Genomic DNA, 51,687 nt, shown 5'->3' on the forward strand with positions numbered 1-51,687 from the left:
TTTTCTAAAAGTTATTCCAGTGACCTTCCAGCTTAAAATTTGGAGACAATTTTTCCTTAACAGTGTATCAAGTACCAATAGATTCAAATGCTGATACACTGTTAACAGTGTTAAGTCCCATTCATTCACAATTTAATATCATATACACTACATACTCAAATTTTCAATCTTGCACAGCACATTAACAGAGTTACTAGGAAAACTGAACTACCACAACCAAGATGTTACAGAGCGCACAAGAATTCTGACAAGGGGAGCCAAGATCTAGGAGTGGTTTTCTTTAGGCAACAATTCTACCAAAACAACATGGGAAAAGGAGTAATTTAAAATATTCAAGACATATTAAATGCACGACTGACTCCAAATTGCCATTTAGTATGCTTGGTATTACAGGATATAAAAACTACCCCATCTATGGAATGTTGAGCTGACACCCAAGACAATCAAAGCCTCCCACATTCAATATCCCACTATTTTCTGGTTGTACCAAAAAATAAACAACCAGCAAATGATTTCACCTCTTAAAAAAAAGCATTTACACTTAAAAAATGGGATGAGGTGGGATTCCCTCCTTCTTAAAAATGTTTCTAGAGCTACTAAAAAACTTGCATTTACAAAATAGTTGATAAAAATATTCCTCTGGATTGTACAAGAAGGGAGACAGGGACCACTGATAAGACATGGTATGTGATACTAATCAGACTTGGCTTCTTTCTCTCCTGCTTCATCTGATGCTGGACTCTGCAAATCAAAGAAAAAGAAATAATCAAATACTTGATTACTCTGTCATTGTTATTGTCTTTGAGAGCTTTAACATTTAACACAACATACTCTTACTTATATAGTATTATTAGGTCTTGAAAATACAGGTGATCCTCATTCTATGTAGAATCTGTATTGGCAAATTTGCCTATTCACTAAAATTTATTTGTAACCGCCAAAATCAATTCTCCCAGCACTTCCTTAGACTTAAAGCATTTTTTCCTGAGTTCCTCAGCATGTACACTCCCAGCTGGGGTGGCTGTTTTAGTCCTAAACTTGTGCCTTTTTTGTAGTTTTTTAGTACCACACATTTCACATCTTTTTTGTGCTTCTTAATGATGCTGACTAGACAAGTATAACACGGTCTACTAAGTGCAAGAAAGTTGTGGTGTCCCTAGTGGAGAAAATACACGTGTTGCAGAGCTTCATTTAGGCACAAGTTACGTTGCCACAAAAATCTAACCCTTTATTTCCTCCATGTACAACTGTTCAGTACTAGAACACAGTACTAGAACACAATCACCATGAATAATAGGAGTGTGAGAATGTGTATTAGAAGGTCAAATTCTACCCTAATAACTAAGATTAGTAATCTCATCTCAATATCACATAATATATGGTATATGGTTAGAACTACCAATTTAAAATAAATTCTGGTTAAACTTCACAAGTTAGAAATAAGTACTTGGTTGCTTTAAGATTTGATCTATAAATACAAAAGTTTAAAAAATACTCTGATTTCTTTCTTTCCAGATTTAACCATTATAAGATTAAAAAAAAAAAAAAAAGGCCTAAGAAAACTTATTTATCAAAATGTGTAGCCTACTTGTTTAAGATCGTGTCTTCTTTTCACAACTTAAAAGGATAAAAAGATTAAAGACATCAAGTCTTTTTATTTACTTGGTCTAAGTTATTTAGTCCTAAAACAGCCACTTTAAAACTGGACTTCCTTATAAAAAATGAAATGGGAAAAGTCCACCAAATAAGGAATGGATTCAAAACATTTCTGAATATCCAGAAAAGCAATATTACAGCAGTTCTACAGGTCACACACACACAAAGCCCGTTTCTTTAAACAAGTACTGAGGTTCTAAGTCAAAGAAAAAAAGAGTAATAGATCACTTAGCAAATTAAATCCTTTTGAAAATCCACACAAGTAATATTAATGAACCCTGTGTAAACATGCACAGTCGATCTGTTACTGGTGAAATTCTAAACATATTAAAATTTCTTGTTCATTTAAAGAAGCAGCAATCAACATATACATTTCCAAATATGATCTAATCCTTAAAAACCACCTCTCTATTCACCTGGGAGTTGCTGTACAAAGCTTTAGTATTCTGATGAACAAAGACTGTCTTAATCTGCTCTATAAAGATATGTAACTTATTATCTACTGTTCAGAGTCCAAATCAGTAACACACACTTCTGACCTCCTCATTTTTAGTTTCTCCGTTTTCTGCAGGTAAGTCGTCTTTTGCATCTTGGTTAGCCACTTCAGCCTGTTTTCCCTTTGCTCCTCTTTTCCCCTTTGTTTGCACTTTTTTGTCTGAAGATTTATCCTAGGATACAGTTAAGAGTGTATTTTAAGCATCAACTCAGCACTTAGTTTTCTCACTTGCTAGAGTGTCCCCAACAGCTGCCATGTTAACGCTAGCTTGCATAGCAGCCCGAGTCACAGGACACCTCTTTTCCAGAGACACCTGAAAGTCCATCCCCACTAGTCAGGATGACAGCACAACGCTAACAGTACTGTTAACAGTACTCGCATTATCAAGCCTCATTAGACTTACCTGGAGTAAACCTAAAGCCAGAGACACACTCCTCCTTCCCACCTGCTCAGTCGCCCACTCCTCTCTCAAGTTGCACATGACGGAACCAATGAGGGGGAAGAGTAGTTGGAGGAAATCTCTTTCCACTGTAACCCTACCTGTCCCCAAAGTTCTCGTAAGCCTGAATAATCAAATTGTCAAATAATCACTGTCCTGACAAGACATTCGCCCTCACAGTGAGACCATTCACCTGAAAACAGCACCATGTGGAATGGTCAGGTTGACTATCCTGCTACAGCTAATCCCTTGATATCATGTAATGAAGAGCTTAAAAGGATCAATTTGGAGTTTATCATTTTCATTTACATGTTGGAAGACTCTGAAAAGCACACATATTAGTATGATAATAAAAGACTTCCAAAATTTAAGCCACGGTTAAGCACCGTTAGGAGTGTTTTTGGATACTATCCATCAATGGTGAAGAAGTTTAAACATTTAACATTTGTTTCTCGTAAATAAAGAATACAGCCACAGCTAAATGAAGTCAGGTCACCAGTAAGTTCCATCAAAGACCCTTATCAGTACTGACCAATACTTGAGTTAAACAGCCACAAAGACAAGCAGGTAGACCTCACACTTTAATGCTAAGAGGGGAGGAGCGGCACAGTAATGTATTCTTGAACCAATGATGGCTGTCCATATACAAAAACAACATGACAGCTACTAATAATACACCATCTTTATAATGAATCATAATTATTATTTTTTAGTGAGCTCTACAGCTAACGTGGGGCTCAAATTTACAACCCCGAGATCGAGGGTTGCATGCTTTACTGAGCCAGAATAACAACTACAAATTACAAAAACAAACATATCTGGGATAACACTCCTCACACAATGGTATTTATGAAATGTCACAATCACCTCTGTAGATGTTCTTCTATAATCTGATTTCTTCAAATTTCTGATTAGTTTTCTACCCACTATGGGGATAGCATAAAAATGTAAATCCTTAAATATGAAAACAAAATACGCAACAACCTGGGCGAAGTAATACCACTTTTAATAACAGGAACGATAAATGAAAAAAAGTAAATCCATGTTTTCCCAACATGTGTGTATTTCAGTCCCAAAATACTACTAAAGAAATTATACAAGTCATAATCTCATAGTGGTGTATATATATACTTTGAATACAGCGCATCTACACCGTAATCAATAAATATCAAAAATTTACTTTCCATTAAGGCTTTAAATCAGGTTGGTTATGAAGGGTGGACTACAGAAACTCAGGTAAAACAAAGCTCCCACTCCACAATTTCCCTTTGGCAACACTGAGTTGACAGATTTGTTCCTCAAGGAACACTGACATGTAGACTTACCTGCTGACCTCTCAGAAAAAGAAATGTGTCGATTATACCTGATCCCAAACCCAACGGAGGATAAAATCACAGTATTTTCATTACAAAAAGTTTTCGGGACAAATCAAAGTATAGGAAGTGGTAAATAAGGAAGAAATTGGGCAGCAGGCACAGTACTTCGTCCAATGGTTTTATTACAACCCCCCCAAAAGATGGGTAGTAACAGTACATAGTTCATTCCATCATTATGCAACAAGATCTGCCATTTTTTTGGCCTCCATGAAAAGTTCCTGTTTTACTTACTCTTTATCTTTTGTGAGAAGTTAACATACTACCCTACACTTTGAATACGTTAAAAAAAAAAACAACCCACCAACCTTTGAGAGTTTGACATTCATTGCTGCATGTTTAAAACAAATAACTGGAAACAAGGTCTTTGATTCTGCAGCGCTAAGCTCTACCTGCACTTTCCGAGACGGGGTCGAACACCAAACGCTCATTAATTAATCACACCCCGAATTTCCCCCTGAAAACCGTGAGAGCTTTGCAGAGAACGGTTTCAGGGCTACACCCCGACTCAGAATTACCGTGGTTTACATACACTTCGCTTTCCCAACAGAAGTTTTCAAGCATTACACGTAAGCAAGAACAACTTCGTGTCGGAGACCTTCGATGCGGGCCGCGCGACGGTGAATCTGTTCCAGGGAAACAACTCTCACGGCGTTTAGGGTTAACTCCGAGTTCCCTGGGATGCGGCGAGCGCGCAGTCACCGAACACACCGACCCGGCACCTGCCCCAGGGCGGCCTCCGAGGAGAGCGGCCTCCGCAGAACCCGCACAGCGGAGCGGCCTCGCGGGCGGCGCGGAGACCCGGCACCAGGACACACCCACCCGGGAAGCCCTCACCGGGCCGCGCACGCGAGCCCCGGCCGCTCCGGCCGCGACCCACGCTGTCCCGCACGCCCCCGAGGACCGCATCCATTCCCACCGCTCGTCTACGCGGGCCCGCATCCGAACAGGAAACCAGGAGACCCTCGCGCGTTTCAGGCGAGGCGGCCAACGGACCCAGAGCTTGGGGTCGAGACCTCGGCCGCGAACCGCGTCGCCGGGACGCGGCTCTCCGGGCGGAAAGAGCCCGCGCGGGGGTCCGACGGCCCCGCACGCCCCGCACGCCCCGCACGCCCGCGCCCGAGCACGGAGCCTACCTTTGCTGCCGCCTTCTTGGGCTTCGCTTCCACTTTCGCGGGCGCGGGCTTCTGAAAGGCAAGGGCAGCGCTGAGCGTCCGGCGGGCACGACCGCGCGGAGAGGACGGGGGTGCGGGGCTCGCGCTACTTACCGCGGACAGCCGCGCCGACCTCCTCTTGGGCTTTAGGGGAGAGAAGGAGAAAGAGCGACGCGTGAGGGGCGAAGCGCCCCCGGGCCCCCCCCCCCCCCGGCGGCGGCGCGGGCTCTTACCTCCTCCTTCGCCGCGCCCTCGGCGGAGCTCACCTGCGGACGGAAGCACAGCGCGAGTGGCCGCGGCCCGCAGACAAAGTGCCCGCGCGCCCCGCGCCCGCCCGAACAATGCCCGGCCGCGTGACGTCACGGCTTCCCGCCGCCGCGTTCGAATCTCCCACCCGGCTCCTCGGCCACCGAACGTTCCAGAACGCCGCGCCCGGCCCGCCGCGGGCGCGCAGCCCCGCCCTCCCGCCCGGCCGCTGCGGGTCCCGGGGCGCCTGGTCGGGCCCTGCGCCGCCGTCAGCGCGGCGGGACTCAGGCCTCGCGGGGCGGCCGCGGCGGGCCGGGCGGCGGAGGACGCGCGTGCGGGCCGCGGCTCACCTTCCTCTTGGGCATCGTGGCGGCGGGGCGGGCGCGTGCCGGGTGCCTGCGGGCCGCGGCGCGCCGAGAGCCTTCGCGAAGCTGGGCTGCCTGGCCGCTGCCGCTCCTCCCGCCGCCCGAGCTGCTGCGACCCGCCGCGGGGGCGGTGGGAAAACCGGATGGAACCGGATTGGGAGCCCGCCCCCTCCTCCCCCCTCGTCCCCCGGCCGCGAGCTCCCCCTCCCCGCCGGCCGGGCCGCCCCCCGCCCCCCGCCCCCGCCCATTGGCTCCGGGGCCCACCGCGCCGCGGCCCGCGCCCGGAATAGGTGATGCGGGCCGTCACTCGACCACTGCGCCCCGCCCCCGCTCCCGGCGCCCCCTCCCCCGCCCGCCGTCTCGCGGGGCCCCAGACCCAGGCGAGGGGGCGGGGCCCCAGAGGCCACTCTCACCTCTCCGTAGTTTGTTTGAAGCCGAGCCGCAAAGTGCGGTCTGCGCGCCGATTGGCTGAGTCCCACCACGTGGTAGCCGGCTGACCCCACCCACAACCTCCCTGGCTACCTGGGCGTCCCGAGCGCCCAGAAAGCCTCAGGGACGGAGTTCTTCCCTTCTGGAGTGAGTTGGGGTGGGACATTTATAGTTGCGTAATAAACGGGGAAGGGAGAGACAATGGATTCAAGTACGAGCCAACTGCTCCCTGCTCAAGCAGCAAGAAAGTCTATATCTATGAGCCCCAGCTTGGCAGGCCTTCGGGAAGCGGATCCCTGTGCGCAGGCGCCAGAGGGGAGGTCGTGGGAAGGAAAGCTAGCGCGCGGGCTCAGCGCCGGGAGCGACTGCGCAGGCGCGATCTTTACGACGTTCCTGGGCTCGCGGCTGTCTTGACTCTGCTCTAGGCTGCGTGGCTGCTGTGGGTCGCTCTTTCTGTGTCGCCGCCTCTAAATGTTCTGTTTTTGAGGGGTCGGATCCCTTACACATTCCTTGTGTAACTCGTCCTGGGGGTCCCGTCCCCAGGGCGTGTCCTTTCGCAGACCCCTGGGCGGGCTGATCTCTCCTGCGTTGAAGTGAAGCGGGAAGCACCCCCACCCGCCCCAATCCGTTTTTGCTCACCTAAAGCCCCTTTTTATTTTTTATTATTTTTTAAAGATTTTATGTATTTATTTGACAGAAATCACAAGTAGGCAGAGAGGCAGGCAGAGAGCGAGGGGGGGACGCCAGCTCCCCGCTGAGCAGAGAGCCTGATGGGGGGATCGATCCCAGGACCCTGGGATCATGACCTGAGCGAAAGCAGAGGGTTTAATCCACTGAGCCACCCAGGCGCCCCCTAAGCCCCTTTTTAAAGTGGAAAAAGGGCCTCAGGCTTGGGGGGGGGGGCGAAGGTGAGCAAGGAACCCGAACTAGGGAGATCGCACGTTATCCAGTTTCTTTACTGAAGAAGAAAATCACGTTTAAAGGGACGAGTTGTGTGAACTTACAGGTTTTTAATCAAAATTGTCAGCTGGGATTCTTGGAAAGAAGGAAACGTTGGAATGCTTTGCGTCCCAAAGCTAGGGGACAGATCAAGTGTCCCTTATATGAGAGCCCGGATAAACTGTGGAGACTTCGGATATGTGATAGTGAGCTACGACAAAGAAGGATGAGGCAGCTCTTCACTGAGGAAGTGAATTTCGAAGACCGCCGGTCAGGTGTTGCACCTCCCCATCTCAATAACTAGCGTCTTCCCGGCTCATTCATGCCAGTCTGACGTCCTAGAGTGGCTAATAAAGCCCGCTGCAATTTGGCCCAGTTCAATGATTTTCATCGATACTCCTCCTGCTTCACTACTTTCCGGTTCTCAACCAGGCCAGGCACACCCTGCTTCTCCGGGCATTTGCACCTGCTGTTCCTTCTGCCTCAGACCAGTGTGCCTCTCTTCCTCCTTCGGGTCTTAGCACAGATATCACCCTCTCAGTGAGGCCTGTCCTGACCTTCCGGTTTAGCATGGCAACTCCCTATCTCTGCCTTACTTTCTACATGGTGCCTACTGAATACGTAGCTATATTGAGTATGAAGTTATACATTCCTTGTGTAACTCGGGAAGAATTCACAAGGAAGTGGTGGCAGGAGTTGCTTCTGTGGAGAACTACTGGGGGCGGGGGAAGATCAAAATTTATCCTTTTTTTTTTTTTTTTTTTAAATTGCCACACTCATCTGTGTTACAAAAAAAAAAAAAAATCAGAGTGACTGAGTTTGTGGCACATATGTTTAGGCCCTGGGGTAGAGAGACAGCAGACAGGACATGGATGGCAAGCCCTCTGGGTGGTAGTTTAGAGGAGAGACAAGGTACCCAAATTGTCCTAGCAAGGGAAAACGGGAAGCCACAGGCAGAGGGACAGCACAGACCGGGGCATGCAGAGGTACTAAAATGTGATAGTTTTCCAGGGCCTGCTAAATGGCAGTGATGGATAAATGGAGAATGAACAGTGACAAGAGGCAAAAAGAGAAAGGCAACCTGCAGAAAGCATTTGATGCCAGGCTAAAGGGGTTCGGCCATTATTCAAGGAGACACTGCGAGGTCTTAAGAAGGGAATGATGGGCTGAGATCTGAAATTACCTTATAAAGAACTTTCTCCCATGACAATTAAAGACTTAGTGAACCAGAGGTGGCAAACTGGTGGCCTATGATGTTTCCTTTGGACCAGATTATTTTTTTAATTGGCCCATGTAAGCATATGGAACAACTGGAACTCAACAGGAAGCCACTTGGCGGCATTTTTTAAGGTAAGCAAGTACTCTATGACTCAGTAATTCATTCCTAGAAATGTACCCAACAAAATTGTTTACATCTGTTCACCAGAAGACACAAAGTAGAGTATTCATAGCTGACCTATTTTCACAGGCCCCACCAGCAGCAACCTAAATGCCCATCCACAGGAGAGTGGGTGAATGAATGAAAGACTCAGCCACGACAAAGAACTATCTACAGTTACACACAGCACTGTGCGTGAATCTCACAAATACAGTGTGGAAAGCAAGATGCCAAATCCAAAAGAACACATAGTGCGATTCCATAGGCAGACAAACGAATCTAGTCCGTTAGAGGTCAGGATAGTAGTGCCTCTTTGGAGGTGGGGTAGGGAGCTGGTGACTGGGTGAGAGAGACTCGGGGGCTGGTCATGCTCTGCTTCTTGATCTGGATGTTAGTTGCACTGTTGTGTTCACTTTGTGAATATCTTTTTAAATCTTTTTGTTCTTTGTATACTTTCATTATCCATGCAAGTCCCTCTCTTATTTATTTTTATGTTTATTAAGACTTTACTTATTTATTTGAGAGAGAGAAGGAGGGAGGGAGAGGGAGAACAGAGCCTACACAGGGCTTGACTACATGACATGAGCCAAAACCAAGAGTTGGACACTTAACCAACTGAGCCACCCAGGTGCCCCAACACTTTGTGAATATTAATTGAGTTGTGCACGTAGGCATACATTTCTGGATATGTATGAGCAATGAAATTTTCAATTTTTGTAAAGCAACATGTCAAGATCAGATGATTGCACGTACAGTCATCTCTTTACCTTCTCCCAGGTTCCTCCGTGTGTGCATCCCACACGCTTCACTTGACCTTGTAACTTGTAAACAGCCACTTTGTCCAGTTTGCCAGGGTCCTAGGCCTGCCACATTTTCTCACCCATATTTTCTGCATAGCCTCTAAAGGCATTTCAATTTGTGATGCCTGTGTATAAACATGGTAATTATAGACACCACTTTTTATATTTCCATTTATTTTTGGAAGAAATATTTATGAGCTTCAAAATTCTAAGGGTAAAAGTTTATTTCCAGAGAAGTCCCTGTTCCACTTCTGCACTCCTATATACCTAGTTCTCCCATGGAAAAAAAAATGCTGCTCTTTGTGTACCCTTCCAGAAATATTCTGTGCATACACAAGCAGGTGAATCTATTCTTTCTGTCCGTCTTGTTTTCTACTCTGATTGGCACCTTGCATTTTTCACTTAATGGAGTCTGTTTCCTATTGGCACTTAACAGATTCCTCCTCCTTTTTACCGCTAAATTGTATTCAACTGTATAGATGTACTGAACGTTTTTACACCAATTCCCTATTGATTTGACTTTCAAGTAGTGTCCAGTCTTTTGCTCCTTCAAAGGATGCTGCAACATATAACCATGTACATATAGGTGCTTTTCCTATGAAACGCTTTTTGCTAATCCTAAACACATGCCCAACACAGGCACTAGAACTAGGCAGTGCTTGACCAAAGCTGGAATTGCTGCTGGATTGTCCAGACTGTTGAATAACCACATGGAGACAGCATTTTTTTTTTAAAAGATTTTATTTATTTATTTGACAGACAGAGATCGCAAGTAGGCAGAGAGGCTGGCAGAGAGGAAGGGAAGCAGGCTCCCTGCTGAGCAGAGAGCCCCATGTGGGGCTCGATCCCAGGACCCTGGGATCATGACCTGAGCCGAAGGCAGAGGCTTTAATCCACTGAGCCACCCAGGCACCCCTGGAAACATCATTTTAAAAATTCCTCCAGAACCCTCAAGATCTTTGTATACACCTGCACAAGTATCCTCACCAGCACTCCACTCTGGAGTCCACATGCCCCATTTTGGAAAATCATGCAGGCTGGTTGAGGGTACAGGGTGATTTAGGATTTCTAGAGAGGAGAATCTCGAGCTTGATCTAAGGCAGGATTGCTGGTGATAGGCAGGGTTCCGAGGGAAAGTGAGAGGGTGAAATTAATAGGAGTGAGCAGTTTGCTTTCCCCGTGTCAGGTGTCCTAGGTGCTGGGGATGCAGCTGTGAACACAAGAGTCAAGCCACCTGTCCTCGTGGGGCTCTCATTCTAGTGGGAGTATCGTGAAGAAGTAAACGAGATACTGTCACATAACAATGGGGCCTTGAAGGAAGGAAAAGTTCCACAATATGGAACATGCTAGAGGCATGCCGAGTGGGGCTGCTCTCGATGGTATAGTCAGGGAGGGCCTCTGAGGAGAGAAGTGAAGGGTAAGACATCCTGTGCCTTCGGTGGCTCTGAAGGAGAAGGCTTCAGGACAGAGGAAGCAGCTCGTACAAAGGTCCAGAGGTAGAATCCGCCTGGGTGTGTTTGAAGAAGGGAAGTGTGGGTAGAGAAGCAAGCAGTGGCGAGGATGTGTGAGGCAGGGAGGAAGCAATGAAGGGCTGCGGTGGGAACTGGGGTCACTGGTCTGGGCTCCCCAGTGGGGGTGAGGTCAGGATGAGAGGTTAACACATGAACTCTGTTGTTGCCAGAAGACATGAGACTAGATGAGACCTTGTAAAGCAGTCTAGCCACCGAATGTTGGTTGTGGGGGAGATCCACAGAAGGAGGGATTTGGGATATCTTTTGTTGGAGGGGGGAACGGACAGGACTTCTCAGTGGGACTAGGGTTAGGGAGAGGAGAGAGACTGACTATGAGTGATAGAAACCCAGTTAGCATAAGCAGTAAGGAAATGGACATCTCCCATGACAGGATGGTTCTGGACTGGAAGATTCAGCAGCTTAATGTGTTATCACAGTCTAGGTTCTTTTCTCTCTTTTCTTGTACCTCTTTCCGAGTTGGCTTCATCCTTACTTGGAAGTGGAATTGCATACCTCACAGCCAGATTTATAACAGCCAGAGAAAGAATGTCTCTTTTCCCAGAAGCCCTCTCTCGATTGCCTTTACTTCATAGGCAGAATTGGGTCCCATGCAAGGGGCATGGGACACCCTTAGATCAAATCAGACCCACTCCTGGAGCTGGGGGTAGGGCTGGGAGAGGAGGGAATGGATATCTGAGCAAAATAAGGGCTCTGTTAGGAAGAACATGGAGGGCAATGGGCTGAGAATCATGTGTGTTGACTAGGCTGTGGGGATGTGGGGCAATTCACCCAGCGAGGGATGAAAGAAGAGGTGTGCTTACCATGGAGAGGTCACATGGAGATTGTAAAGTTCACCCTACATCGACAACGTATGATGACTGTCTGTCCTGATGGGGCAGTGTCAGTGAGTGTCAGGACAAAAAACAGGTTGAAGTTAGAAAGGGGAGGGTAGGGGAAGAACTGGGAATGTATCCCAGCCCCCACTGTCCAGTGCTGCACCACTCTGTGTCTCCAGAAGCCCAGTCTCTGGGCCCATGTGTCCAGGGAGCGAAGACAGAATATAAGTTGTGGCAGGTGTAAGATGAGCGTGTGAGCAAGAGCAGGTCCAAGAAAGATGACGGTCAGAACTCTGAATGCCTGCTGTTCACTGCTCTGTTGGATATCCGAGCTGTGTGGAAGCGTGAGATGCAAGGGAAGCAGACGAGAGCAAAACTGTTGGGCCCCATGCAGACCTTTTGGTGGTGACTATGCTGAACGAGTTGGCCAGAAACGCCAGGACACAGAGAGCCCAGAGATGCCCCATCATTGTAGAAGTCACCATGCAGTGTGTATTTCTAACCTGGTTACAAACTTTATGGCTTCACGACTATATAAATTATTATGATCTAAGATCATTGGAATTACTGTTATTCTGAGCATCCTGTTTGGCAGTCCATAGTCCTCGTTGCTATTTTAGAAAAAACACAAAGCCAGCTATAAATTGGTCGTGTTATTCTCTTCTGCTCACTGGTGAGTCTTGCCTTTCCAAACATGGAAAGTAAGCTTTTTAATCTGTCCTGGCTGCTGTAGCAAAATACCATAGACTGGATGGCTTATAAACAATAGGCGTTTATTTCTTGCAGTTCTAGAGGTTGGGAAGTTCAAGATCAAGGCTTTGGTAGTTTCCATGTTTGGTGAGAACCTGCTTCCTGGTTCATAGATGGCTGTGTTCTCCCTGTGTCCTGCACTGGGGAGAAAGGGGAAAGTAGCTCTCTGGGGTCTCTTTATAAGGACACTGATTCCATTCACAAGGGCTCCACCCCCATGACCTAGTCACCTCCGCAAACCTCCCCCCCAATATCATCCCAATGGGGATTAGGTTTCAACATTTGAATTTTTTAAAAAACTTTATTTGTCCAAGAGAAAGAGAGCATAAGCAGGAGCAGCAGGAGGCAGAGGGAGAAGCAGGTTCCCCATTGAGCAGGGAGCCCGATGCAGGACTCAATCCAGGACCCTGAGATCATGACCTGAACCGAAGGTAGCTGCTCAGCTGACTGAGCCACCCAGGGGTCCTTCAACATTTGAGTTTTGGGAGAACACTTTCAGTTTAGGAACACTCCCTGAATCTCTTCTGATCACTCAGTTTCTGTGGCTTCCAAAGAGAATCACCTCCTCAAATGGACCACCGCTTCATACCATTTGAGATTTGAGCAGAAATATTCTACTCCATTGTTCAGGGGCACTTTTTATACCTGACTCATGAGGTTACATGAAAGAGTTCAAGATTCCTCTGGCTTTTGTGAACTCTGAAGGCAGAAGCAGTGGTATGAATGTGTTCCGCTGACAACAGTTTGAGGGATGCCCCATTTGTAACGAACAGGAGGAAGCTGTTTCCTTTGGTTAGACATTGCCCGACATCTGTGGTTTGGAGTGCTGGCCAGAATAACAACCAAAAGCCAAAAAAGAAAAAAAAAAAAAAAAGAAAAAAGGAGTTCTCTTAATGCTACTGTGTAGTTCAAACCCATGTTGCTCCAGAGTCTAATGTACTTGATATACTTCGAATGTATTTGATATGCTTTGATATATACTTTTACATTATTCAAATACATTCGACTCTGGAGCAACATGGGTTTGAACTACACAGGTCCACCCATATGCAGATTTTTTTCAATACATACAGTAGAGTACTGTAAATGTATTTTCTATTCCATCTGATTTTCTTAATTTTCTGTAGATTACTTGATCATAAGAGTACAGTGTATAATACACACCTGCCACAACTTACATTCTGTCTTCGCTCCCTGGACACATGGGCCCAGAGACTGGGCTTCTGGAGACACTGTGTGTTGCAGCACACATACATACCTACAAAAATGCATACATACAGAATATGTGTTAATTGGCTGTTTATTTTACTGGTAAGGTTTCTGCAACAATAGGCTACTAGTTGTTAAGTTTTGGGGGAGTCAAAAGTTATGCATGGATTTTCAACTGCATGGGAGTTAGCTCCCCTAGCCCCTGTGTTGTTCAAGGGTCTATTGTAATAAAAATGTTTTTTTCTGAGTCCTTTCTCAGAAGTATAAGACTTCACTTTGATGTAACTTTCATTAAAGAAAAAATGGGAGGAGGGGCGCCTGGGTGGCTCAGTGGGTTGAAGCCTCTGCCTTCGGCTCAGGTCATGATCCCAGGGTCCTGGGATTGAGCCCCGCATTGGGCTCTCTGCTTGGTGGGGGGGCTTGCTTCCTCCTCTCTCTGTCTCTGCCTGCCTCTCTGCCTACTTCTCTGTCAAATAAATAAATAAAATCTTTAAAAAGAAAAAATGGGAGGAGAGGGACCCTAATGTAACATTTCGTTATAGCCAAATAATATAAAATATTCTTCCCATCTGAATGTCTACTCATTTTCCTTTCCATTCAGAGAAACCAGACAAAGCATTATTAGCAAAAATAGATGAGCCTGGCTCTTGACTCCATTTTTAATTTTTCACAGTTCACATTTGTTTTAAAATAAAAAAAATTTGAAAGTTAATGAAAGATTTATGTAGAGATACATTTCTTCTGGACATATTCTAAAGCCTATGAAAATTTGAGAAGTAAGTGAAATTAACTGCACTACTACTACTACTAATAATATATTTTTAAGCTACTAAATTTTGCATATTCAGAAGGGCATATAATAGAGACTTAAGAACATTTAAAAGGTTTTTTGACTCTACCAATATTTTTCTTAAATTGAAGTAAAGTTCACATAACATGCAATTATTTTTTAAAAATATTTTATTTATTTATTTGAGAGAGAGCGCAACAGTGAGAGAGCACACAAGCAGGGGGAGAGGCAGAGGGAGAGAGAAGCACACTCCCTGATGAGCAGGGAGCCTGACTCAGGACATGACCCCAGCCAAAGGCAGATGCTAAACTGACTGAGCCACCCAGGTGCCCCGCAAATAACTATTTGGAAGTATAATATCCAGTGGCATTAGTACATTTACAATGTTATTCAACCACTATCTAACAGTATTAAACAGTATTAAACTGTAAATTAAACATTTACATAAGTTTTTTTTTAAACAAGTTAAGAAACAGCAAATTAGCTCAGATTACAAGCTGTCACATTTTTCTATCTGATTATCTCCCAACACACAGGTACACATGCAGACATGTGCACCCACTCAAGACTGGTTGGGTAACCAGCTACACTGAAATGCAGTTTTCCAGGAGATCTTGATACTTCATTCCTCATTAGCTATCTTGGATCCTAAAGCAGGCTGCCAACATACAGGACACATGTGGTCTCTGGCACCTACTGAGCACCATGAGGTCATGAAATTTATGCATTTGAGGTCACTGCCTGTGCTTGATTTGTGCCAGTCACCAAAACAAACACTGCAGATTTAACTTAATTCACCTGAGTGCTGATGTCCTGCTAGTCCTTGTTGGAAAGATTGTCAGTCTGCTCTTAGATTCAACCCTATATGTGACCTCTACCACCCCCCCCACCATCATCATCCCCACCACCACCACCATCATCATCATCCCCACCATCACCACCACCACTACCACCATTGTCATCATCTTCATCACGGTCATCACCACCACCATCTATCACCATCACCACCAGCATCATCATCATCACAACCACCATCAGCATCTTCATCACTATCACCATCATCTTCACAACCACCACCATCATCACCTTCATCACCATCACCATCATATCATCATTACCATCATCAGCATTTAGTAAAACCAAATGGGCAAATTTAGGAGTAGGTAAGTTCGGTTTCTACTAATTTGTAACTTCTCTATCTCCTCTGTTCTCACTATGTTGGAAATAGTTGAGGCAGTCTTTCTTTTACCTTGCTTTCATTGCTGCCTTCTGGGTGTGCCTGTCTCAAGAGGAACCCCCTTGCACTGGTGCCTCTGAACAACTGACTCCAAGTCACTCAAGTTCTGGGCACATTTCCAGTCACTGCTGACATTCTTTTGAATCTATGACCAAGATTTGGTTTCCATTAGAGAACTTATTTCTTCAATCCCAGTCACAATTGGCTGAAAATTGACATAAAATCCATGAATATAGAAGTTGCTAAACCCATTCTCTGAAGTCCTATGAGTAGGAATTGTCAGAGGCTCCAGGACTATGCGTTCTGAACAAGAAATGATTTGACGAAAGCCTCCATGGCTGCTTTCAATGGTGTTTGTATTTTCTGTGCACCTTGCTCTGGATGGAGACCCATTTGTAATGCTATTCCAATCTTTACTTTCTATAGGCTGAATGCCCTCCCCCCCATTTTAAACTTGACAGTCTAGTGTGATACTTGGATGGAGTTCGTAACAGCTGTGACCCACTGGATTCTTTTTTTTTTCCATTGCTGTACTTGACTCACATTTTGAGTTAAGGAAAAGGGTACTTCTGAGTTCTTTATCTGCCTCATTACAGACCTGTAAGATCTAATGTATGACGATTTAGTTCCTCTATGTGAATTATATTCCTCAGAATGAATAACGTCACTCTGTTCCTGAGTTGGCAATCAGCTTTGACTATTTAAAGTAGACCCTCACCTTATTGGCTCTAGTCTTTGGATTGTATTTCTCACTGTAATATTAATTCAAGCCCTATATTTCCAAACATGTACTTCTCTAAATGGTTGTTCCTCTTTTTGCCTGAATTCACAACTACCTGACTGGTTTCCCTGACTGCTCAACTTAGCATGTAGAGCAACAGGTCTAGGACTTGCTTATTGATCTGCCCTCAATTCCATTTCTAATCTTCCTGAAGTTGAGAAGGATTCTTTTGCTGAATTTTGCTGTTTTAAACCATCTTTTAATCTAGCCCTTGGAATGTTGTAAATATTGCCATTGAAATTTGCCAAGGTTTGGCATCCTGTATGCCTAACCATAGGGTTCTTTGATCTTTGATGAGACAGGGCTCTTTGATCTTTGATGCTTATCTTTGGTACCATCACCTCTGTTGGTATCAGAGAATTGAAAGTCCGTATCTTGACCAGGACTTCAAATCCAGTTATTTGCATGATTTATACTGATTTCCAGGAGAAATCCTCCTCCTTGGGGGATGTGGTAGTGTAGTGGGATGGTAGCTGTGGGGAAAAGTAATGCCCTCTTCTTTTGCCGGAAAGGCAGACACTGAGGAGGGAGGAGGAGGCAGGAGTAGATGTTATCACTTCATGAGGTTGTTTCTCCCTCTTAATTCATCAAAGTCTTTCATGAGTAGAGGAGGCAGTAGTTCATCTGACTGCAGCTTCAGAGGGTCTAGCTGCAGGGAAAGGGGGAGAGATGAGCTCCAAGCCTGTCTTTCAGTTTGGTCAGTTCAGCTTCACCTATCAGCCAAGGTGCTATTCCATGGAAAGAATTCACTCTACCACTATTGAATACTTCACATTTTCTTGAAGCAGAAATTTGCAGTGATAAGAGAAGAGCTCTCTAAGGGCCTGATACACAAGGGATGCCAGTTTAGATTTCTTTCTAAGTCAGCATGGCTGTACATAAACTTTGCTCAAACCAAAGCCCGATTTATGGCCCAACCACCCATGCATTGTACACCTGCTTTGTGAATGAGTAGCCTAAAGGAAAACTATGTTGTCCTGAGATATTGATCAATACTTCTACTCCCTGCATTCCTTTGTGATATAAGACTTGATTACTGCCTATATGCTAATATATAATGTTTTGGGCTTTTACAAGATGTAAAAAGAAAAGTATGTAACCCAGAAAATACTATTCATTCTCCAGAGCACTTCCCTCCCTGTGAAGAGTGTTTCCCAGGCAGCTGCCCTAACTTGGGCTTGAATGAAACCTTTCTTCTCTTTAAGAGAAAAGCATCAGCATTTCTTGGCAGAGTGGGCAGGATATCAGAGCAGTTAGCCTGAGAAAACACCTGGGGGTCCTCTGGGCCTGATGCTTAGTATCAGCAGGGGCTCCTCTAGCTTCTTAGCACCTCACAGTTGTATCTGGTGAGTTCTGTTGATATCCAGACAACCTCAACTTAATAGTCCTGACTTTTATTCAAGCTGTTAAGGCTCCCCAGTAGTGTTATCCAGCTGGGATAATCTAGAAAGTTTGTTTTTATGGGTAGGTTGTTTTAATTTGACATTATACTAGTTGGTGTTATTAATATAAGGCTTGAGTAAATTTTCTAGCTAGAAATATGAGAGACTGGATCACTCAGCTCCAAAGAAAAGGGATACTTGCTCCTTCTGGCCTAAAGGTGTTTTCAAGTGGCAGAAAGCCAAGGGGAAGTGTCTGAGGGTATTCCTTGAGATGTGTAGGGGTCCCATAGGGATTTCCCATCTCATAAGGTAATTAGTGATTGGCTCATCTGGGGACACACACATAAGGATTAATCACCCAGTGTTTGAGTCCCACCCATTGGTCTTTTTTTTTTTAAGTAGGCTCCACACCCAGCATGGAGCCCGGTATGGAGCTTGAACCCACAACCCTGAGATCAAGATCTGAGCTGAGATCAAGAGTCTTAACTGATTGAGCCACCCAGGCATCCCAGCCCCTCAATGGTCTTAGAGCTCACAGGGAGAAACTGAGACACATAAGAGAGTGTATTATGGCTGTTTGGAAGTAACACATGCAAGCACTACCCTTTTGATCCATCACACTCAACAGCCTTAGATTTTGCTCAAGTCTTATGCCAGAATGGAAACCAAATGAGTAGGGAATTGTGCTTTAAAAGCCAAGCAGCCCCCAGAAAACCAACAACCACCCATAGAAACTCTGCTAGAGCCTCTACTTGCAAGTGCTTACTCAAGTGGGGAGATTTTTTTTTTTTTTTAACTACATAGGGTTGATCTTACAACCTGAGATCAAGATCCTGAGACCAAGAACTGGGCTAAGACCAAGATTTGGACGCCCAGCGGACTGAGCCACCCAGGTACCTCAGTGGTAAATTTAACTAAGGATAATTTGTCTCAGATGGCCCAAATGGAGTCCTTTTGACGTGTTTAAATTAGTTTTATTTTTTTTTTAAGATTTTATTTTATTTTAAGTAATCTCTACACCCAATGTGGGGCTTGAATTTACACCCCATAGATCAATAGTTGCTTACTATGTGTTTGTGCCAGTACCATCCTGTCTTGGTGAAAATTAAAAATAGAGCTACCCTATGACCCAGCAATTGCACTACTGGCTATTTACCCCAAAGATAGAGATGTAGTGAAAAGAAGGGCCATATGTACCCCAATGTTCATAGCAGCAATGTCCACAATAGCCAAACTGTGGAGAGAACTGAGATGCCCTTCAATAGATGAATGGTTAAAGAAGATGTGGTCCATATATACAATGAATATTACTTAACCATCAGAAAAGATGAATACCCAAATTTTGCACCAACATGGATGGGACTGGAGGAGATGATGCTGAGTTAAATAAGTCAAGCAGAGAAAGTCAATTATCATATGGTTTCACTTGCTTGTGGAACATAAGGAATAACATGGAGGACATTAGGAGAAGGAAAGGAGAAGTGAATCGGGAGAAATAGGAGGGGGAGATGAACCATGAGAGACTGTGGACTCTGAGAAACAAACTGAGGGTTTTAGAGGGGAGAGCGTTGGCAGGATGGGTCAGCCTGGTTGTGGGTATTAAGGAGGGCATATATTGCATGGAGCACTGGGTGTTGTACATAAACAATGAGTCTTGGAACACTGCATCAAAAACTAATGATGTATTTTATGGTGACTAACATAACACAATTAAAAAAAAAAGAGTTGCATACTGTACCGACTAAGTCAGCCAGGAATGCCCCCAACCCAACCAAAATTAGTTTTCTTATGCACAGAATTAGAGGAAGTGGGCTATAAGACTAAGCAACCAGAAAGTTGGAAGCTATTTGGTTGAGTCAGTGAAGCCCTTGGCTTTCAAGAGGAACCAACACTCACAGAAGTGTTCTGGGCCTCATTTGGTTTATTTGTTGCTATAGCTTTTGGCATCTTTGGACAAGCTATGTTATATTGTTATATTGGAAAATGGGAAATGACTAATTCACAGATCCATAATTAGAATGCTATCTTGCAATTCAATTTGTCTTAATAAAAGAGAGATATTTGGAAATTGGGTCTTTAATATCCTCTCCACAAATATTAAAGAAACAAAGGCTAGATTTTGTTTGCATCTTGTTTCTGTATATGTGTCCATGCGCATTATAAATGTGATTTTTTTTTTCTACCTCTGGATGGTATTGCTAAAATTAATTTGTAAAAGAGCTCTATCTAATTGGCTTAAAGACAAGTGTTTATAAGAATTGGACATCCTCAGTAGGGGAGAGTCTAAGATGGCAGAAGAGTCAGAAACCTTAGTTTGGTCTAGTCCCAGGAGTTCAGCTAGATAACTATCAAATCATTCTGAACACCTGCAAACTCAGCCTGAGATGGAAGAAAAGAATAGCTACAACTCTACAAATAGAAAAGCAAGCACTTTCTGCAAGGTAGGAGATGCAGAGAAGTGAATCTGAGGTGACATATGGGAAGATAAACTGCATGGAGAGGGATCCTCCATGAATCAGCTACTGGAAAGTGACAGAGCAGCAGAGCACAAAATCAGAACTTTTACAAGTCAGCTTCATGAGGTGTGTCCCTGCCTGAAAGGCACTCAAGCACCGAAGTTGGAGTGGAATCCTATGAGGGACAGTGTGGTCCCTGGATCCTTGGGATCACGAGAAGACCAGGATGCCCGAGTGTAGCAGAGTTCTCAGGCATTGGAGTGGGGAAGCTGACTGCAATCAGCAAGCCCAGGAGAGAGATCTCAGCTTGGGGTTGCCCTAAACCCTGAACCATGGCAACTACTCTCCAAGCAGAATTCAACGAATGGCAGAACCAGCGAGGCCCCCCTACCTCCCCAGGAGGAGCAAAACAGGAGTGTACCACAGGAGTCTGTAGCGTTTGGACACTCCAAGTGGGGTCACATGCCTGTGATAGAAGTGTTCAGTCATGGGCTGGGTGAGTATCAAGTGTGGACGGAGCCCAGGGGGGCAGGCGTGATTGACTGCTTTTCCATGAGGGTGCACTGAGGAGTGGGGTCCCCAGGTTTGGCTCCAGGGCCAGAGATTGGGAGGCCAACGTTTACATTCTCATCCTCTAAAGCAGCACAGAAAGCCTTCAGGGAACAAAAACCACATAGAGAAATCCAGGGCAGTTTAGTTAGCCTGGCCCTGGACAAGGGTGGTGCAACTCTGTCCAGGGCAAAGGCACTTGAGAATCAGAGCAACAGGCCCCTCCCCCAGAAGATCAGCAAGGACATCAAGCCAAGACCAAGTTTACCAATAATAGTGAACTGAAAAATTCCAGGGAATATAACATATAGAATTCACGGTTTTTTTCCCCACAATTTTAACCCCTCCCTTTCCTTTTTCAACCAATTCCTTATTTTATCAACTCTTTAAAAATGTTTTTTAATTTTTATTTTTACAGTTACATTCTATCCCTTCATTGTATTTAACTTTATTTTTGTGTACACACACACACACACACACACACACACAAGTTTTTCTTTCTTTACACTTTTGGGATGCAGTTTCTTCTAACAGACCAAAATACATCCAGAATCTAATGTATGGCTATATTCTCTTCACCTGTCTAATCATATTCTCTAGTGGTTTTTCTTTCCTCTTCTTCCTTTTTTTTTTTTGTTCTGTTAAAGTCTTTTTAAATTTTCATCTTTGCAATTACATCCTATCTATTCAATGTATTTAACTTTATTTTTGCATATATATAAGTTTTTCTTTCCTTAAATTTTTGAGATATAGAGACTTTAAACAAACATGGAAATACATGCAGGATATCATGTATTGCTTTGCTTTTTTCACCTATTTATATTCCTTTTTTCTTCTTTTGTCTTTTTTCACTTTTACAGTTACATTCTATCTTTTCATTGTATTTAATTTTATTTCTGTACATTGATAAGTTTTTCATTCTCTAAATTTCTGGATCTAGTTTTCTAACAAACATGCCAAAATGCACACAGGATCCAGTGTATTACTCTATTCAGTTTATCTGTCTGATTATGTTCTCTTTGAAAAAAAATTTTTTTTCATGAAATAAGATCAAACCAGAAAGGGAGAAAAACCATAAGAGACTCTTAAACTTAGAAAACAAACTGAGGGTTGCTGGAGAGGAGGGAAGTGGTGAGATGGGGTAACTGGGTAAGGGACATTAGTGAGGGTATGAGTTATAATGAGCACTGGGTATTATATAAGACTGATGAATCACAAATCCATATGCCTGAAATAAATAATACATTATATGTTAGTTAAAAAAAATCCCTCCCCCCCAGTTTTGTGTCTTTTTTTATTTGTTTAGTATATATTTCTCTGGGTCATGTTGTCATTTTAGTATTTTGTTCTCTTGTTCATCTGTTCTTCTCTGGACAGAATGACAAGACAGAAAAACTCACCACAAAAAAGAGAACAAGAGGCAGTACTGACTGCCAGGGACATAATCAGTATGGATGTACATAATTAAGATGTTGGAACTAGAGTTCATAATAACAATTATAAAGATACTAGCTGGGCTTGACAAAAGCATAGAAGACACTAGAGAATCCCTTCCTGGAGAAATAAAAGAACTGAGATCTAATTGAGTTGAAATAAAAAAGGCTAATAATGAGATGCAATAAAAAATGGAGGCTCTAACTGCTAAGATAAATGAGGCAAAGAGAGAATTAGTGGTATAGAAGACAAAATTATGGAGAATAAAAAAGCCAAGAAAAAGAGACATAACTACTGGATTATGGAGGGAGAATTCCAGAGATAATGATACAATGAAGCAAAATAATATTAGAATAATTGGGATCCTAGAAGAGGAAAGAGAGAGGGAGAGCCTGAAGGCATGTTGAAGTAAATTATAGTGGAGAACTTCCCTAATCTGGGGAAGGAAACAGGCATCCAAGTCCAAGAGATGTAGAAAACCCCCCTCAAAATCATTCAAAATAGGTCAACCCCTGACATACCATAGTGAAACTTGCAAATCTCAGAGACAAAGAGAAAATCCTGAAAGCAGCTCAGAACAAGAGGTCCATAACCTACAAGGGTAGAAACATTAGATTGGCAGCAGACCTATGCAGAGTCCTGGTAGGCCAGAAAGGACTGGCATGATATATTCAGGGTGCTAAATGAGAAAAAATATGCAGCCAAGAATATTTTATCCAGCTAGAATGTCATTCAAAATAAGAGAGATAAAAAGCTTCTAGGGCAAACAGAAACCAAGACTATTATTCAAAACAGAAGGAGAGATAAAAAGCTTCCAGGACAAACAAAACAAAAAGAATTTGTGATGACCAAACCAGCCCTACAAGAAATATTAAAAGGGATCCTTCAAGCAAACAGAGAGCCCAAAAGTAACATGCACCAGAAAGGAACAGAATCAATATACAGAAACTGTGACTTTATAGGTAATACAATGGCACTAAATTCATCTTTCAGTAGTTACTCTGAATGTAAATTGGCTAAATGCCCCAATCAAAAGACACATGGTATCAGACTGCTTAAAAAAGGAAGACCTGTTGATATGCTATGTGTACTCATTTTAGATCCAAAGACACCTCCATTTTAAAAGTGAGGGGGTGGAAATCATTTATCATACTGATGGACATCAAAAGAAAGCTGGGGAGGCAATCCTTATATCAGACAAAAAAGATTTTTTTTAGAAGATCATTTATTTATTTATTCATGAGAGACAGAGACACGAGGTAGGGGGAATAGGGAGAAACAGGCTTCCTACTGAGCAGGAGTCCCGATGTGGGACTCAATCCCAGGACCCTGGGATCATGACCTGAGCTGAGGCAGATGCTTAACCAACTGAGCCACCCATGTGTCCCAGACAAATTAAATTTTAAGCCAAAGACTATAATAAGAGATGAAGAATGACACTATATCATAATTAAATGGTCTATCCAACAAGAAGATCTAATAATTGTAAATACTTATGCTCCAACACAGGAGCAGTCAATTATATAAGACAATTAATAAAATTTAGGAAACACATTGATAATAATACGATAATAGTAGGAAGCTTTAATATCCCACTCAGTGCGATAGATCATCTAAACAGAAGATCAACAAGGAATAGGGCTTTGAATTACACTGTACCAGATAGACTTCACAGATATATTCAGAACATTCCATCCTGAAGCAAGAGAATACATATTTTTCTTGCATGCACATGGAACATCCTCCAGAATAGATCACATCCAGGATCATAAATCAGGTCTCCACTGGTACCAAAAGATTGGGAATCATTCCCTGCCTATTTTTGGACCACAATGCTTTGAAATGGGAACTCAAACACAAGAGGAAATTTGGAAAGATCTCAAATACATGGAAGCTAAAGAACATCTTATTAAATAATGAATGGGTCAACCAGAAAATTAAAGAGGAATTTAGAAAATTGATGGAAACAAATGAAAATGAAAACACAACCATTTTAAACCTTTGTGATGAAGCAAAGGTGGTTCTAAGAGGGAAAGTATATAGCAACACAAGCCTTTCTCAAGAAATAAAAAAGGTCTCAAATACACAACCTAACCTCACACCTAAAGGAGCTGGAGAAACAACAGCAAATAAAGCCTAAACTGAGCAGGAGAAGAGAAATAATAAAGACAAGAGCATAAATCAATGAAACAGAAACCAAAAGAACAGTAGAACAGATCAATGAAATTAGGAGCTGGTTCTTTGAAAGAATAAGATTGATAAACTCCTGGCCAGATTTCCATAAAGAAAAGAGAAAGGACCCAATAAATAAAATTATGAACGAAAGAGGAGAGATCATAACCAGCACTGAAGAAATACAAATGATTATAAGAACATATTATGAACAACTATATGCCAGCAAATTAGGCAATCTAGAAGGAATTGGTGCATTCCTAGGGATATATAAACTACAAAAATGGAAACAGAAAGGAACAGAAAACCTGAACAGACCCATAGCCAGCAAGGAAATTGAAACAATAATAAAAAATCTCCTAACAAACAAGAGTCCAGGGCCAGATGGCTTTCCAAGGGAATTCTACCAAATATTTAAAGAAGAAATAATACCTTTTCTACTGAAGCTTTTTCAAAAAATAGAAATGTAAGGAAAACTTCCAAACTTCCAAAACATTCTATGAGGCCAGCATTACCTTGATCCCCAAACCAGAGAAAGACCCCATCAAAAAGGAGAATTATAGACGAATATCCCTGATGAACATGGATTCAAAGTTTCTTACCAAAATACTAGCCAAGAGGTTCTGCCAGTACATTAGAAGGATTATTCACTCCATGACCAAGTGGAATTTACTCCTGGGATGCAAGCGTGGTTCAACATCTGCAAATCAATCAATGTGATAAACCACATAAATAAAAGAGAGGATAAGAACCACACAATCCTCTCAAAAGATGCAGAAAAGCATTTGACAAACTACAGCATTCTTTCTTGATTAAAACTCTGCAATACAGGGAGAGAGTGAACATACCTCAATACCATAAAAGTTATACACAAGAAGGCCAAAGTGAATATCATTCTCAATGGGGAAAAACTTCTCTAAGGTCAGGAACATGGCAGGGATGTCCATTCCCACAACTGTTGTTCAACATAGAACTAGAAATCCTAGACTCAGCAATTAGAAACAAAAAGAAATAAAATGCATCCCAATCAATAAAGAAGTCAAACACTTGCTCTTCACAATTTATTTACATGATAGTTTATGTGGAAAACCCAAATTGCTAGAACTCCTATAGGAATTCAACAAAATGTCAGGATATAAAATCGATGCACAGAAATAGAAAAGCATTTCTATACACTAAAAATGAAACAGAAGAAAGAGAAATTAAGGAGTTGATCCCAATTACAATTGCACCAAAAATTACAAGATACCTAGGAATAAACCTAACCAAAGAGGTGAAGGATCTGTGCTAAAAAACTATAGAACACTCATGCAAAAAATTGAGGAAGTCACAAAGAAATGGAAAAACATTCCATGCTCTTGGATTAGAAGAACACATATTGTTAAAATGTCTATGTTACCTAGAGCAATCTCTACATTCAATGCAATCGCTATCAAGATAGCATCAACTTTTCCACAGAGCTCGAACAAATAATCATAAAATTTGTATGGAACCAGGAAAAGACCCTGGCCAAAGGAATGTTGAAAAAGAAGATCAAACTGGTGGCATCACAATTCTGGACTTCAAGCTGTATCAGAAAGCTGTAATCATCAAGACAGTATGGTACTGGCACAAAAACAGACACATAGGTCAGTGGAACAGAATAGAGAACCCAGAAATGGACCTTCAACTCTATGGTCAACTAATCTTCGACAGAGCTGGAAAGAATATTCAAGAGAAAAAAGACAGTCTCTTCAATAAATGGTGTTGGGAAAATTGGACAGCCACATGCTTAAGAATGAAACTGGACCATTTCCTTACATCATACCCCAAAACAGACACAAAATGGATGAAAGACCTAAGTGTGGAAGACCTAAAGGAATCCATCAAAATCCTAGAGGAGAATGCAGACAGCAACCTCTGTGACTTGGCTGGAGCAACTTCTTGCTAGACATGTCTCCAAAGACAAGGGAAACAAAGACAAAAATAAACTATTGGGACTTCATCAAGATAAAAAGCTTTTGCACAGTAAAGGAAGCAGTTGACAAAACCAAAAGGCAATGAACAGAATAGGAGAAAATATTTGCAAATGTCTTATCAGAGAAAGGGCTAGTATCCAAAAATCTATAAAGAACTGACTAAACTCAACACCCAAAGAACAAATAATCCAATCAAGAAATGGGCAGAAGACATGAACAGACATTTCTTCAAAGAAGACATTTAAATGGCCAATAGACACATGAAAAAATGCTCAACATCACTTGACATCAGGGAAATACAAGTCAAAACCGCAGTGAGATACCACCTCACATCAGTCAGAATGGCTACAATTAACAAGTCAGGAAATGACAGAGGTTGGCAAAGATGTGGAGAAAGGAGAAGCCTCTGATACTGTTGATGGGAATGCGAGGTGGTGTAGCCACTCTGGAGAACAGTATGGAGTTTCCTCAAAAAATTGAAAGTAGAGCTACTCTATCACCTAGCAATTGCACTACTAGGTATTTATCCCAAAGACACAAATGTAATGATCTGAAGGGGCACACGCACTCCAGTGTTTATAGCAGCAGTGTCCACAATAGCCAAACTATGGAAAGAGCCCAGATGTCCATCGACAGATGAATGGATAAAGACATCTTATACATACCCAATGGAATACTATTCAGCCACCAAAAGAATGAAATCTTGCCATTTGTAATGGCTTGGATGGAACTAGATGGTATTATGCTAACTGAAATAAGTCAGTCAGAGAAAGACAATTATCATATGATCTCACTCATATGTAGAATTTAAAAAACAAGACAGAGGATCATAACGGAAGGGAGGAAAAAATAAAAGAAGATGAAATCAGAGAGAGAGATAAACCATAAGAAATGAAGAAATGTCTGTTCATGTCTTCTGCCCATTTCTTGATTGGATTATTTGTTCTTTGGGTGTTGAGTTCAGTCAGTTCTTTTTTGGATACTAGCCCTTTCTCTAAATCATCGGAAACAAACTAAGTGTTGCTGGAAGAGAAGGGGGCATGGGATAACTGGATGATGGACTTTAAGGAGGGTCTGTGATGTAGTGAGTACTGCGTGTTATATAGCACTGGTGAATTACTGACCTCTACCTATGAAACCAATACTACGTTATATGCTATTTAATTGTATTTAAATTAAGAACAAAAACAAAACAAAGCAAAACCCGAACATTCTAAAACTCAGAAAGATAGAGACTAGCCCAAATGTTTTTTATGTTCATGTGATCTGAAAAAATGTTCCATATTAAAAGTAGTTTAAGTTTGTTGGTTTAATTAAAAAGAGATGTTTTTAGAGATATCTGCATTAAACATAACACTTCTATTCTAACAAGGTCTATTAACGGTCAAATAAGCTCATGTCATTTCTGGGGCCATGTTCAGCAAAAAATGATTTCAAATAATAGCTGATTTTGTCTTTCTCATGAGCTTTTCCTGGGTAGTTGTTAAGAGCAGATAGGGTAAGTAAATAAAAAGCTTTATAGCTTTCAAAATCTTTAGAAACATGAAACGTGGGACGCCTGGGTGGCTCAGTTGGTTAAGCAGCTGCCTTCAGCTTAGGTTATGATCCCAGCGTCCTGGGATTAAGTCCCACAATGGGCTCCTTGCTTGGCGGGGAGCCTGCTTCTCGCTCTGCCTCTGCCTGCCACTCTGTCTGCCTGTGCTCACTCTCGCTCCTCTCTCTCTGACAAATAAATAAATAAAAAATATTTTTAAAAAATTAAAAAAAAGGAAGCCTGAAACTTTGGAGTTTTGCTAAATTAAATGATAAATTGGGTTGAATTCATTGGATATCTAGGTCTTTGCCAAACAAGATAGAATACTAGAGTATTGATTATTGAGTGTAGGTTTGTCTGCTTTTGTCATCTTATTGCAGACAAACTCAGGATACTTGGGTCTGTTTGGTAAACATGTTTTGTGTTTTACTGAAGGTTGTAGTATTAAAAAACCACATTAGTCAGAAATCATGAAACATATTCATACAGTTCTTGTGTAAACTATTCTGGTGTAACAGCTCACAAGTGGTTACTACTTAATTTTTACTAGAAATCAAGGTTTCTAAGCATTAAGAATTCTTTTTTAAAAATATTTTATTTATTTGACAAAGAAAGAGAGTGAGAGAGTGCACAAGCAGGAGGGGAGGCAGGCAGAGGGAGGAAGAGAAGCAGACTCTCCCTTGAGCAGGGAGTCTGATGTGGGGATCGATCCGAGGACCCTGGGATCATGACTTGAGCCAAAGGCAGATGCTTAACTGACTGAGCCACCCAGACACCCCAGTGTTAAGAATTCTGATAAATGTATTTGAGACTGCTAGAAAATGATAAACAACAACAACAACTCTGCATTGTAAGGAAAGTAAGATGTGTTTTTGATAAGAAAGATATGAGGAATGGGAACATATTTTTGTTGAGGGAAAGGAAAATAATTTTGTCCTAAAATGAGACTGGTTATTTAGAGAGAGAAGGCTTAGGACAAAAATCTGAATGAAAAAGAAAGTTGTAGGTTTGTGAAGGGAAATCTTCTGAAACGAATTTTATGCTTGGTTAGGATTAATTAAGATTGGAATGAATAAGTTTTAAATGTACATTAATATAAGATTGAAATTTGGCCTTTTTTTTCTGTTAAATAGTCCAAGTTTTCTTGGATTGTTGGTCTGCTCTTGATAAGAATTTATAAACAAAGTTTTTTTTAATCTACCCCCCCCCCCAAAAAAAAACCCCCATAGTTGCTATGCTTTGTCTTTATCAGGTCTTTGATTACTTCGGAAAGTTAAGACTTTTCAGTATTAAAAGGTGCTAAGTTTGGCTAATGGCTGGTAGCCTCTTGTATTTGCCTTTAGAATCTCTTATTGTCATGTTGGTTAAATAGGTAGTTAAATATTAAGTTCTTTAATGATCTGTAATTCTATGTAGCCATGTGCTTTAAACCCATCTGAAGTTTTTAACAGAACTTCCCAAAAATTTGAATCCTAAATGAAATCCTTTTCACTAATTAGGCTTGCTTACTTGCTGTGTTACGTCATATAGGAAGCATTGTTAAACAAATGACGATAAACCTTCTTAGGTTATATTATATGGGCAAATACTATAACTATTTTTAAAGATTTACTTATTTTGAGAGAGAGAGTGTGTGTGTGAGTGGGTGAATGGGGCAGAGGAAGAGGAAGAGAGAGAATCCCAAGCAAACTCCCCACAGAGCATAGAGCCTGACACAGAGCTCAATCCCACAACCCTGAGATCATGACCTGAACCAAATCCCAAAAGAGTCGGATGCTCAACGGAGCCACCAGAACACCCTGAAATGCTCTAACTATTTTAGAAATTATATGAAATTTGTAAAATTTTAATTTGTCCTGGCATAAGGTCACCACTTGATATTCTAATTATTGAAATGTTGTGTGTCACTGACACAAATGGATTTCTTTGTCAACTGCATTATAGTGAACTCTCATCAGATCTTAAACCATGCATATTATATTATTGTTCTGAGGTTCTTGAAAATGTGTCTCATCTTTAATGAGAGTCATAAAGAGGACTTTTTGACCAACACAGGTTTCTGATGTCTTTTAGATCATAAAACTAAGCTAAGTAAGAATTTCCAGAAGTAGCGGGAAAACTGCATTCAAACAGAACAAGAATTAATAACATAGGATTGAATGAATTGAGGAAGATGATTATAATTTTTATGACTCTTGTTTAAAACATTACCGGTCTTTTATTTTAGTAAAAAAAAAAATGTAAGTAGGCTCCATATCCAGCATGCAGACCAATGTGGAGCTTGAATTCAAAACCCTGAGATCAAGAGAAACGATACTGGTCCTTTAAAGTCTACTGTTCCAGATTTAAGGAGTCCTTTCCTGTTAAGATACCTATGACTTCCAGAAATATGATAAAATACACCTTTGTGAACAAGTTGAAACATTTATCTTTTCTCTCTATTTAAAACCCTCCAAAATTCGGAAACTCTCAGTGAGTATTCTTTCTTTTGGGGAAGTTATAATTGTTTGCATAAATTCAATAGGAATCGGTTCTCCTTGTAACAAGACACCATTGGAAACATTGGTTATTTTACCAAGACTTTGACTGGAATGTCATATTCGAGAAAAACATGCATAGACTCAGATATGACCAGACAGCTTTAAGGAACTAAGGTTGACTTTTGGGGGCCAATAAAATCCCTTGGAAATGCTGGTCTTCTATCTTGCTTACAGAGTTCCCAGCAGCCTTACCAGATGAGTAAAGATGTCAATTTCTGGCAGGCGCAGGAACCTCAGGTTATTTTGGGGACCTCAAGAAGAGGAATTCACCTAAATCTATAACCATGCAGGCACTGACAGCAAGAATTTAGTTTGGCTTCTGCCCTTGAGAAGCTATGGTGGTGGGTATTAAGGAGGGCACATATTGCAAGGAGCACAGGGTGTGGTGCATAAATAATGAATCTTGGAACACTGAAAAAATAAAATTAAATTAAAAAAAAGTTCCATCTGAAATTCCTGATAAAAAGTACCAGGGGCACCTGAGTGGCTCAGCTGGTTAAATGTCTGCCTCCGGCTCATGATCCCAGAGTCCTGGGTTCTTTCTCTCTCTCAGCAAGGAGTCTGCTTCCCTCTCTCCCCCCGCTCTTTCCCCCTGGCTCATGTTCTCTCTCTTGCTCAGTCTCTTTCAAATAAATAAAAAATCTTAAAAATTTTCCATCAAAGCAGATTTAAAAACCCTACATGGTAAATCACTATTCTTGCTGAGCTTATGTAAATAAATAGGCAAAGTTTACTAGAACTGGATTTATTTTGTGAAGAGATTAGTAATAATTTGGCTATCTTTGGTAAAAATGACACTGATTGTAGAAAGAACATTTTTCAATAACACATTTTTGTAGATATTAGATTTTAATACTATTCATTACAAACAGAACTCAATTTTGGGTTCTTTTAGTGTCCTCCAATGCCTGGCTCCATCTCTTCAAACGAACACTTTGATTTTTCTCCTACTTTTCTGACTTGGAATCATTTTAGAATTAAAACTGTCCTTTTTCCTGAAGCCCTGCAAACTGGAAAAAGTAAATGATGTAATGAAATCACCACAACAGCTCATAAATAGACAAAATATTTGTGCCTCATTGTTTAGCGGGCCCCTGATGGATCATCAGAGACATCTGAGCTACAAACTAGGATGAGGAGTAGTTGACATTGGTGTATACTGATTTCCCAAGATTTGGGACCAGGCTTGTCTTTCTAATCTTTTTTCTTAAAAAATTGTGATATTAGAAGACAGTAAACCTACTTGTTTGCTTTCACCTACCCTTTATTATGTCCTGATAAAATATTGTGGTTACTTGCAGATTTAACTAATATAACTTTGAATATTACCTATTTTATTTTGATGAGAACTTAGATGAAATGTTTATGACCTCTTGGACTTACTCTAATGTTCCTTTAGCTACACTGGTGCTTATAAGGTACCTCTACTAGGAAAAGCCTTTCAAGAAGTGCTATCTAACACAGATTTAACCTGCAGTAAATATAATACTCAACAGATTGACCATTTTGTCTCCATAAACTTAGATGATAATGTATGAAGAAAGATCCCCAGGTACAAAGGGAGAAACTTAGCTGCAGCTTGTCCAACATGCCGGATTACCCAGTGTACTCACAAACTATGTTTTTGTGGACAGAGTAACCTCACACATAATAAGAACAAACAATAGGCATCTACCAACGATGATACTTTAGGAGTGACTTGGTGAATTCAGCCACCTCCTAAATCTAAATTTGCCATTCATCCCAGAAGATTCCGAGGTAACTATGGGTCAATGGCCTTCTTTATTCACCACAGAAACCCAAAATGTACAGCTCTCTTAATCTGCAGAAAATAATTAAAGACCCTTGTACATAAATACACATAAATGTTAAATTACTGCACTAGTACCAAAGTTATGGCGAAGTAGACTTATTTCACTGTCATAATGGGAATGGAAACCATTATAAATACCACCAAAGTTCTTCCCATGGAGAAAGATGGGCCTTATTAGACAATGATTCTTTTTTTTAAAAAGATTTTATTTATTTATTTGACAGACAGAGATCACAAGTAGGCAGAGAGGCAGGCAGAGAGAGAGGAGGAAGCAGACTCCCTGCGGAGCAGAGAGCCCGATGCAGGGCTCGATCCCTGGACCCTGGGATCATGACCTGAGCTGAAGGCAGAGGCTTTAACCCACTGAGCCACCCAGGCGCCCCTCAAATAAATAATTTTTTAAAAAACCACCTCTGTAATACTCCTTGATTTATTTTGTAACTAGAGTACTTTTCATCATAACTCTACTCCTATATGGTGTAATACTGACTTTCTATCTCAAATACAGTGGTCTGATTCTAACAAAAATTATTCTAATATTAATACTGATGACCAAATGTTTTGGGAGATAGAGTTAAAACCACCACAAGATGTAATATCTATGGAAACTTACTGGGCAGAGAAATTGTTACATATAATCACAGAAAATTTAATTACATTTTAAACCAGTCAGCTCAAACATATCACAAGGCATGAATAACTACAGATAAAGGAAATAGATACTCAAGTTAATTCAATATTATAAAATACCTGTAATGGATTTTTTTGGGGGGGATTCTTTTCTTTCTAATTCTGTATCTAGTCCCCATTAGGTCTTCAAATATTATTACTCGGATTTTTATTGCTATTTTTGTATTTATGTTATGAATGTTACAAAAGTGCAAAGGCAAAAATTCATTACAAAGCACACATACAATGTTTTCATGACAATTCAATCTGATTGAAAAATATATATTGGCTGTAGTATTCACTGTTAAAGGCCATACTGTTGAACACGACCACCCGCCGCCCCGCCCCTCCCCGGACTCCTAGGTGACTTACACGGTGCCTAGTGTTGAGGGACATCAAGGACCCAGGGCAACTAAGCAATTACTCTGGCATCAAGGGGCAAAATAATGATCATAAATGCTTTCTGTCTAAAGATTGGATTTCGATCAATAGATCGAAAAGGGGAAATGATGAATGAAAAACTCTAAAGGCCTGGTATAAAAGGAATGCCATTTCTGACTTCTTTCTCAGTCAACACAACTGTAAATAAATTTTGTTTAATCCAGAAACTTGATTTATGGCCTTCCACCCATGCCTTGTACATCTGCTTTGTGAATAAGTAGCCTATAGCAGAACCATCTTGTCCCTAAGCGATTGATCAATGTTCCTGCTTCCGGAATTCCTCTGTGAAAAAACTCATGATTGCTGCCTATATGCTAATCTATAATCTTTTGAGCTTGTACAAGATGTAAAAAGGCATATAAACCTATAAAAACTGATCATTCTCTGGAACACTTTCTTTCCTGTCAGGAGCATGTTTCCCAGGCAACTGTCCTAACTTGGACTGGAAGAAAACTTCCTTACTTTTAGAGATTGGAAAAGGTTTACTCGGTTTTTTTTTTTTTTTTTAAATTTATTTACTTATTTCACACAGAGAGATCACAAGTAGGCAGAGAGGCAGGCAGAGAGAGAGGAAGGGAAGCAGGATCCCCACTGAGCAGAGAGCTTGATGCGGGGCTGGATGAGGGGCTGGATGCGGGGCTGGATGCCGGGCTCGATCCCAGGACCCTGAGACCATGACCTGAGCCCAAGGCAGAGGCTTAACCCACTGAATCACCCAGGCACCCCTGGTTTGCTCATTTTGTGAAGACAGTGTAGAACCACAGTTCCTTGATTCATTTGATTAGAGTTAGTTCTCAAAATCCAACCTTGAGAGCAGGGGAAGCTAAACATCTTTAATTTTAATTTATTTTTTATCTTTAGAGAGAGAAAGAGCAGGCTTGTGCGCACACACATGGGGGGGGGGGCGGGGCGGGGCCGAACAAGAGAGGGAGAGAGTTCTAAGCAGGCTCCACGCTAAGTGTGGGGTTCAAATTTCACAACCCTGAGAGCTTGACCTGAGCCAAATCAAGAGTCAGAGGCTTAACCACTGAGCGGTCCAGGCGCCTCCGCTAAATAATCTTTTGCTTTATCTACTATATGCAAACTTGATTTGGGATTATTCTGCCCTAAAACCTCGATTCACCTAAACAGGTGGGTTTGTAAACAGTACTTTCTGTTTAATGCTTATTTTTTAGGTATGGAGATTTGTAAATTGTTTAGACTTATTTCAGTGATTTGTTTTGAATTGTAAACTTAAGACATTTTACATATAACCACAAAAAGGTTTTACAGTCACTTGCTACTATAATTACGGTAGTTTTCCACTTATGGAGAGGCTTATTTTAAAATAAATTCCTCTAGGAATAAAACCGAGTCAATTTAAAGTAAGTACTCATTACGTAATAATAAGAAAAGGCTCGCAGCTAGACGAAAACTGAAGCTGGTGGCAACCCAAGCGGCGGCCAGCGGGGTGGTGGGGAGGGTATGCAAGACTACGGAAGCCGGAAAGGCCAAGATTTGCCCGGAAAGCGTCCACCAAGACCAAGAAGCAAAGTCTTGCCTCCCCGCCCAGTGCAGCACAGTGCGCAGGCGCACCGGCGCGTCTGCGCGCCCCCCCCCCCCCGGGCCTCACTGCGCAGGCGCCCGCGCGGCGTGGGCGCCGGCGTGGTCCCCATGGAGTTCCCTTAGCAGAGCCGGCAGCTCCGGGAGCCTCCGGGATGAGCGGCGCGGAGGCCGATCGCTGGGCGTGGCTGCTGGTGCTCAGCTTCGTGTTTGGGTGCAATGTCCTCAGGATCCTCCTCCCGTCCTTCTCCTCCTTCGTAAGTGGCTGCCTGGCCTTCCCGGGGCCGGTGGGTGGCCGCCGCGGTGCCCGGCGAGCCGGACTGCGCCTGCAGAAGTGTCCGGTTGGGCCGTTCTATTTTCAGATTTTTTTCTTTTTGTTAATTGCTAGCATCCAAAACTTGCAAAGCTTTACTCCCCACATCCGGACTTCTCGATTCTGAGGGAGGAAGAATGACCTGGCGACACCAGGCCGCGTTTTCCCGGGGCAGCAGCCCTGAGGCCGGGAGCTCGCAGTGCCCCCTGCCAGCCGGCCGCGCTCGTTCCCGTTATCTCCCGGTCGGCGGAGGCTTCGCGCAGCCCTCGCTGCTGGGGGCCAGCGCCTGGCGCAGCGCGGAGTCCAGGCTTTCCTGGAGGCCGCCGCCTTCCCGCATGGAGTGCCGGAGTGCCAGCCGTGCCAGGTCCCGGGTGGAAGGCTCTCAGGCTGCAGCCGCCTCCACTTTTGCGGTCAGAGGCTGTGTAGACGGAATCTCGGCACTGTGTCACGCTTCCTGTGTCCAGGAGAGCAAAGGGCACCGGGAGCAGCTCTCTCGTGCACTTGGCGTAGGCATGAGTACATTGCCTCGTGGCCGGTTGTCAGCTGCTGTAAAATGCGAATGTCATCCCATGTCCCTTTATCTCAGAGGAGGAGTCTGACTCAGAGGGTCACTGTGCATCCAGTTAGTGACCACTGGGGCGGAGACTGATCCTTGGTTGTGAGTCTCCTGGTTTTGTCCCTCTGCCTCTTGGAGCTTGGTAATAGGATTGGAGGCAGGTTTGATGAGGTGTGTGTGGGTTAAGGGCGTCCCCTTTACGCCTACAGCGGGAGTCTGACAGACCTGGAGACCTTTAAGACTGGGTGCGTGCCATGGCATTATTGGGGGAAAATGCCATAATTGGGGGAATTGCGTGCCATAATTGGGGGAATCTCCCTGCTCTTACTTCCTGATTTACATTGGTGGTGGTGATGGTGGTGTGTGTGAAGGGGGTATTATTTAAGACTAGGCAGGATTTCTCCTTTCTTTATTCTACCAGTATTCATTGAGTGCCTGTTTCCTGTAAGATTCTATCCAAGGACTGTACTACCTGCATTGTCCAACTAAGGCATGGGGAATTCTCTCTTAACCCTTCATTCCCCTTTGACACTGCTAGGTTTTTAAGATGATGTCCCAAGTACTTAGCATTGCATAAAAGACCCTGAAAGAACTGGCTTCTCCATCTTTTTTCTCTTTTTAAATAAAATTTTGGTAAAATACACAACTTAAAATTTACCATTTTAGCCATTTTTGGGTATATAGTTCAGTTTCATTAAATCATTACATTATTGTGCAACTATCACCACCGTCCATCTCTAGAACCTTTCCATCTTCCTAAACTGAAGCTCTGTCCATTAAACAGTAAGTCCCTATTCTTCTTTCAACTCAGTCCTGGCAACCACAGTTCTACTTTCTGTCTCTATGAATTTGACTACTCTGATTATCTCATGTAGGTATTTTTCCTTTTATGCCTGGCTTCTTTCATTCAGCATAATGCCTTCCGGGTCTATCCCTGTAGACCATGGTTGTAGCATGTGTTAGGATTTCCTTCCTTTTTGAGGCTGAATAATATTTCATTGTGTATGTATACCACATTTTGTTTATCCTTTCTTCTTTTGATGGACATGGGGTTGTTTCCACCTTTTGGCTATTGTGAATAATGCTGCTGGAACACTAGTGTGCAAATACTTGTTCGAGTCTCTGCTTTTGGTACTTTTGGGTAAATATCCAAAGTGGGATTACTGGATCATATGGTAATTCTATTTTCAACTTCTGGAGAAACTGCCCAACCATTTTCCATAGCAGCTGCACCATTTTGCATTCTCACCAGCAACATACAAGGTTCTAATTTTTCCACAAGTTCCAGCACTTGCTGTCTTGTTTTGTTTTGTTTTGATAACAGTCATCCTCAATGGAGGCAAGGTGTGATTTTATTATGATTTTGATTGCATTTTCCTAATGATTAGTGATTTTATGTGCTTATTGGCCATCTGTGTATCTTCTTTGGAGAAATATCTGTTCAAGTCCTTTGCCCCCTTTTTAATGGGGCATCAGGTGCTTGTCCATAAGGGAAGGGCATCCTCTGTGGGTTCAGAGTGGGGAGTGAGTGAGTATTTGGTTTGTTGTCGTTGTTGGGTGAGGAGTTGTTTACTTACTGGGTATATGATTTGTAAATATTTTCTCCTGTTCTGTGGTTTGCCTGCCCATCTTTTTTGTCACCTTGATTCTTCTTGTATACCCCATCCCATTTCACCTTTATTGGAACTGTAAGAAACTAAGTTGCTCAAAGAGGCTGTGTTAGTTTTTTTTTTTTTAAATTTTTAATTTTTTATTAACATATAATGTATTACTAGCCCCAGGGGTACAGGTCTGTGAATCGCCAGGTTTACACACTTCACAACACTCATTGTAGCACATACCATTCCCAATGTCCATAACCCCACCACCCTTTCCCTACCCCCCTCCCTCCAGAAACCCTTAGTTTGTTTTGTGAGATTAAGCGTCTCTTATGGTTTGTCTCCCTCCTGATCCCATCTTGTTTCCTTTTTTTTCCTTCCCTGCCCTCCAAACCCCCACTTTGCCTCTCAACTTCCTCATATCAGGGAGATCGTATGATAATTGCCTTTCTCTGATTGACTTATTTTGCTCAGCATAATACCCTTTGGTTCCACCCACGTCATTGCAGATGGCAAGATTTCAATCTTTTGATGGCTGCATAGTATTCCATTGTGTATATATACCACATCTTCTTTATCCATTTGTAGATGGACATCTAGGTTCTTTCCATAGTTTGGCTATTATGGACATTGCTGCTATAAGCATTTGGGTACACGTGCCCCTTTGGATCACTACATTTGTATTTTTAGGGTAAATACCCAGTAGTGCGATAGCTGGGTCATAGGATAGCTCTATTTTCAACTTTTTGAGGAACCTCCATGCTGTTTTCCAGAGTGGCTGCACCAGTTTGCATTCCCACCAACAGTATAGGAAGGTTCCCCTTTCTCCGCATCCTCGCCAGCATCTGTCGTTTCCTGACTTGTTAATTTTTGCCATTCTGACTGGCGCGAGGTGATACCTCATTGTGGTTTTGATTTGTATTTCCTTGATGCCGAGTGATGTGGAGCACTTTTTCAAGTGTCTGTTGCCATCTGGATGTCTTCTTTGCAGAAATGTCTGTTCATGTCTTCTGCCCATTTCTTTATTGGATTATTTGTTCTTTGGGTGTTGAGTTTGATAAGTTCTTTACAGATTTTGGATACTAGCCCTTTATCTGATACATCATTGGCAAATATCTTCTCCCATTCTGTCAGTTGTCTTTTGGTTTGGTTGACTGTTTCCCTTGCTGTGCAAAAGCTTTTGATCTTGATGAAGTTGCAGTAGTTCATTTTTGCCCTTGCTGCCCTTGCCTTTGGTGATGTTTCTAGGAAGAAGTTGCTGCAGCTGAGGTCGAAGAGGTTGCTGCCTGTGTTGTCCTCAAGGATTTTGATGGATTCCTGTTTCACATTGAGGTCCTTCATCTGTTTTGAGTCTATTTTCATGTGTAATGTAAGGAAATGGTCCAGTTTCATTTTTCTGCATGTGGCTGTCCAATTTTCCCAATACCATTTGTTGAAGAGGCTGTCTTTTTTCCATTGGACATTCTTTCCTGCTTTGTTGGAGATTAGTTGACCATAGAGTTGAGGGTCTATTTCTGGGCTCTCCATTCTGTTCCACTGATCTATGTGTCCGTTTTTGTGCCAGTACCATACTATCTTGATGATGACAGCTTTGTAATAGAGCTTGAAGTCTGGAATTGTGATAACACCAACTTTGGCTTTCTTTTTCAATATTACTCTGGCTATTCGAGATCTTTTCTGGTTCCATATAAATTTTAGGATTATTTTTTCCATTTCTTTGACAAAAAAATGGATGGTATTTTGATACGGATTATAGTAAATATGTAGATTGCTTTAGGTAGCATAGATATTTTCACAATACTTATTCTTCCAATACATGAGCATGGAATATTTTTCCATTTCTTTGTGTCTTCCTCATAGTTTTCTGAGTACAGATTCTTTGCCTCTTTGGTTAGGTTTATTCCTAGGTATCTTATGGTTTTGGGTGCAATTGTAAATGCGATCGACTCCTTAATTTCACTTTCTGTCTTCTTGTTGGCGTATCCTGACACTTTACTGAATTCCTGCATGAGTTCTAGCAGATTTGGAGTGGAGTCTTTTGGGTTCTCCACATAAAATATCATATCATCTGCAAAGAGTGATAGTTTGACTTCTTCTTTGAAAGAGGCTTTGTTAGTTTGGTATTCCTCCATGAATTGTTCGTAATTTCCTCTTGGCGGGGGGGAGAGAAGTCTGTGTTTGGGGTATGGCAGTGGCTGTAAGTAAGAGCTGTCATCATCCTGCTCCTTAACCAAGCTTCCAACACACTGGTGCTCGGCAGCTAGGACACACTCACCAAGGGTTATTGCTGCAGTCTGGATGCACATGAGGCTGTGTCCCTGGGTGTTACCCATTTAGATGAAAAAGCACCGTGTTCACATTCTGTGCTGCCTCCACAGGATGTATGACCTCTGTAACGTCAACACAGTTAGCTTTCTTGAACCTGTTTCCCCTTGGTTCTAACGCTCATTGTCAGGGTCATCACATATACTTACCGGAGCAGAGATCTGTACCACCTGGGCACTGGGTTTGTGGTGAGGGTCAGGGTAAAGCCGTATGGAACGCTCTTCTCCTGAGTAGGGTAAGACGCTGTTTTGTTTTTGTTTTTGTTTTTGTTTTTAATTTTTAAAATTTCTTTTCAGGGTACTAGAATTCATTGTTTATGCACCACACCCAGTGCTCCATGGAATCCGTGCCCTCCATAATACCCACCACCAGGCTCCCCCAACCTCCCACCCCTCCCCCGCCCCTTCAAAACCCTCAGATTGTTTCTCAGAGTCCATAGTCTCTCACGGTTCATCTCCCACTCCAGTTTCCCCCAACTCCCTTCTTTCACGACCATTAGAGGCTGCCTGTTACAGGTCCTTTTGGAGGACCTAAGTGGGGAAGACCCCTGAGGAGAAACCAAGCTTGACTGGGAATGGGCCATGTCCTCTACATCGAATACAGCGTTCTTCCCGTGTTTCCGAAGCGTTCTCCACTCAGCCAGTAGGAATGGGGGGCGGGGCGGGGCGCACCACCCCGTTAGTCAGGGAGGCCTGTTGAAGCCCTTGAATCAGTCTCTTAGGTATCACAAGTCCTCTGTCTTGCAAAGCCTTGCAGGGTCCTGGGAGGGCACCTCAGCTCAATACTGCGGTGGAGTCGGGGCCGGGATGAGGACTCCCAGTCCTGTGTTGACTTGGTTGGACTTTTCCTGAGAGTTCTTAATTCTCTTCAAGCTGGTCATAGGGCATATGGATGGGAGGGCCTAGCTCATTTAATAGGTGAACCAGGACTTTCTTCAACCAAAGGCAGAGAACGAGGGAGACGGAGATGCCCCTGCGAGTGCCGCTGTGGAGGCTAGGGAGGCGTACTGCGCAGGCGCCCCGGGCCTAGCAGTGGCCGGGGGGGGGGGGGGGGGGGGGCGTCCCGGCGAGCTGTGTGCACTGCGCGTGCGCTCCGGGAACGCTGGAGGGAGGCGGGGTGTAGGGAGGCGCTCTACTCTGGTGCCCCACTCAGGCGCCCCAGGATTAACGTGGCTGAGAGTGGGTGCTGCGCTGGGCTAAACAGCTCCCCCCATCAAACCCTGGGCATGGACCCCACACAGGTTGCCCTCTGGGATTTGGTTTGTGGGGGGACTACCACCTTCATATTTGATGACTTGGAAATTGCCTTCACCTTTTGGTCTAAAAAGTGGCCGCCTCCCTCTCCCTCTCGGGGCCCAGGCTCCCGAAGCCAGGGAGGCCAGGGGCGCCAGGGGCGGACACTGCAGGACCTGCTTCCTGCTGTAGGGCCTTCCTGAGACCCTCCCCTCTTTGAAAACAGTCGCTTGGTGAGTTCCTCCTGGGACCACCAGGCGTGAGGATGGCCCCCGAATGTTATTTGTGGGGGTAATTGGGGCAGTGGGGGTTGAGTGCACATGCGCAGTCGGGACCTCGTGGATGGGGTCATCCGGGTGCGGGGGACCAGTGCCGTGAGGAAGGCTCCTAACTCGGAGTCCTCGTGTGGGTCTGTAGCTTCGCCGGAGCCTCGGTCCCTTCTCGGCATGAGCCGTGTGTCGCCAGTATTAGGAACACATCTAAGCAGGCCACCCCAGCATGTCATTCAGCTAGTGTCCCCTGTGTTCCAGGAGGGACGAACCTTTGGGCTTAAATGTCATTATACTTTAATTAATTTTCAGATGGGTCTAGTCCAGATGCCAGCCATTGAGTGGCGGAGTGGGTTTGACTCTTCCCGGGTGTGACTCCCAAGTTCAAACCGTAACATTTTGTCTAATCGGAAAGGGGTTTGGGACTAGGACAGGATCTCAGGGTGAGTCTGGTAGGACACTATGAGCTCATGCAGGCTGGCAGCCAGTGTCTGGGGGACAAGGGTGACAAGGAGGATCGGTCCTACCCTTGTTTTCTCTCTAGAGTCTTCCACTGCTTGTCATCTCAATAAGAATTTTGGGAAAACTCGTTTTCTGCTTGAGGATTCTTTATGGACCCGTCTCCAGGTCTTTGAAAAAACTGTACCCCACAAAACTTATGTGTTTCTATCAAGTGAGAGGTTTAAGGTTCTGGAAGGTGCTTTTGAATACATAAGGAGGTCAGAAGTTTATTTTTGTTTGAAAAATTAATATTCAGAACACTTAAAATCCCTTTAGATTTTACTATTTAATTCATAATTCTGGTACATTTTAACTGTCACTTATAAGGAGGTCTTGGATTAATATTGGTACCTATTTGCAAATTTAAATACTTCCAGATACTTGCAGACCTAATTTAATCATTTTCCCTCCAAAGCAGTACAGTTGTCTAATTTAACCATAAGATTCTTTTTTTTTTTTTTAAAGATTTTATTTATTTATTTGACAGACAGAGATCACAAGTAGGCAGAGAGGCAGGCAGAGAGAGGGAGGAGGAAGCAGGCTCCCTGCTGAGCAGAGAGCCCAATGCGGGACTCGATCCCAGGACCCTGAGATCATGACCTGAGCCGAAGGCAGCGGTTTAACCCACTGAGCCACCCAGGCGCCCTAACCATAAGATTCTAAGCTTCTCCACAGCTCATTTTCCCACCCTCACTCACCTAGTCCCGAGTAAACATCTTTGGTCTTAAAAAAATTTTTTTTTGGGGTGCCTGGGTGGCCCAGTGGGGTAAGCCTCTGCCTTTAGCTCAGGTCATGATCTCAGGGTCCTAGGACTGAGCCCTGCATCGGGTTCTCTGCTCAGTGGTGAGCCTGCTTCCCTCTCTGTCTCTCTGCCTGCCTCTCTGCCTACTTGCGATCTCTGTCTCTTTGTCAAATAAAATCTTCAAAAAAGTTTTTTTTTTTTTTTTTTTAAAGATTGTATTTATTTGACACAGGGACACCCAAGAACAGGAACAGGAGTAGGGGGAGGGGGAGAAGCGGGCTTCCCGCTTCCTTGGAGAAGGGCTTCATTGCGTAGGTGCTAAAGGCTGCTACCTCAGAAGCTGTCCTGGGAACCCACACTTCTGCAGACGCCCCGGGACACCCATGACACCCATGACGGGGCGTGGCTCCCAGCTCTATCTGAAGTGTTGCTGTGTTGTGTAGAGGGGACCCCAAGCCGAGGGACGAACCCGGTTATTGTGCACTTGCTATGTGCCAGTTCACTTATATACGTTATCCTCTTTCATTTTTTAAAAAAATTAATGTTTTTTAGAATTTTGAAACTAATGTGCCAAACAGGTATGCATACAATACAAAGAACTGATTTTGTTTCTTGAAAACAAGTTGTCAACCTGGGCCCCTGCATTCCCTGACACATTACTGTATAAACAGGTGTCTTATCCACAACTTAGCCATCAGGAACCTTCCTCCTGACCTGCTCCGTTCCAAGCAAGGTCCTTTGTAGCAAAGGGTTCCGGTCAGCACTGTGCATTGCACACACTTGATGCATCTCTCGTCTGGAAGGCTTCCCGGTATGGTATGGCAGGTGTTTCTGAATATGGCAAGGGCAGGGAGTTTGCAGGATGGCCCTCGTACACCTTTGTCCGGTGTCACAGAAGGGATGCTGTGTTCTCGCTGCATCGCATCTGACCCCGTGGGACGTTCACTCTTCGCTGGGGGTGGGTCTGGAAGGATTTCTCCGTTCCCTGCCCCCCACAATCCCCGCTTGCCCTTGCTGTCCGACGTTGCTGAGGCATCCTGGCCTGCTGCCGGGCGCCACCTGGTGGCCACTGCCATCTGTCTTTGGCTCCAGCTGGCAGGTGTCCCCACAATTGTACGCGGGGATGGGGGGCATCAGGAGATGTCCCATGTGGGGGTCTGGCTTTTGGAGGCTCTTTTTTCACAAACATTTACATCTATATTTATCCATCTACCAAAAACCACGAGTTCACACCCATGCCTCCGATTCTTTTTTTTTTTTTTTCTTTAAAGATTTTTATTTATTTGACCGAGATCATTAGCAGGCAGAGAGGCAGGCAGAGAGAGAGCGGGGTAAGCAGGCTCCCTGAAGAGCAGAGAGCCCAATGCAGGGCTCGATCCCAGGACCCTGGGATCATGCCTGAGCTGAAGGCAGAGGCTTTAACCCACTGAGCCACCCAGGCGCCCCCATGCCTCCGATTCTAATTCAACACTTCAGCATTTACTCTGGTTCTTCCTCATCCATATTTCTTTTTTTCTTTTCTTTTTTTTTTTTAAAGATTTTATTTATTTATTTGACAGAGAGAAATCACAAGTAGATGGAGAGGCAGGCATAGAGAGAGGGAAGTAGGCTCCCTGCTGAGCAGAGAGCCCAATGCGGGACTCGATCCCAGGACCCTGAGATCATGACCTGAGCCGAAGGCAGCGGCTTAAACCACTGAGCCACCCAGGCGCCCCCTCATCCATATTTCTAACCCCCAGTTCTGATAGTGAGAAAACAGGCTCCCATTATATTCAGTGTGTTTACTGTATTTGATCAGTCCTTTGTAATTGATCTCGCAGCCCCACTGGGGCCTCCTCCTCCCCACCCCAGTGGCTGCTGGTCCCACTTGGACTCTGACTCTGCTGTTGGCTGCGTGCTTTCCTCTTATCCTGTATGCCTCTTCCTCTGACACCTATGCCGGGCTGCCCTTTCTGGAGATGCTCATATCACATGCTTGCCTCTATCCTCCCTTGCCAGGGTGCCCCTCTATGGGAATGCCCTCCTGATGGTGCTTGGGATTAAGTCCTCCGGCTGGGCTACCCCCTGCTCACTAGCACTGTCCTTTTCCTCTGCCTACCTAATTCAGGACTAGAGAATGTGTGGTCCTTGTTACCTGAATGATGGCTAGAATTGGTTTTATAACCACAGTTTTATCGTTACGGTGAAAGATCCAGACATTGTGCTGGAGTGATCCATGGGCATGTCTGCAAAAGGAAAAGTATAATTTGACTGGTGATTCACATCGGAGGCCGTTTTTGTCTGTGGTGGTCCCAGAGGGCAGCAGCAGAACTAGGCCACAGAGGGCTGGCTGTGCAGGTCCAGAGCAGCCTGCCCATCTGGAAGCAGCAGCACTAGGATGGGGTGGGGGAGGTGTCCCCCTGTGGGAAGGCGCTGACCTCAGCTGTCCACTCTGCCAGATGTCCAGGCTGCTGCAGAAGGATGCGGAGCAGGAGGCCCAGATGAGAGCAGAGATCCAGGACATGAAGCAGGAGCTCTCCACCGTAAACATGATGGATGAATTCGCCAGATACGCCAGGCTGGAGAGAAAGATCAACAAGATGACGGATAAGCTTAAAACTCACGGTACTGGTTTCACCTGTAGTGTGGATAACTTCATGGGAGCTGAGGAATAGAGAAGTCTTTCTGTGAAGATTGGTAGAACATGTGCTTTGATTCTTAGATGTTCTAAATATTGAGAGGAACTTCTGAGTTTGTCCAGAAGAAACTCAGTAGTCACGATTATTGTCTCTTTGTCGGTGAGGCTTTGTTTCCTAAACACAGAAACAACTAACGTCCTTTTAGCTTTTTTTCTTTAAAGATTTATTTTTATTTTTATTTTTTAATTATTTGCCAGAGAGAGAGCAAGCGAGTACACACAAGCAGGCAGAGAGGCAGGCAGAGGCAGCGAGAGAAGCACGTTCCCCGCTGCGCAAGGAGCCCGATGCAGGACTCGATCCCAGGACCCTGGGATCATGACCTGCGCTTTTTTTCATTTCTGTAGGTAGACATTTTGAAATTCAATACCCCCCCCCCCCTTTTTTTTTTAAAGATTTTATTTGTCAGAGGGACAGAGGGCGCACAAGCAGGGGAAATGGGAGGCAGGGGGAGAAGCAGGTTCCCTGCTGAGCAGGGAGCAGTTCGCAGGGCTCAATTCCAGGAACCTGGGATCATGACCTGAGTGGAACGCTTAACTGACTGAACCACCCAAGTGCCCCTCAACACTTTTCGAGATAAGCCTAGAGCAAGTGTCATAGTGGATGCCCAAGGGCTTTTGTGGACACTCACAAATGTGCCCAGAGTGTCCTTATCTGAGAATAGACTGACATGGTCACGGTCAGGTCTTGTTCATTGCTGTGTTGGCCACTGTCCCTAACACTCTTCTATGACGAAGACATTTCCACCCGTGTGCTGCGAATGCGCACTGAGAGAGAGCTGCCTCCAGGCTGGTAAGACATGCAGAGCTCCCCCGCGGCCCCACAGGCCCAGGACAAGCTAGGCTCCCACATGTGGGTTAGCGTACAGTGTAGACAGGGAGACCTGGGGAGCAAATGTAGTCCTGTTGGTCAGTACACTATAAAAAGAATCTCTGATGTAGACGGGTAGTTTTAAGGGTGTTCAAAATTAAAGCTTCAAATCTTACAATCTGTGTGTGATTCTGTTTTAATGCATGACATCATGTGTGGCTTTTAAGAAATTCTGTTTTCTGTTTTCTAAATATACTGAACAAATGTCATACAACATGATTAGAAGCTATTTTATAGGAGGAGAATAACATTTCTGTGTCTTTGAGTATTTTCCTTTATTTTCAGGACTGATAGAATGATTTCATCCTGTTTTTCCTTTCAGTGAAAGCTCGGACAGCTCAGTTGGCCAAGATAAAATGGGTTATAAGTGTTGCCTTCTATGTATTGCAAGTAAGTGTCCTATTGTGTCACCTGGGGTCGTTAAAGTTGTTATGGACTGTCCTCCAGAACTGCGGCCACCAGGATCCAGGTCCAAGAGTTCAGGCTTTTTCCACTTTCTGTGGCTGCGCTGCGCGATCCTGCCAGTATGGAACTGAATGCTGTGCATTTATAAGTTAGACTGAAGGAAGGCCTTTCTCTCTCTCTGTTTTTAAGTTGAAATATAATTAACATACAGTGTCCTGTGAGTTTCAGGTGTACAGCATAATGAGTCAGTAATTCTCTGCGTTGCTCCTTGCTCACCGGGATGACTGCGATCCCCGCGCCTTACCGCGCAGCGTGTTGTGATGATACTGACTGCGTCCCTCTGCTATGCTTTTCACCTCCATGACTGACTGACTTTGGAGCTGGAACTTTGTACCTCTTAATCCCCTTTATGTGTTTCCCCCATCCCTCTATTTCTCTTCCCTCTGGCAGCCATCAGTTTGTTCTCTGTATTCATAGTTCTGCTTTTTATTTATTCCTTTCATGTTTTAGAGTCTGCATGGGAGTGAAGTGGTCCGGTGTTTGTCTCCCTCTCGCTTATTTCACATAGCGGTGTGCCTTCTGGATGCATCCCTGTTGTTACAGACCGCAAGAGCTCATCCCTTTTGGTGGCTGAGTAGTGTTCCGTGTGCGTGTGTGTCTGTGTCTGTGTGTAAATATATATAAATACACAGCCTCATCTTTATCTGTTCATCTGTCATGGACACGGGCTGCTTCCCCGTCTTGGTGACCGTAAATAATGCTGCGGTAAACATAGGTGTGCATGGATCTTCTCCAGGGACTGTTTTTGTTTTCTTTGCGTGAGTATCTGGTAGTGGAATGACTGGGTCTTATGGTATTTCTATTTTTAACTTTCTGAGGAACCTCCGTACTGTTTGCACAGTGGCTGCACCAGCTTGCGTTCCCGTCAGCAGTGCACGAGGGTTCCAGGGGAGTCTGTCTTCTGAGTTGTGAAACATTGGGGTTTTTTAGCACATGGATGCTGACGTAGCTTCTCTGGGACTCTTGGGTGGTGCCGTTACTCCAGTGCAGCTTGGGGAGCTTGTGGGGAAGTGAGAGAAGCTTCTTTAGATTTTGTATTTGCTAAGATGGTCAGTTAGGATCATTGCTTGTTACATGGCACACAGACGTGGAAACTGCTGCTCACTGTCGAGGTGAGGACCCACTGTGCTCATTGCAGTCCAGTGCTCTTGGTCCTCAGCGGTCCCGTCTGGGATAAGAGAGTTCCTGGGGAGCTACTTCTGTTGCTGCTCTCCTCTGAGGTCGTGGCCATGCTGTGTCCACGCTTGCGGCTGCTGTCAGTGACTCTGGGTTTCAGCGCTGCGTGTGGTCCTCACTGCACCAAAGGCCTCGAGTCAGCCCTGCAAGCCCAGGGTGTCTGGGTTCAGTGATGTACACTCGACCTGAGGTCCTGTCGCTTTGACATCGGTTAGGTTTCCCAGGGACAGGATTGAAGCCAGACTCCCTCTTTTAAGTCTTCTCATTTGAGTGGCTTCTCCAAGGCACGGGACAGGTGAAGGCAGCGAAAAGGATGCTTCTGCTTCGCTGCCACTGTTTAGACTCACAGGGCTCTGTCCACACGCAGATGCCAGCACTGTGTGTGTGTGTGTTGCGGGGGTTGGAGAACGGACTGTTGTTTCAAGGATTTTAGGCATGAGATTGCTGTTGTCACTAATAAGGTATCTTTATCATAGGCTGGCTACTTAAAAGAGATGCTCAGTGAGAAAAGAATACTTTTGTTATAGGAGACTGTGGTTAATTTATCAGCTAATATCAGCTAATTAATAGTGCATATTTATTATTCAGATTAAAACAGTAAAGTGGCATTTCAGTAAGAAGGCTTGGCAGCAGTTTGTTCTAGATGTCCTGTGAACTGCCTTTAATCAGACCCTGTTTGGGGTGCTAGCAGGTCGGTGGCGGTGTGGATGTGTCTGTGTCCCGCAAGAACTGCATTGCTGGGGCTTGAGGTCATCGGCTCAGAGCGTCTCAGTGTGTTGGCCGGTTTCTTCTCTGTCTCGGATTACTGGGCATGTGGCCAGCAGGTGGTCGCACTCATCCGCACTGTCCCCGCAGGCTGCCCTGATGGTGTCGCTCATCTGGAAGTACTACTCTGTCCCCGTGGCTGTGGTGCCCAGCAAATGGATCACGCCGCTGGACCGCCTGGTGGCATTTCCTACTAGAGTTGCAGGTAAGAGTTTTCTGGAACCCAGAGCAGAAGTGTACAGCTAGGCCTCTGTAGACATTTGGGGTACGGGGGAAGGAACCCACGCTCATCCGTTCACTAGTGAGTAGTCCTTTGGGTCTTGGCCTCACACAAGGCTCACAGTGAAGACACAGGTCTGGAGAAGTTGTTTGCCTTATCCAGTGTCACCGAAATGTTAAGTAGCAGAGCTAGTCTGGGTCTGCTTACAGAATGTCCCGTACCTTGTCTGATATCCTGGTTGTTGAAACCCCGATCTCTAGGTCCTAGGTTCTGTGACCTCTTCATTTCTTTTGCATGGCCTCTCTGCTGCATTTACTGCTATTGGCCATTCTTTTATTTTTGAAAGGTAATGATATCCTTTGGGTGTTAAAAGTAGAACATAATCAGACACCTGGGTGGCTCAGTGGGTTAAGCATCTGCCTTCAGCTCAGGTCATGATCTTGGGGTCCTGGGATCGAGCCCCGCATCAGGCTCCCTGCTCAGTGGGGCATCTGCTTCTTCCTCTCCCTCTGCCTCCGCTTGTGTGCAGAGGCAAATAAATAAAATCTTTATTTTAAATAAATACATGAATAATAAATAAATAAAAATCTTTGAAAAAAGTACATATTGTAGAATGATTAGAAATATAAGAACGATTTAAAAACATCTCATAAGCTATAGCTAACCTCACTTAACTTTGTGGTACATTTTCCACTCTTTATTTTTTCCTTTTTATTTTATACCACTAAGATCATCTGGCACGTACAATTTTATTTTATTTGTTATTTTTAAAAAAGATTTTATTTATTTTTTTGACAGACAGAAATCACGAGTAGGCAGAGAGGCAGGCAAAGAGAGAGGGGGAAGCAGCTTCCTTGCTGAGCAGAGAGCCAGATGTGGGGCTCGATCCCAGGACCCTGAGATCATGACTTGAGCTGAAGGCAGAGGCTTAACCCACTGAGCCACCCAGGGGCCCTGGTACATAGAATTTTAGACCCCTTTTTACTTTATATTGTAAACCCTTTCCCATATCAGTAAACTTTTAAGGAATTTTGAATAGCTGCTGTTCATTGGGATATATCATGATGTACTAATTCCCCTGATAGAAGAGAGTATTTAGGTCCTAATTTCTTACTGTCAGGAATAATGCTGCATGTCACTCAGCCTTTGGTTGTGATCTGTTGCTGGAGGTGAATTACTGAGTGAAAAGGAGTGACTGCTTCAGAGATCCTGGTTTCACTACACCTTCCACCCTGCTTCCACCCAACCTTGTGGGCACCACTGCCCGCCGGTGGGCTGTCAGTGCCGCTGACTAGGAGAGCTCGAGGACGCCCTTCCAGGCATGTAGAGAGCCATTGGCCGCTCCTGCTGCCCGACTTCCTGTCTCTCTGTCACCAGCTGGGCCAGAAAGGCATGGGTGGATGCTGCTCTGTTTATAATGGTTTTTTTAAGAAGGAAAAACAAATAGTCATACAGGGTAGTTTTACTGTTTGTTAATATCGTATGTAACAATGCACATCCCTCTGGCAGTTGTCCTGCAGAGTTCCTGTTTAGGAAGGAAGGCAGCCCTGTGCATCAGTAGGATGTCTGCTGACTCTGATCGAGGCAACACACACCTAGTTTTCCTTAGGCGAGCACTGCTGCAGAACGCGTGATTCCTGGAAATTAAAGGTAGCAGAAATGCGGGCAGATCGTAGGCGTGCTCTCTTACGGTGAGCTTCTCCATTTCCAGGTGGAGTTGGAATTACCTGTTGGATTTTAGTCTGTAACAAGGTTGTGGCGATCGTGCTTCACCCTTTCAGCTGAGAGAAGACGAATGCAACTATGACATTTTAGAGAATGGATTTCCACTGAGATGGTTAAAAATCTGATTTATACTATTTTTTTTTTTGTAAGGAAACTAAAGCACACAGGTTAGTTTTTTTGTTGAATGCGTTCTTGGATTTCATGTGAGATACGAGAGTCATGATTTTGTACACTTGTCACTGAGCTGGAAGGCCGGGCTTTCACACGTGTGACCTGGCCATCAAGTCCCGGGTTTGTTACAAGATGGCACCTGGGCATCCACTTATTGGGGGGTGCACCGTTGGCATACTTTAAAGGTCACATTGCCAACCAGAGAATCAAAGTTTTCTAACTTAAGTACCTTAAAGACTTTGCACTATTTTTATTCCAGATTAGAAAGTGATTTAAATTTTAAAACCACTACCAAAATTTTAAGTCTCCCATAGTACTACTAAAAGAATAACACTAATTGACATTGCTTGTGTGGTTTTTCTCTCTGTTTAAAGGATCATTTGTGGGATGAGCCGTTGTATAGTGTTATCTACTTATTTGAAGTTGTTAATTTTTCATTGTGTTTTATAAATGTAGTCATGAGATCATAATGCATTATTTGAGGCTTGAATTGTGTTTTATATTTAAAGCATTTCAGATGAAGTGTGTTTTATAAGCACTTAATATTTATGCTCTGTAGAATGGAACAAACTTAACAAAGATTTCTGACTAAATTAATTTGAGTGGATACATTTTTTAAAACACTTTTTTTTTTACTGTCTTTTTTTTTTTTGAATTCTAATCGACATATAACATTGTATTGGTTTCAGGACTATAACATAGTGATTTGATATTTGTATACACTGTGAAATGATCACCACAGTAAGTCTGGTTTCCCCATGTAAAACACTCTTTTTAATTAAAATTTTTGCAAGGGCTTGTGTGACTCTTCCTTCCTTACAGCCGCTTACTTGCTATGACGTTTGTAACTGTGACAAGTGACAGAGGCCTTTCTTTAACTGTTAACTTGGTTGGCTGCAGCTCCGTGGAGCTACATTCTGTCCCTGGTTTTTCAAAGGTCCTATTTGTATTCTTGAGTTCCCTCTCGATCTGATAAGTAGCTCATTGTTAATTCCATGAATTGTACGAGAGACAGACAGAGTGCTGTGGTGCGTAGTTCTCATCCTCAGAGTGGGTCGGGCTCTTCATTCAAATGTCTCCAGCCGAGGCTGACTTAGTTTTAAGAAAGGATGTGGGACAGAGGTCACAGGAGCATTCATAGCAAAAGCATCAGAGGGTTTGCGTGGGCCACGCAGGCTGGGAAGGCTGCCTGATGAGGTGAAGGC

At 43.6% G+C, this 51,687-nt stretch overlaps 2 protein-coding genes across 2 annotated transcripts in view; one reads left to right on the plus strand and one right to left on the minus strand.

Moving 5' to 3' along the window:
- The window catches only part of HMGN1 (high mobility group nucleosome binding domain 1), a 5,968-nt gene extending 122 nt beyond the window's left edge, over positions 1-5,846 (minus strand). The window contains exons 1-5 of the mRNA XM_059164740.1: positions 5,715-5,846; positions 5,352-5,384; positions 5,233-5,262; positions 5,101-5,151; positions 1-2,324 (exon numbers count right to left, since the gene is read on the minus strand). The exon at positions 1-2,324 is cut by the window's left edge and continues 122 nt beyond it. Of these exons, the coding sequence (XP_059020723.1) occupies positions 2,175-2,324; positions 5,101-5,151; positions 5,233-5,262; positions 5,352-5,384; positions 5,715-5,729 (279 nt within the window). The 5' untranslated portion in view covers positions 5,730-5,846 and the 3' untranslated portion in view covers positions 1-2,174. The remainder of the gene's footprint in view (positions 2,325-5,100; positions 5,152-5,232; positions 5,263-5,351; positions 5,385-5,714) is intronic.
- Positions 5,847-34,941: 29,095 nt separating this feature from the next.
- Positions 34,942-51,278, plus strand: GET1 (guided entry of tail-anchored proteins factor 1). The gene is made up of 5 exons (XM_059164749.1): positions 34,942-35,136; positions 44,854-45,019; positions 46,283-46,350; positions 48,457-48,571; positions 50,298-51,278. The coding sequence occupies exons 1-5, from the start codon at positions 35,035-35,037 to the stop codon at positions 50,369-50,371; spliced, it is 525 nt and encodes a 174-aa protein (XP_059020732.1). The 5' UTR covers positions 34,942-35,034; the 3' UTR covers positions 50,372-51,278.
- The last annotated feature ends 409 nt before the right edge of the window (positions 51,279-51,687 follow it).

The sequence above is a fragment of the Mustela lutreola genome, chromosome 2 (assembly GCF_030435805.1).
Source record: "Mustela lutreola isolate mMusLut2 chromosome 2, mMusLut2.pri, whole genome shotgun sequence".
NCBI lineage: Eukaryota > Metazoa > Chordata > Mammalia > Carnivora > Mustelidae > Mustela > Mustela lutreola.

Coding starts and splice junctions, on each gene's coding strand:
- GET1 (XM_059164749.1), top strand. CDS start 35,035: ATGAGCGGCGCGGAGGCCGATCGCTGGGCGTGGCTGCTGGTGCTCAGC. Junction 45,020..46,282: donor GGATAAGCTTAAAACTCACG/GTACTGGTTTCA, acceptor TTTTCCTTTCAG/TGAAAGCTCGGACAGCTCAG. Junction 48,572..50,297: donor ATTTCCTACTAGAGTTGCAG/GTAAGAGTTTTC, acceptor CTCCATTTCCAG/GTGGAGTTGGAATTACCTGT.